At 53.4% G+C, this 70,614-nt stretch overlaps 1 protein-coding gene and 1 long non-coding RNA gene across 2 annotated transcripts; both read right to left on the bottom strand.

Moving 5' to 3' along the window:
• Positions 1-28,712: 28,712 nt before the first annotated feature.
• LOC140694427 (rho GTPase-activating protein 20-like) lies at positions 28,713-58,382 on the bottom strand. Its single transcript, XM_072957681.1, has 9 exons — positions 58,097-58,382; positions 53,985-54,051; positions 51,437-51,625; positions 44,175-44,353; positions 42,602-42,763; positions 39,180-39,289; positions 36,556-36,745; positions 35,284-35,398; positions 28,713-34,135 (listed from the first exon to the last, which is right to left on the bottom strand). Exons 1-9 carry the CDS (start codon positions 58,238-58,240, stop codon positions 32,292-32,294), a joined length of 3,000 nt encoding a protein of 999 aa, XP_072813782.1. The 5' UTR covers positions 58,241-58,382; the 3' UTR covers positions 28,713-32,291.
• LOC140694276 (uncharacterized) lies at positions 50,022-51,354 on the bottom strand. The gene is made up of 2 exons (XR_012070014.1): positions 50,969-51,354; positions 50,022-50,262 (listed from the first exon to the last, which is right to left on the bottom strand). It is a non-coding gene; the product is annotated as an uncharacterized lncRNA (long non-coding RNA).
• Positions 58,383-70,614: the final 12,232 nt, after the last annotated feature.

Raw genomic sequence — 70,614 nt, 5'->3', positions numbered from 1 at the left:
CCCCACCCCCGGGCGCCTCCCCAACTGCACAGCCCAGGCCTCACCTGCCGACTCCCCGACCTGCGCGCCCCCACCAGCGCCCCCTTACCTGGCTCGCGACGGCAGCAGAGGCGACAGCAAGCGGCGGGAGGCCGAGACCCCAGGCAGCCTTCCTCCTCCGGGAGCTGGTCCAGGAGCACCCAGCTCCCGCCCAGCTTCCTCACGTTCTGGGCGCGCCCCAGCGCCCTGGCGTCCTGGCGCCCCTGCGCGCGCGCGCACGAGCAGCTTTCAGCGCCCCTCCCCCTCCCGCCCGCCTGACAGCAGCATGGAGGCTTGGCTGCGACTCCAGCAGTAGGGATGCTGCGAGTGGGGCCGGGCGGTGGGCCGGTGGAGCTTCGGGCGGTCGGGCGGTGGGGCGGTGGGGCGGTGGGGCGAGCCCAGCCCGCGGCCAGGGCTGGCCGGGTCCCCAACACCAACGCGGCCCCCCACGCCCTCCTCCAGGGTCCCGGCCCCCAAGTAGGACCACCACGGGCCCAGGGCCAGGCCTCACCCCACCAGCCCCACTACCACTGCTCGCCGACCCCCCACCCAGTCAATGCCTCCCCACCCCCTGCCACGCCCGGTCCCCGATCCACTGCACCCCCGAGACAAAGCTGCTTCTCCTCACACCCAAATCCCGCCCCAGGTCTGCGCCCCACTCGGTCCTAAGCTACAGCCCCTGTAAACCGCGCTCACCCCAAGGGCCTCACCCCAGGTCCCCCCACCGTCCGGAGATACTCCCCTAACCCTTCACCTAGGAATGAGCCCCCACCCTTCAGCCGGGTCACTTCCGCTCCCAGCAACCCCTCCCCCTCACCCTGTCCGCCCTCATCGCCAGATCGCCGCACACCCGGAGTGCACCCCTACCCCAGATGACCCCCTCAGCCCTCTCCTCGCGTGGGCCGGGCGCTCCGGGCTCCGATCACCACGGCGACAGCCGCTAGACAGGGATGCCCCGGGCCCAGGGCAGGCACGCAGCCCTGGCTCCCAGGGGCGCGGCCCCGGCGGCCGGGTGGGCGGGGCTTGAGGCCATTCCAATTCCCTGCCCCACCCCCACGCCCCCATCCCACCCCGAAGCCCAATGCCTCCTCAGAGCCCATGGGATAGGTGGTCCCGAGCTGCACACCGCTTGCCAGTGGGCCTTGGCTGCTTGATGCTGGTGCGGGGAGGGAGCGTGCAGCCTTAGCCCGGCCCTCGGCCCCCGGGATGGACAGCGGGCAGCAGTGGCAGTGGCAGTGGTAGTGGTAGTGGGGGTGGCGGCGGAGGCGGCGGAGGCGGGACAGGGCGGCTGTCCTGGGAGAGCAAGTCCACTTGCTCCCACTTCCCCCGCCGCCTGGCCTCTGCTGCCAGAGCTTCCTGGAAGGAGTTTCCCCCTGTCAGCCTGCCCCTGGGAGGCAGGCCGGCTATGGCCAGGGGGGCGGGGCGGCGGCAGTGGCAGCAGCAGAGCTGGAGATGGCAGGATTGGGGCTGACCCATACTACTAGCCAGGTACTTGCTCCCATTGCCCGCTGTCTCTGTCGCTGCCCCCCGCCCCTGCACATTGACTGCACCACGCCCACCTCTCAGGAGCAGGATCACCTGAGGACAAGCCTCCAGGGACCCTGGGGCAGCAGAGACCGCCCCCAGAGCAGGCTGAGGGGGACACGCGAGGAAATGCACAGGATTGCCTTGGCAGCCCCCGCCCCACGCTGCCGCCCGCCCTCTCTGCAGCCGCCCCAGACCCCGCCACCACCACTGCCCCCTGAGCACACCGCGCCAGCATCCCGGGAGCCGGACAACACGGACATGTGCACCCAGTGAACCTGGCGTAGCACAGGGCGCCCCATGAGCAAGCTGAGGGGTCACCAGAGGAAATCCACAGGCTTTCCTGGGCAGCCCTCGCCACCGCTGCTGACCTCTCTGCAGCCTCCCCTTCCCCGCCCCGGGCCACCATCCCCTCAGCGCACCGCGCCTGCCTCCTGGGAGGCATCCAACACCTAGGCGTGCAGCCAGGGAACCTGGGGTATCAGAGTCCGACCCCAGGCCAGGCCAAGGGATCATGGGAGCAAATCCTCGGGCTTCTAGGGCAGCCCCGCCTCCTCTCTGCAGCCCCTGACCGAACCTCCCCAGCCTCCCATGACCTGGCTGACAAGGAGACTTCAATCCCGCAAACCTGGGGTGGCAGAGGCTGTCCCCAGGCCAAGGAGAGGGGGACATGGGAGGAAACTTGCCAACTCGCCAGGGCAGCCCCCTTAGCCGCAGTGCCTCCGGCCCCTCCACCACTGACCTCTTTCACTGACCGCACCACGCCCGCTCCCAAGAGCAGGCTGATTAAATGGCTTCAGTCTGAGGAACGTGGGAGAGCGGCGGTCGCCCCCAGGCTAGGCCGTTGGGGACATGGGAGAAAATCCTCTGGCTCACCAGGGGCACCCCAGTCCCTGGACCCTGTCCCCATCACTGTGCCCTGACTGCACTCCGCATGTAGTGAGTGTGTCTGTCCGTCTGCCTGCCTGCCTGCCTGCCTGCCTGCCTGCCTGCCTGCCTGCCTGTCTATCTATCTGTTGGAGGAGGGGAGAGGCTAGTCTATGTCTGTGTGTCTCTGTGTGTCTATGGAATGGAGGAAGAGGAGGCTAGTATGTCTATCTCTCGGCCTATCTATCTCTCTGACAATCTATCTAAGCAATGGAGGAGGCAGAGGAGGCTAGTGTGTTTGTCTATCTACCTAATAGAGGAGGAGAAGGAGTGGTGTGTGTGTGTGTGTGTGTGTGTGTGTGTGTGTGTGGGTCTGTCCATTTCTGTATTTGTCTATCTAATGGAGGAGGAGGTGGAGGAAGCTAGCGTGACTTTCCGTCTGTCTGTCTGCATACGCACCTAATGAAGTAGGAGGAGGCTACTGTGTTCGTCTAAGTGTCTTTCTATTGGAGGAGGTGAGTGTGTCTGTCTCTCAGTCTGTCTGGGTGTTTCTTTATCTACTAGAGGAGGAGGCTAGTGTGTCTATCTACTTACCTACCTGATTGAGGAGGAAGAGGAGGCTGCTGTGTGTGTGTATCTCTCTGACCATCTATTTCATGGAGGAGGAGATTGGTGTGTCCATCTACCTACCTAACTGAGGAGTAGGAGGGGGCTTCTGTTTGTGTGTGTGTGTGTGTTGGTGTGTGCCTGTCTGTCTTTGTATGTATGTATCTGTGTACCTATGTAATGGAGGAGGAGGACGAGGTTAGTGTATCTATCTGTTAATAACAAAGAAAGAGACTAGCGTGTCTGCCTATTTATATGTCTGTCTCTCTGTGTATTGGAGGAAGCCTCCCGGGACTCCATTGACCTGGAGAGATGTCAAATGCCACCCTGAGGCAGAAGAAGGCGCCCAGAGAGCTGGCTGAGGGGGACTCGGGAGGAAATCCACAGGCTTGCCTGGGCAGCTCGCGTCCTTCGCTGCTGCCCTCTCTGCAGCCGCCCCGCCCCCTACCCCAATCCCGGCCCCTGGGCGTACAGCCCCAGCATACGCAGAAATACATTCAAAATGGCTTAGACACTTAAACGTAAGACAAGACACCACACACCTCTCGGTAGGAAACGTAGGCCAAACAGTATCCCACGTACACCTCACCCATTTTCTCCTAGGGTAGTCTCCCCAAGCAACAGAAAACTCAGCAAAAATACAAACACAAACGGGAGCAAACTGAATTCATCAGCTTTGGCACACCAAAGGAAACCAGAAGCAGAACTAAACCACGGCCTACTAAATAGGAGACAATCTTTGCCAAACATGAGACTGACTAGGGGTTCATTTCCACCATATCCAAACAGCTCATCCGACTCAACGGACAGAAGACGACCCAATCCAAAAATGGGCAGAAGACGACCTCAGGAAGCAATTCTCCTGCGAAGACCCACCAGCGACCAATGAGAGGCACATGACAAAACAGGCTCAAGGTTGCTAATTATCCGAGGAATACAAGGCAAAACTACAATGAGGTGGCATCTCGCCCCAGTTAGAGTGGCCACCATTCCAAAGCCCACACAGGATCAAGGCTACAGAGGCTGTGGAGAAAAGGGATCCCTCCTACACTGTCGGTGGGAATGTCGTTTGCTGCAGCCACTGTGCAAAACAGGAGGGAGAGTCCTCAAAAGACGGAAAATACACTGGTCAGAAGCTTTGGATCTCGGGGGGAGGCTAACAAGCTCCCAAAGGCCCGGCCTCGCCCCTGCTTCTGCCCCAGCTCGCCTGTGCCCCACAGGGTCCGGGGCGGCCTCCACTCCCAGGGCAGGGCCACCCGCGCGGGAAGGCCTCGCAAGGCCTGAGGGCCAGTCTCGGCTGGCCCGGGGCCGTCCAGCGCCCTCCCATCTCCCGGGGCTGCTCCCACTTTGCCAAAGCCGCCTGTGAGCGGCGGCCAAGAAAGCCGCGCGGTTCAGCCAGTACTAAGGAGGGGGAGGAAGGCACCCCAACCAGGCCGGGGGGGGGCCCCGGGACCCGCCTCACGGTCCCAACCTGGACGCGCGGCCTGGACCCCACCGACGCACCCCTCCCCCCACCCCCGGGCGCCTCCCCAACTGCACAGCCCAGGCCTCACCCGCCGACTCCCCGACCTGCGCGCCCCCACCAGCGCCCCCTTACCTGGCTCGCGACGGCAGCAGAGGCGACAGCAAGCGGCGGGAGGCCGAGACCCCAGGCAGCCTTCCTCCTCCGGGAGCTGGTCCAGGAGCACCCAGCTCCCGCCCAGCTTCCTCACGTTCTGGGCGCGCCCCAGCGCCCTGGCGTCCTGGCGCCCCTGCGCGCGCGCGCACGAGCAGCTTTCAGCGCCCCTCCCCCTCCCGCCCGCCTGACAGCAGCATGGAGGCTTGGCTGCGACTCCAGCAGTAGGGATGCTGCGAGTGGGGCCGGGCGGTGGGCCGGTGGAGCTTCGGGCGGTGGGGCGGTGGGGCGGTGGGGCGAGCCCAGCCCGCGGCCAGGGCTGGCCGGGTCCCCAACACCAACGCGGCCCCCCACGCCCTCCTCCAGGGTCCCGGCCCCCAAGTAGGACCACCACGGGCCCAGGGCCAGGCCTCACCCCACCAGCCCCACTACCACTGCTCGCCGACCCCCCACCCAGTCAATGCCTCCCCACCCCCTGCCACGCCCGGTCCCCGATCCACTGCACCCCCGAGACAAAGCTGCTTCTCCTCACACCCAAATCCCGCCCCAGGTCTGCGCCCCACTCGGTCCTAAGCTACAGCCCCTGTAAACCGCGCTCACCCCAAGGGCCTCACCCCAGGTCCCCCCACCGTCCGGAGATACTCCCCTAACCCTTCACCTAGGAATGAGCCCCCACCCTTCAGCCGGGTCACTTCCGCTCCCAGCAACCCCTCCCCCTCCCCCTGTCCGCCCTCATCGCCAGATCGCCGCACACCCGGAGTGCACCCCTACCCCAGATGACCCCCTCAGCCCTCTCCTCGCGTGGGCCGGGCGCTCCGGGCTCCGATCACCACGGCGACAGCCGCTAGACAGGGATGCCCCGGGCCCAGGGCAGGCACGCAGCCCTGGCTCCCAGGGGCGCGGCCCCGGCGGCCGGGTGGGCGGGGCTTGAGGCCATTCCAATTCCCAGCCCCACCCCCACGCCCCCATCCCACCCCGAAGCCCAATGCCTCCTCAGAGCCCATGGGATAGGTGGTCCCGAGCTGCACACCGCTTGCCAGTGGGCCTTGGCTGCTTGATGCTGGTGCGGGGAGGGAGCGTGCAGCCTTAGCCCGGCCCTCGGCCCCCGGGATGGACAGCGGGCAGCAGTGGCAGTGGCAGTGGTAGTGGTAGTGGGGGTGGCGGCGGAGGCGGCGGAGGCGGGACAGGGCGGCTGTCCTGGGAGAGCAAGTCCACTTGCTCCCACTTCCCCCGCCGCCTGGCCTCTGCTGCCAGAGCTTCCTGGAAGGAGTTTCCCCCTGTCAGCCTGCCCCTGGGAGGCAGGCCGGCTATGGCCAGGGGGGCGGGGCGGCGGCAGTGGCAGCAGCAGAGCTGGAGATGGCAGGATTGGGGCTGACCCATACTACTAGCCAGGTACTTGCTCCCATTGCCCGCTGTCTCTGTCGCTGCCCCCCGCCCCTGCACATTGACTGCACCACGCCCACCTCTCAGGAGCAGGATCACCTGAGGACAAGCCTCCAGGGACCCTGGGGCAGCAGAGACCGCCCCCAGAGCAGGCTGAGGGGGACACGCGAGGAAATGCACAGGATTGCCTTGGCAGCCCCCGCCCCACGCTGCCGCCCGCCCTCTCTGCAGCCGCCCCAGACCCCGCCACCACCACTGCCCCCTGAGCACACCGCGCCAGCATCCCGGGAGCCGGACAACACGGACATGTGCACCCAGTGAACCTGGCGTAGCACAGGGCGCCCCATGAGCAAGCTGAGGGGTCACCAGAGGAAATCCACAGGCTTTCCTGGGCAGCCCTCGCCACCGCTGCTGACCTCTCTGCAGCCTCCCCTTCCCCGCCCCGGGCCACCATCCCCTCAGCGCACCGCGCCTGCCTCCTGGGAGGCATCCAACACCTAGGCGTGCAGCCAGGGAACCTGGGGTATCAGAGTCCGACCCCAGGCCAGGCCAAGGGATCATGGGAGCAAATCCTCGGGCTTCTAGGGCAGCCCCGCCTCCTCTCTGCAGCCCCTGACCGAACCTCCCCAGCCTCCCATGACCTGGCTGACAAGGAGACTTCAATCCCGCAAACCTGGGGTGGCAGAGGCTGTCCCCAGGCCAAGGAGAGGGGGACATGGGAGGAAACTTGCCAACTCGCCAGGGCAGCCCCCTTAGCCGCAGTGCCTCCGGCCCCTCCACCACTGACCTCTTTCACTGACCGCACCACGCCCGCTCCCAAGAGCAGGCTGATTAAATGGCTTCAGTCTGAGGAACGTGGGAGAGCGGCGGTCGCCCCCAGGCTAGGCCGTTGGGGACATGGGAGAAAATCCTCTGGCTCACCAGGGGCACCCCAGTCCCTGGACCCTGTCCCCATCACTGTGCCCTGACTGCACTCCGCATGTAGTGAGTGTGTCTGTCCGTCTGCCTGCCTGCCTGCCTGCCTGCCTGCCTGCCTGCCTGCCTGTCTATCTATCTGTTGGAGGAGGGGAGAGGCTAGTCTATGTCTGTGTGTCTCTGTGTGTCTATGGAATGGAGGAAGAGGAGGCTAGTATGTCTATCTCTCGGCCTATCTATCTCTCTGACAATCTATCTAAGCAATGGAGGAGGCAGAGGAGGCTAGTGTGTTTGTCTATCTACCTAATAGAGGAGGAGAAGGAGTGGTGTGTGTGTGTGTGTGTGTGTGTGTGTGTGTGTGTGTGGGTCTGTCCATTTCTGTATTTGTCTATCTAATGGAGGAGGAGGTGGAGGAAGCTAGCGTGACTTTCCGTCTGTCTGTCTGCATACGCACCTAATGAAGTAGGAGGAGGCTACTGTGTTCGTCTAAGTGTCTTTCTATTGGAGGAGGTGAGTGTGTCTGTCTCTCAGTCTGTCTGGGTGTTTCTTTATCTACTAGAGGAGGAGGCTAGTGTGTCTATCTACTTACCTACCTGATTGAGGAGGAAGAGGAGGCTGCTGTGTGTGTGTATCTCTCTGACCATCTATTTCATGGAGGAGGAGATTGGTGTGTCCATCTACCTACCTAACTGAGGAGTAGGAGGGGGCTTCTGTTTGTGTGTGTGTGTGTGTTGGTGTGTGCCTGTCTGTCTTTGTATGTATGTATCTGTGTACCTATGTAATGGAGGAGGAGGACGAGGTTAGTGTATCTATCTGTTAATAACAAAGAAAGAGACTAGCGTGTCTGCCTATTTATATGTCTGTCTCTCTGTGTATTGGAGGAAGCCTCCCGGGACTCCATTGACCTGGAGAGATGTCAAATGCCACCCTGAGGCAGAAGAAGGCGCCCAGAGAGCTGGCTGAGGGGGACTCGGGAGGAAATCCACAGGCTTGCCTGGGCAGCTCGCGTCCTTCGCTGCTGCCCTCTCTGCAGCCGCCCCGCCCCCTACCCCAATCCCGGCCCCTGGGCGTACAGCCCCAGCATACGCAGAAATACATTCAAAATGGCTTAGACACTTAAACGTAAGACAAGACACCACACACCTCTCGGTAGGAAACGTAGGCCAAACAGTATCCCACGTACACCTCACCCATTTTCTCCTAGGGTAGTCTCCCCAAGCAACAGAAAACTCAGCAAAAATACAAACACAAACGGGAGCAAACTGAATTCATCAGCTTTGGCACACCAAAGGAAACCAGAAGCAGAACTAAACCACGGCCTACTAAATAGGAGACAATCTTTGCCAAACATGAGACTGACTAGGGGTTCATTTCCACCATATCCAAACAGCTCATCCGACTCAACGGACAGAAGACGACCCAATCCAAAAATGGGCAGAAGACGACCTCAGGAAGCAATTCTCCTGCGAAGACCCACCAGCGACCAATGAGAGGCACATGACAAAACAGGCTCAAGGTTGCTAATTATCCGAGGAATACAAGGCAAAACTACAATGAGGTGGCATCTCGCCCCAGTTAGAGTGGCCACCATTCCAAAGCCCACACAGGATCAAGGCTACAGAGGCTGTGGAGAAAAGGGATCCCTCCTACACTGTCGGTGGGAATGTCGTTTGCTGCAGCCACTGTGCAAAACAGGAGGGAGAGTCCTCAAAAGACGGAAAATACACTGGTCAGAAGCTTTGGATCTCGGGGGGAGGCTAACAAGCTCCCAAAGGCCCGGCCTCGCCCCTGCTTCTGCCCCAGCTCGCCTGTGCCCCACAGGGTCCGGGGCGGCCTCCACTCCCAGGGCAGGGCCACCCGCGCGGGAAGGCCTCGCAAGGCCTGAGGGCCAGTCTCGGCTGGCCCGGGGCCGTCCAGCGCCCTCCCATCTCCCGGGGCTGCTCCCACTTTGCCAAAGCCGCCTGTGAGCGGCGGCCAAGAAAGCCGCGCGGTTCAGCCAGTACTAAGGAGGGGGAGGAAGGCACCCCAACCAGGCCGGGGGGGGGCCCCGGGACCCGCCTCACGGTCCCAACCTGGACGCGCGGCCTGGACCCCACCGACGCACCCCTCCCCCCACCCCCGGGCGCCTCCCCAACTGCACAGCCCAGGCCTCACCCGCCGACTCCCCGACCTGCGCGCCCCCACCAGCGCCCCCTTACCTGGCTCGCGACGGCAGCAGAGGCGACAGCAAGCGGCGGGAGGCCGAGGCCCCAGGCAGCCTTCCTCCTCCGGGAGCTGGTCCAGGAGCACCCAGCTCCCGCCCAGCTTCCTCACGTTCTGGGCGCGCCCCAGCGCCCTGGCGTCCTGGCGCCCGTGCGCGCGCGCGCACGAGCAGCTTTCAGCGCCCCTCCCCCTCCCGCCCGCCTGACAGCAGCATGGAGGCTTGGCTGCGACTCCAGCAGTAGGGATGCTGCGAGTGGGGCCGGGCGGTGGGCCGGTGGAGCTTCGGGCGGTGGGGCGGTGGGGCGGTGGGGCGAGCCCAGCCCGCGGCCAGGGCTGGCCGGGTCCCCAACACCAACGCGGCCCCCCACGCCCTCCTCCAGGGTCCCGGCCCCCAAGTAGGACCACCACGGGCCCAGGGCCAGGCCTCACCCCACCAGCCCCACTACCACTGCTCGCCGACCCCCCACCCAGTCAATGCCTCCCCACCCCCTGCCACACCCGGTCCCCGATCCACTGCACCCCCGAGACAAAGCTGCTTCTCCTCACACCCAAATCCCGCCCCAGGTCTGCGCCCCACTCGGTCCTAAGCTACAGCCCCTGTAAACCGCGCTCACCCCAAGGGCCTCACCCCAGGTCCCCCCACCGTCCGGAGATACTCCCCTAACCCTTCACCTAGGAATGAGCCCCCACCCTTCAGCCGGGTCACTTCCGCTCCCAGCAACCCCTCCCCCTCACCCTGTCCGCCCTCATCGCCAGATCGCCGCACACCCGGAGTGCACCCCTACCCCAGATGACCCCCTCAGCCCTCTCCTCGCGTGGGCCGGGCGCTCCGGGCTCCGATCACCACGGCGACAGCCGCTAGACAGGGATGCCCCGGGCCCAGGGCAGGCACGCAGCCCTGGCTCCCAGGGGCGCGGCCCCGGCGGCCGGGTGGGCGGGGCTTGAGGCCATTCCAATTCCCAGCCCCACCCCCACGCCCCCATCCCACCCCGAAGCCCAATGCCTCCTCAGAGCCCATGGGATAGGTGGTCCCGAGCTGCACACCGCTTGCCAGTGGGCCTTGGCTGCTTGATGCTGGTGCGGGGAGGGAGCGTGCAGCCTTAGCCCGGCCCTCGGCCCCCGGGATGGACAGCGGGCAGCAGTGGCAGTGGCAGTGGTAGTGGTAGTGGGGGTGGCGGCGGAGGCGGCGGAGGCGGGACAGGGCGGCTGTCCTGGGAGAGCAAGTCCACTTGCTCCCACTTCCCCCGCCGCCTGGCCTCTGCTGCCAGAGCTTCCTGGAAGGAGTTTCCCCCTGTCAGCCTGCCCCTGGGAGGCAGGCCGGCTATGGCCAGGGGGGCGGGGCGGCGGCAGTGGCAGCAGCAGAGCTGGAGATGGCAGGATTGGGGCTGACCCATACTACTAGCCAGGTACTTGCTCCCATTGCCCGCTGTCTCTGTCGCTGCCCCCCGCCCCTGCACATTGACTGCACCACGCCCACCTCTCAGGAGCAGGATCACCTGAGGACAAGCCTCCAGGGACCCTGGGGCAGCAGAGACCGCCCCCAGAGCAGGCTGAGGGGGACACGCGAGGAAATGCACAGGATTGCCTTGGCAGCCCCCGCCCCACGCTGCCGCCCGCCCTCTCTGCAGCCGCCCCAGACCCCGCCACCACCACTGCCCCCTGAGCACACCGCGCCAGCATCCCGGGAGCCGGACAACACGGACATGTGCACCCAGTGAACCTGGCGTAGCACAGGGCGCCCCCTGAGCAAGCTGAGGGGTCACCAGAGGAAATCCACAGGCTTACCTGGGCAGCCCTCGCCACTGCTGCTGACCTCTCTGCAGCCTCCCCTTCCCCGCCCCGGGCCACCATCCCCTCAGCGCACCGCGCCTGCCTCCTGGGAGGCATCCAACACCTAGGCGTGCAGCCAGGGAACCTGGGGTATCAGAGTCCGACCCCAGGCCAGGCCAAGGGATCATGGGAGCAAATCCTCGGGCTTCTAGGGCAGCCCCGCCTCCTCTCTGCAGCCCCTGACCGAACCTCCCCAGCCTCCCATGACCTGGCTGACAAGGAGACTTCAATCCCGCAAACCTGGGGTGGCAGAGGCTGTCCCCAGGCCAAGGAGAGGGGGACATGGGAGGAAACTTGCCAACTCGCCAGGGCAGCCCCCTTAGCCGCAGTGCCTCCGGCCCCTCCACCACTGACCTCTTTCACTGACCGCACCACGCCCGCTCCCAAGAGCAGGCTGATTAAATGGCTTCAGTCTGAGGAACGTGGGAGAGCGGCGGTCGCCCCCAGGCTAGGCCGTTGGGGACATGGGAGAAAATCCTCTGGCTCACCAGGGGCACCCCAGTCCCCGGACCCTGTCCCCATCACTGTCCCCTGACTGCACTCCGCATGTAGTGAGTGTGTCTGTCCGTCTGCCTGCCTGCCTGCCTGCCTGCCTGCCTGCCTGCCTGCCTGCCTGTCTATCTATCTGTTGGAGGAGGGGAGAGGCTAGTCTATGTCTGTGTGTCTCTGTGTGTCTATGGAATGGAGGAAGAGGAGGCTAGTATGTCTATCTCTCGGCCTATCTATCTCTCTGACAATCTATCTAAGCAATGGAGGAGGCAGAGGAGGCTAGTGTGTTTGTCTATCTACCTAATTGAGGAGGAGAAGGAGTGGTGTGTGTGTGTGTGTGTGTGTGTGTGTGTGTGTGTAAGTGTGTGTGTGGGTCTGTCCATTTCTGTATTTGTCTATCTAATGGAGGAGGAGGTGGAGGAAGCTAGCGTGACTTTCCGTCTGTCTGTCTGCATACGCACCTAATGAAGTAGGAGGAGGCTACTGTGTTCGTCTAAGTGTCTTTCTATTGGAGGAGGTGAGTGTGTCTGTCTCTCAGTCTGTCTGGGTGTTTCTTTATCTACTAGAGGAGGAGGCTAGTGTGTCTATCTACTTACCTACCTGATTGAGGAGGAAGAGGAGGCTGCTGTGTGTGTGTATCTCTCTGACCATCTATTTCATGGAGGAGGAGATTGGTGTGTCCATCTACCTACCTAACTGAGGAGTAGGAGGGGGCTTCTGTTTGTGTGTGTGTGTGTGTTGGTGTGTGCCTGTCTGTCTTTGTATGTATCTGTGTACCTATGTAATGGAGGAGGAGGACGAGGTTAGTGTATCTATCTGTTAATAACAAAGAAAGAGACTAGCGTGTCTGCCTATTTATATGTCTGTCTCTCTGTGTATTGGAGGAAGCCTCCCGGGACTCCATTGACCTGGAGAGATGTCAAATGCCACCCTGAGGCAGAAGAAGGCGCCCAGAGAGCTGGCTGAGGGGGACTCGGGAGGAAATCCACAGGCTTGCCTGGGCAGCTCGCGTCCTTCGCTGCTGCCCTCTCTGCAGCCGCCCCGCCCCCTACCCCAATCCCGGCCCCTGGGCGTACAGCCCCAGCATACGCAGAAATACATTCAAAATGGCTTAGACACTTAAACGTAAGACAAGACACCACACACCTCTCGGTAGGAAACGTAGGCCAAACAGTATCCCACGTACACCTCACCCATTTTCTCCTAGGGTAGTCTCCCCAAGCAACAGAAAACTCAGCAAAAATACAAACACAAACGGGAGCAAACTGAATTCATCAGCTTTGGCACACCAAAGGAAACCAGAAGCAGAACTAAACCACGGCCTACTAAATAGGAGACAATCTTTGCCAAACATGAGACTGACTAGGGGTTCATTTCCACCATATCCAAACAGCTCATCCGACTCAACGGACAGAAGACGACCCAATCCAAAAATGGGCAGAAGACGACCTCAGGAAGCAATTCTCCTGCGAAGACCCACCAGCGACCAATGAGAGGCACATGACAAAACAGGCTCAAGGTTGCTAATTATCCGAGGAATACAAGGCAAAACTACAATGAGGTGGCATCTCGCCCCAGTTAGAGTGGCCACCATTCCAAAGCCCACACAGGATCAAGGCTACAGAGGCTGTGGAGAAAAGGGATCCCTCCTACACTGTCGGTGGGAATGTCGTTTGCTGCAGCCACTGTGCAAAACAGGAGGGAGAGTCCTCAAAAGACGGAAAATACACTGGTCAGAAGCTTTGGATCTCGGGGGGAGGCTAACAAGCTCCCAAAGGCCCGGCCTCGCCCCTGCTTCTGCCCCAGCTCGCCTGTGCCCCACAGGGTCCGGGGCGGCCTCCACTCCCAGGGCAGGGCCACCCGCGCGGGAAGGCCTCGCAAGGCCTGAGGGCCAGTCTCGGCTGGCCCGGGGCCGTCCAGCGCCCTCCCATCTCCCGGGGCTGCTCCCACTTTGCCAAAGCCGCCTGTGAGCGGCGGCCAAGAAAGCCGCGCGGTTCAGCCAGTACTAAGGAGGGGGAGGAAGGCACCCCAACCAGGCCGGGGGGGGGGCCCCGGGACCCGCCTCACGGTCCCAACCTGGACGCGCGGCCTGGACCCCACCGACGCACCCCTCCCCCCACCCCCGGGCGCCTCCCCAACTGCACAGCCCAGGCCTCACCTGCCGACTCCCCGACCTGCGCGCCCCCACCAGCGCCCCCTTACCTGGCTCGCGACGGCAGCAGAGGCGACAGCAAGCGGCGGGAGGCCGAGACCCCAGGCAGCCTTCCTCCTCCGGGAGCTGGTCCAGGAGCACCCAGCTCCCGCCCAGCTTCCTCACGTTCTGGGCGCGCCCCAGCGCCCTGGCGTCCTGGCGCCCCTGCGCGCGCGCGCACGAGCAGCTTTCAGCGCCCCTCCCCCTCCCGCCCGCCTGACAGCAGCATGGAGGCTTGGCTGCGACTCCAGCAGTAGGGATGCTGCGAGTGGGGCCGGGCGGTGGGCCGGTGGAGCTTCGGGCGGTGGGGCGGTGGGGCGGTGGGGCGAGCCCAGCCCGCGGCCAGGGCTGGCCGGGTCCCCAACACCAACGCGGCCCCCCACGCCCTCCTCCAGGGTCCCGGCCCCCAAGTAGGACCACCACGGGCCCAGGGCCAGGCCTCACCCCACCAGCCCCACTACCACTGCTCGCCGACCCCCCACCCAGTCAATGCCTCCCCACCCCCTGCCACGCCTGGTCCCCGATCCACTGCACCCCCGAGACAAAGCTGCTTCTCCTCACACCCAAATCCCGCCCCAGGTCTGCGCCCCTCTCGGTCCTAAGCTACAGCCCCTGTAAACCGCGCTCACCCCAAGGGCCTCACCCCAGGTCCCCCCACCGTCCGGAGATACTCCCCTAACCCTTCACCTAGGAATGAGCCCCCACCCTTCAGCCGGGTCACTTCCGCTCCCAGCAACCCCTCCCCCTCACCCTGTCCGCCCTCATCGCCAGATCGCCGCACACCCGGAGTGCACCCCTACCCCAGATGACCCCCTCAGCCCTCTCCTCGCGTGGGCCGGGCGCTCCGGGCTCCGATCACCACGGCGACAGCCGCTAGACAGGGATGCCCCGGGCCCAGGGCAGGCACGCAGCCCTGGCTCCCAGGGGCGCGGCCCCGGCGGCCGGGTGGGCGGGGCTTGAGGCCATTCCAATTCCCTGCCCCACCCCCACGCCCCCATCCCACCCCGAAGCCCAATGCCTCCTCAGAGCCCATGGGATAGGTGGTCCCGAGCTGCACACCGCTTGCCAGTGGGCCTTGGCTGCTTGATGCTGGTGCGGGGAGGGAGGGTGCAGCCTTAGCCCGGCCCTCGGCCCCCGGGATGGACAGCGGGCAGCAGTGGCAGTGGCAGTGGTAGTGGTAGTGGGGGTGGCGGCGGAGGCGGCGGAGGCGGGACAGGGCGGCTGTCCTGGGAGAGCAAGTCCACTTGCTCCCACTTCCCCCGCCGCCTGGCCTCTGCTGCCAGAGCTTCCTGGAAGGAGTTTCCCCCTGTCAGCCTGCCCCTGGGAGGCAGGCCGGCTATGGCCAGGGGGGCGGGGCGGCGGCAGTGGCAGCAGCAGAGCTGGAGATGGCAGGATTGGGGCTGACCCATACTACTAGCCAGGTACTTGCTCCCATTGCCCGCTGTCTCTGTCGCTGCCCCCCGCCCCTGCACATTGACTGCACCACGCCCACCTCTCAGGAGCAGGATCACCTGAGGACAAGCCTCCAGGGACCCTGGGGCAGCAGAGACCGCCCCCAGAGCAGGCTGAGGGGGACACGCGAGGAAATGCACAGGATTGCCTTGGCAGCCCCCGCCCCACGCTGCCGCCCGCCCTCTCTGCAGCCGCCCCAGACCCCGCCACCACCACTGCCCCCTGAGCACACCGCGCCAGCATCCCGGGAGCCGGACAACACGGACATGTGCACCCAGTGAACCTGGCGTAGCACAGGGCGCCCCATGAGCAAGCTGAGGGGTCACCAGAGGAAATCCACAGGCTTTCCTGGGCAGCCCTCGCCACCGCTGCTGACCTCTCTGCAGCCTCCCCTTCCCCGCCCCGGGCCACCATCCCCTCAGCGCACCGCGCCTGCCTCCTGGGAGGCATCCAACACCTAGGCGTGCAGCCAGGGAACCTGGGGTATCAGAGTCCGACCCCAGGCCAGGCCAAGGGATCATGGGAGCAAATCCTCGGGCTTCTAGGGCAGCCCCGCCTCCTCTCTGCAGCCCCTGACCGAACCTCCCCAGCCTCCCATGACCTGGCTGACAAGGAGACTTCAATCCCGCAAACCTGGGGTGGCAGAGGCTGTCCCCAGGCCAAGGAGAGGGGGACATGGGAGGAAACTTGCCAACTCGCCAGGGCAGCCCCCTTAGCCGCAGTGCCTCCGGCCCCTCCACCACTGACCTCTTTCACTGACCGCACCACGCCCGCTCCCAAGAGCAGGCTGATTAAATGGCTTCAGTCTGAGGAACGTGGGAGAGCGGCGGTCGCCCCCAGGCTAGGCCGTTGGGGACATGGGAGAAAATCCTCTGGCTCACCAGGGGCACCCCAGTCCCTGGACCCTGTCCCCATCACTGTGCCCTGACTGCACTCCGCATGTAGTGAGTGTGTCTGTCCGTCTGCCTGCCTGCCTGCCTGCCTGCCTGCCTGCCTGCCTGCCTGCCTGTCTATCTATCTGTTGGAGGAGGGGAGAGGCTAGTCTATGTCTGTGTGTCTCTGTGTGTCTATGGAATGGAGGAAGAGGAGGCTAGTATGTCTATCTCTCGGCCTATCTATCTCTCTGACAATCTATCTAAGCAATGGAGGAGGCAGAGGAGGCTAGTGTGTTTGTCTATCTACCTAATTGAGGAGGAGAAGGAGTGGTGTGTGTGTGTGTGTGTGTGTGTGTGTGTGTGTGTAAGTGTGTGTGTGGGTCTGTCCATTTCTGTATTTGTCTATCTAATGGAGGAGGAGGTGGAGGAAGCTAGCGTGACTTTCCGTCTGTCTGTCTGCATACGCACCTAATGAAGTAGGAGGAGGCTACTGTGTTCGTCTAAGTGTCTTTCTATTGGAGGAGGTGAGTGTGTCTGTCTCTCAGTCTGTCTGGGTGTTTCTTTATCTACTAGAGGAGGAGGCTAGTGTGTCTATCTACTTACCTACCTGATTGAGGAGGAAGAGGAGGCTGCTGTGTGTGTGTATCTCTCTGACCATCTATTTCATGGAGGAGGAGATTGGTGTGTCCATCTACCTACCTAACTGAGGAGTAGGAGGGGGCTTCTGTTTGTGTGTGTGTGTGTGTTGGTGTGTGCCTGTCTGTCTTTGTATGTATCTGTGTACCTATGTAATGGAGGAGGAGGACGAGGTTAGTGTATCTATCTGTTAATAACAAAGAAAGAGACTAGCGTGTCTGCCTATTTATATGTCTGTCTCTCTGTGTATTGGAGGAAGCCTCCCGGGACTCCATTGACCTGGAGAGATGTCAAATGCCACCCTGAGGCAGAAGAAGGCGCCCAGAGAGCTGGCTGAGGGGGACTCGGGAGGAAATCCACAGGCTTGCCTGGGCAGCTCGCGTCCTTCGCTGCTGCCCTCTCTGCAGCCGCCCCGCCCCCTACCCCAATCCCGGCCCCTGGGCGTACAGCCCCAGCATACGCAGAAATACATTCAAAATGGCTTAGACACTTAAACGTAAGACAAGACACCACACACCTCTCGGTAGGAAACGTAGGCCAAACAGTATCCCACGTACACCTCACCCATTTTCTCCTAGGGTAGTCTCCCCAAGCAACAGAAAACTCAGCAAAAATACAAACACAAACGGGAGCAAACTGAATTCATCAGCTTTGGCACACCAAAGGAAACCAGAAGCAGAACTAAACCACGGCCTACTAAATAGGAGACAATCTTTGCCAAACATGAGACTGACTAGGGGTTCATTTCCACCATATCCAAACAGCTCATCCGACTCAACGGACAGAAGACGACCCAATCCAAAAATGGGCAGAAGACGACCTCAGGAAGCAATTCTCCTGCGAAGACCCACCAGCGACCAATGAGAGGCACATGACAAAACAGGCTCAAGGTTGCTAATTATCCGAGGAATACAAGGCAAAACTACAATGAGGTGGCATCTCGCCCCAGTTAGAGTGGCCACCATTCCAAAGCCCACACAGGATCAAGGCTACAGAGGCTGTGGAGAAAAGGGATCCCTCCTACACTGTCGGTGGGAATGTCGTTTGCTGCAGCCACTGTGCAAAACAGGAGGGAGAGTCCTCAAAAGACGGAAAATACACTGGTCAGAAGCTTTGGATCTCGGGGGGAGGCTAACAAGCTCCCAAAGGCCCGGCCTCGCCCCTGCTTCTGCCCCAGCTCGCCTGTGCCCCACAGGGTCCGGGGCGGCCTCCACTCCCAGGGCAGGGCCACCCGCGCGGGAAGGCCTCGCAAGGCCTGAGGGCCAGTCTCGGCTGGCCCGGGGCCGTCCAGCGCCCTCCCATCTCCCGGGGCTGCTCCCACTTTGCCAAAGCCGCCTGTGAGCGGCGGCCAAGAAAGCCGCGCGGTTCAGCCAGTACTAAGGAGGGGGAGGAAGGCACCCCAACCAGGCCGGGGGGGGGGCCCCGGGACCCGCCTCACGGTCCCAACCTGGACGCGCGGCCTGGACCCCACCGACGCACCCCTCCCCCCACCCCCGGGCGCCTCCCCAACTGCACAGCCCAGGCCTCACCTGCCGACTCCCCGACCTGCGCGCCCCCACCAGCGCCCCCTTACCTGGCTCGCGACGGCAGCAGAGGCGACAGCAAGCGGTGGGAGGCCGAGACCCCAGGCAGCCTTCCTCCTCCGGGAGCTGGTCCAGGAGCACCCAGCTCCCGCCCAGCTTCCTCACGTTCTGGGCGCGCCCCAGCGCCCTGGCGTCCTGGCGCCCCTGCGCGCGCGCGCACGAGCAGCTTTCAGCGCCCCTCCCCCTCCCGCCCGCCTGACAGCAGCATGGAGGCTTGGCTGCGACTCCAGCAGTAGGGATGCTGCGAGTGGGGCCGGGCGGTGGGCCGGTGGAGCTTCGGGCGGTGGGGCGGTGGGGCGGTGGGGCGGTGGGGCGAGCCCAGCCCGCGGCCAGGGCTGGCCGGGTCCCCAACACCAACGCGGCCCCCCACGCCCTCCTCCAGGGTCCCGGCCCCCAAGTAGGACCACCACGGGCCCAGGGCCAGGCCTCACCCCACCAGCCCCACTACCACTGCTCGCCGACCCCCCACCCAGTCAATGCCTCCCCACCCCCTGCCACGCCCGGTCCCCGATCCACTGCACCCCCGAGACAAAGCTGCTTCTCCTCACACCCAAATCCCGCCCCAGGTCTGCGCCCCACTCGGTCCTAAGCTACAGCCCCTGTAAACCGCGCTCACCCCAAGGGCCTCACCCCAGGTCCCCCCACCGTCCGGAGATACTCCCCTAACCCTTCACCTAGGAATGAGCCCCCACCCTTCAGCCGGGTCACTTCCGCTCCCAGCAACCCCTCCCCCTCACCCTGTCCGCCCTCATCGCCAGATCGCCGCACACCCGGAGTGCACCCCTACCCCAGATGACCCCCTCAGCCCTCTCCTCGCGTGGGCCGGGCGCTCCGGGCTCCGATCACCACGGCGACAGCCGCTAGACAGGGATGCCCCGGGCCCAGGGCAGGCACGCAGCCCTGGCTCCCAGGGGCGCGGCCCCGGCGGCCGGGTGGGCGGGGCTTGAGGCCATTCCAATTCCCAGCCCCACCCCCACGCCCCCATCCCACCCCGAAGCCCAATGCCTCCTCAGAGCCCATGGGATAGGTGGTCCCGAGCTGCACACCGCTTGCCAGTGGGCCTTGGCTGCTTGATGCTGGTGCGGGGAGGGAGCGTGCAGCCTTAGCCCGGCCCTCGGCCCCCGGGATGGACAGCGGGCAGCAGTGGCAGTGGCAGTGGTAGTGGTAGTGGGGGTGGCGGCGGAGGCGGCGGAGGCGGGACAGGGCGGCTGTCCTGGGAGAGCAAGTCCACTTGCTCCCACTTCCCCCGCCGCCTGGCCTCTGCTGCCAGAGCTTCCTGGAAGGAGTTTCCCCCTGTCAGCCTGCCCCTGGGAGGCAGGCCGGCTATGGCCAGGGGGGCGGGGCGGCGGCAGTGGCAGCAGCAGAGCTGGAGATGGCAGGATTGGGGCTGACCCATACTACTAGCCAGGTACTTGCTCCCATTGCCCGCTGTCTCTGTCGCTGCCCCCCGCCCCTGCACATTGACTGCACCACGCCCACCTCTCAGGAGCAGGATCACCTGAGGACAAGCCTCCAGGGACCCTGGGGCAGCAGAGACCGCCCCCAGAGCAGGCTGAGGGGGACACGCGAGGAAATGCACAGGATTGCCTTGGCAGCCCCCGCCCCACGCTGCCGCCCGCCCTCTCTGCAGCCGCCCCAGACCCCGCCACCACCACTGCCCCCTGAGCACACCGCGCCAGCATCCCGGGAGCCGGACAACACGGACATGTGCACCCAGTGAACCTGGCGTAGCACAGGGCGCCCCATGAGCAAGCTGAGGGGTCACCAGAGGAAATCCACAGGCTTTCCTGGGCAGCCCTCGCCACCGCTGCTGACCTCTCTGCAGCCTCCCCTTCCCCGCCCCGGGCCACCATCCCCTCAGCGCACCGCGCCTGCCTCCTGGGAGGCATCCAACACCTAGGCGTGCAGCCAGGGAACCTGGGGTATCAGAGTCCGACCCCAGGCCAGGCCAAGGGATCATGGGAGCAAATCCTCGGGCTTCTAGGGCAGCCCCGCCTCCTCTCTGCAGCCCCTGACCGAACCTCCCCAGCCTCCCATGACCTGGCTGACAAGGAGACTTCAATCCCGCAAACCTGGGGTGGCAGAGGCTGTCCCCAGGCCAAGGAGAGGGGGACATGGGAGGAAACTTGCCAACTCGCCAGGGCAGCCCCCTTAGCCGCAGTGCCTCCGGCCCCTCCACCACTGACCTCTTTCACTGACCGCACCACGCCCGCTCCCAAGAGCAGGCTGATTAAATGGCTTCAGTCTGAGGAACGTGGGAGAGCGGCGGTCGCCCCCAGGCTAGGCCGTTGGGGACATGGGAGAAAATCCTCTGGCTCACCAGGGGCACCCCAGTCCCCGGACCCTGTCCCCATCACTGTCCCCTGACTGCACTCCGCATGTAGTGAGTGTGTCTGTCCGTCTGCCTGCCTGCCTGCCTGCCTGCCTGCCTGCCTGCCTGCCTGCCTGTCTATCTATCTGTTGGAGGAGGGGAGAGGCTAGTCTATGTCTGTGTGTCTCTGTGTGTCTATGGAATGGAGGAAGAGGAGGCTAGTATGTCTATCTCTCGGCCTATCTATCTCTCTGACAATCTATCTAAGCAATGGAGGAGGCAGAGGAGGCTAGTGTGTTTGTCTATCTACCTAATTGAGGAGGAGAAGGAGTGGTGTGTGTGTGTGTGTGTGTGTGTGTGTGTGTGTGTAAGTGTGTGTGTGGGTCTGTCCATTTCTGTATTTGTCTATCTAATGGAGGAGGAGGTGGAGGAAGCTAGCGTGACTTTCCGTCTGTCTGTCTGCATACGCACCTAATGAAGTAGGAGGAGGCTACTGTGTTCGTCTAAGTGTCTTTCTATTGGAGGAGGTGAGTGTGTCTGTCTCTCAGTCTGTCTGGGTGTTTCTTTATCTACTAGAGGAGGAGGCTAGTGTGTCTATCTACTTACCTACCTGATTGAGGAGGAAGAGGAGGCTGCTGTGTGTGTGTATCTCTCTGACCATCTATTTCATGGAGGAGGAGATTGGTGTGTCCATCTACCTACCTAACTGAGGAGTAGGAGGGGGCTTCTGTTTGTGTGTGTGTGTGTGTTGGTGTGTGCCTGTCTGTCTTTGTATGTATGTATCTGTGTACCTATGTAATGGAGGAGGAGGACGAGGTTAGTGTATCTATCTGTTAATAACAAAGAAAGAGACTAGCGTGTCTGCCTATTTATATGTCTGTCTCTCTGTGTATTGGAGGAAGCCTCCCGGGACTCCATTGACCTGGAGAGATGTCAAATGCCACCCTGAGGCAGAAGAAGGCGCCCAGAGAGCTGGCTGAGGGGGACTCGGGAGGAAATCCACAGGCTTGCCTGGGCAGCTCGCGTCCTTCGCTGCTGCCCTCTCTGCAGCCGCCCCGCCCCCTACCCCAATCCCGGCCCCTGGGCGTACAGCCCCAGCATACGCAGAAATACATTCAAAATGGCTTAGACACTTAAACGTAAGACAAGACACCACACACCTCTCGGTAGGAAACGTAGGCCAAACAGTATCCCACGTACACCTCACCCATTTTCTCCTAGGGTAGTCTCCCCAAGCAACAGAAAACTCAGCAAAAATACAAACACAAACGGGAGCAAACTGAATTCATCAGCTTTGGCACACCAAAGGAAACCAGAAGCAGAACTAAACCACGGCCTACTAAATAGGAGACAATCTTTGCCAAACATGAGACTGACTAGGGGTTCATTTCCACCATATCCAAACAGCTCATCCGACTCAACGGACAGAAGACGACCCAATCCAAAAATGGGCAGAAGACGACCTCAGGAAGCAATTCTCCTGCGAAGACCCACCAGCGACCAATGAGAGGCACATGACAAAACAGGCTCAAGGTTGCTAATTATCCGAGGAATACAAGGCAAAACTACAATGAGGTGGCATCTCGCCCCAGTTAGAGTGGCCACCATTCCAAAGCCCACACAGGATCAAGGCTACAGAGGCTGTGGAGAAAAGGGATCCCTCCTACACTGTCGGTGGGAATGTCGTTTGCTGCAGCCACTGTGCAAAACAGGAGGGAGAGTCCTCAAAAGACGGAAAATACACTGGTCAGAAGCTTTGGATCTCGGGGGGAGGCTAACAAGCTCCCAAAGGCCCGGCCTCGCCCCTGCTTCTGCCCCAGCTCGCCTGTGCCCCACAGGGTCCGGGGCGGCCTCCACTCCCAGGGCAGGGCCACCCGCGCGGGAAGGCCTCGCAAGGCCTGAGGGCCAGTCTCGGCTGGCCCGGGGCCGTCCAGCGCCCTCCCATCTCCCGGGGCTGCTCCCACTTTGCCAAAGCCGCCTGTGAGCGGCGGCCAAGAAAGCCGCGCGGTTCAGCCAGTACTAAGGAGGGGGAGGAAGGCACCCCAACCAGGCCGGGGGGGGGCCCCGGGACCCGCCTCACTGTCCCAACCTGGACACGCGGCCTGGACCCCACCGACGCACCCCTCCCCCCGCCACCGGGCGCCTCCCCAACTGCACAGCCCAGGCCTCACCCGCCGACTCCCCGACCTGCGCGCCCCCACCAGCGCCCCCTTACCTGGCTCGCGACGGCAGCAGAGGCGACAGCAAGCGGCGGGAGGCCGAGACCCCAGGCAGCCTTCCTCCTCCGGGAGCTGGTCCAGGAGCACCCAGCTCCCGCCCAGCTTCCTCACGTTCTGGGCGCGCCCCAGCGCCCTGGCGTCCTGGCGCCCCTGCGCGCGCGCGCACGAGCAGCTTTCAGCGCCCCTCCCCCTCCCGCCCGCCTGACAGCAGCATGGAGGCTTGGCTGCGACTCCAGCAGTAGGGATGCTGCGAGTGGGGCCGGGCGGTGGGCCGGTGGAGCTTCGGGCGGTGGGGCGGTGGGGCGGTGGGGCGAGCCCAGCCCGCGGCCAGGGCTGGCCGGGTCCCCAACACCAACGCGGCCCCCCACGCCCTCCTCCAGGGTCCCGGCCCCCAAGTAGGACCACCACGGGCCCAGGGCCAGGCCTCACCCCACCAGCCCCGCTACCACTGCTCGCCGACCCCCCACCCAGTCAATGCCTCCCCACCCCCTGCCACGCCCGGTCCCCGATCCACTGCACCCCCGAGACAAAGCTGCTTCTCCTCACACCCAAATCCCGCCCCAGGTCTGCGCCCCTCTCGGTCCTAAGCTACAGCCCCTGTAAACCGCGCTCACACCTCGGGCCTCACCCCAGGTCCCCCCACCGTCCGGAGATACTCCCCTAACCCTTCACCTAGGAATGAGCCCCCACCCTTCAGCCGGGTCACTTCCGCTCCCAGCAACCCCTCCCCCTCACCCTGTCCGCCCTCATCGCCAGATCGCCGCACACCCGGAGTGCACCCCTACCCCAGATGACCCCCTCAGCCCTCTCCTCGCGTGGGCCGGGCGCTCCGGGCTCCGATCACCACGGCGACAGCCGCTAGACAGGGATGCCCCGGGCCCAGGGCAGGCACGCAGCCCTGGCTCCCAGGGGCGCGGCCCCGGCGGCCGGGTGGGCGGGGCTTGAGGCCATTCCAATTCCCAGCCCCACCCCCACGCCCCCATCCCACCCCGAAGCCCAATGCCTCCTCAGAGCCCATGGGATAGGTGGTCCCGAGCTGCACACCGCTTGCCAGTGGGCCTTGGCTGCTTGATGCTGGTGCGGGGAGGGAGCGTGCAGCCTTAGCCCGGCCCTTGGCCCCCCGGGATTGACAGCGGGCTGCAGTTCTAGTGGTGTTGATGGCGGAGGCTTAGGGCGGCTGCCCTTGTAGAGCCAGTCCCCTTGCTCCCACCTCCCCTGCCTCCTGGCCTCTGCTGCCAGTACTTCCTGGAATCAGTGTGTGTCCCCCTGTCAGCCTGCCCCTGGGAGGCAGGCCGGCTATGGCCAGAGGGGCGGGTCGGCGGCAGTGGCAGCAGCAGAGCTGGAGATGGCAGGATTGGGGCTGCCCCATGCTGCTAGATGTGGGACTTACTCCCATTTCCCGTTGTCGCTCTCTCTGTCCCTGTCGCTGCCCCCACCCCTGCACATTGACTGCACCACGCCCACCTTCAGGATCAGGGTGTCTTGGGGAGAAGTCTCCAGGTTCCCTGGTGCAGCAGAGGTCACCTCGAGGCCAGGCTGCTTGGGAGATGGTAGCAGAGCTAATGGCTGGTGGAAATCAACGCTCTCTTCTCCTGCTGTCTCTTCCGCCAGGGCATCAGCTGCCGTCGTTTTGGTCTTCCCTTGTGCTCCCTGACCGAACCGCGCAGTTCCAGGAATGAGACTGTCCTCAACACGTGAGTGCTGCAAACCTTTGGAACCAGATGCTGCCCACAAGCCAGGCCGCTGGGGAGATGGGAGAATGTAATTTTTATCCTGATTATTTATGTTATTTGTTGGCCTGGGTTCATGCAGAGTGCAGCATCTAGCATGGTCGTTTCCTCAAAAGCTCTGCTACCATCCCTGGGAAACACCCAGCCCTGGGGAACACGCAGCCCTGGGGAACACGCAGCCCTGGGACCCTTGGTGATGCCTGATCTGTTGGAAGCCTCTTCCCATGATCAGCCCCTTTCCTGGTCTTTTCTTGGAATTGTCAGCTCTTCTAACCTACTTGTGTCATGTCCTGAAGAATACCTTACACTCCAAAAAAAAAAAGTGTATTGGTTTGGTTTTGAATGGAATGTCATGTAGTCTCTTTGAAGACCAAGTGTTCTATTGTATCATTTATGACAACTGCTGCTTTAATGATTTTCTGCCTGGATGACTTATCCATTCATTTAAGTGCAGGTGTTAAAATCCCCTAATATTTTTATAGTATTTTTAATTCTGCCTTTATGTCTGTTAGTATTTGCTTTTATGTTTCTTTAGATGCTACTGTTTTGGGTGCATGTGTTTAGGGATGTAATACACTTTTTTTCTTGTACTGATCCCTTTGTCGTTACAAAATGCCTTTCTTTGTCTTTTGTTATAACCTTTGGTTTCAAGTTTATTTTGTCTGATAGGAATACTGCTTTCCCTGCTTTCTTGTTTCTGTTAGCATGAAATACCTTTTCCATCCTCTCTCTTTCAGTGTGTCTTTAGCTTTGAAGTGAGTCTCTTTTAGGAAGCGTAGTGATGACTCTTGTTTCTTTATCCAAACAACCACCCTTGTCTTTTGATCAAGAGCAATTAGTCCATTGACATTTAAAGTAACTGCTGATAGAGAAGAACCTATTGCCGCTTCATTATTTGTTTCCCAGTTGTTTCTGTAGTCCTCCTACGTTCATTTCTTCTTCTTTCTGTTTCTTTCCTTGTGGTTTGATGATTTCCCCTAGCAGAATGTTTGTGTTCCTTTCTTCCTAGTTTTTATGTTCTATTGTAGATTTTTTGTTTTGTGGTTACCATGCGTTTCATAGATGTTGATGTATAATTATATCTACTTGTTTTAAATAAGATAGTCATTTAATTTCAATCATATGGTAAATGAGCTACATTTTAACTGCCCTCCCCTACATTTGTTTTTTTATGTTACACTTTACATCTTTCTTGCTTATCTTTTATCTGTTTATTACAGTTATAGCTGCTTTTGCCATTTTTTGTCTTTAAACTATGTAGTGGCTTCTTCAAGCAATTGATCCTCAGTCCTTACTACATATTTGCTTTTCCTCCTGAGTTTTTCCTTTTCCTGTAGATTCTTACTTCTTTTCTCAATTTTTAACATTCTTTTCCACCAAACCCCCCAAACCCCCCACAAAAACCAACCAACACACTTATGTGATTGCAGGTACTTTCTTTTGTCAGGACACAGACCTTATTTCCCCCCAGAGTTAACATACTAAGTTCAGGAATTAGATCTAAAAGTAAAGGACACTGCTGCTGCTAATATCGTCATTAGCCTGTGCAGTTTGATAATTGGCTTTTTCACTGTTGAGATTATGTGTGTGTCTCCATTTCTGCTTCTGAGAGGCCCAGGCATTTGGGGACCCCGGACAGGGAACTCCTGCTCATCATAGTGTCTTTGAGAAAAGCTACATAGAGGGCATTTTTTTCCTTCAAATCACAGGTCTCCTTTTTAGAAGGAGCAAAAAATGCAGGCAGAGAATCTCTTTACAAAGTAATCTGTTTATTTTGATGGGAATGATGTTTCCAAATTTGGGACACTTGGAAAACACTCTCATTACGTTCTTGCCTAGCCAGCAGCTTAGGAGTCCTCAGACCCAGAAGTGTTGACCTGGGCCGGCCCTGTTATAGCTCATCACCAAGCCACCTGCTCCTGAACCTACCCCCCTCCCAGCTGTGCAGCCCCGGGAGATGCTGTCTCTCCTGGGCTCAGCCTGATGGCACAGGGGTCTTTGTTATCCTCCAAGCATCAGTCTAAGAAAGTCAGCAGTCTTGTTTTCCATCTCCTGAGTTTATGTAGGAGTGGAAACACTCCAGATAAAATATTCAAATCTAGGCTCTATCCTGGCCCCGAGATGGGTCCTCTTGGCTTACGGGGGCATGTGACCTGCCTGAGTAAGTTACCTTAGACTAAACTGGGAGAAGAAGACATGGAGGCAGGATGAATGGTCCTCAACTGGCTACAGCATCACTGAACAATGAGTCCAGCAAACAAGAGGGATGGTAAGGGAACTGGTGTGATCCTCCAGGCTTCAAAGGAGGAGGGGTCTCTGTTCTCTGTGCGAGTCTGAGGAGGAGACTTGGGAGGTGGGGGCAGGTAGCAGAGATAAGAAGCCAGCAGCTGGGTGTCACGTTACAAAGTTGAAAGGAAGTAGAGAAACCACAAACAGGCGGAAGAAAGATCAGAGAAAGCTATTATTATGCAGTATGCCCATTGCAGTCGACAGGCGGCCCCTGCCCTTCATCTTTCTTAACCTCAGATTCCGAGAAAGCCTTTGTTACAGCCTGGTCAGTCACACACAGGCACACGCTGGGGTGAGGCCAAGGTCTCTGCCAACCCCACTCTGGACAAGAGGGTAACTAAACTTGGGAAACCCCTGAGACCTTTTCTGGTTAGCCCCATCCTAGTTGTCAGTTTCCCAGTCTTAGCTTCCTTCTGTTGCCCCCGGCTCCAAACCAAACCCCTCTGAGGGCAGTGAGAAAGTGAGGCTGCCTCCAGCATGGCCAACAGCAAGGTGTTCAGGGCCCCAGTTCGCCCACGTACTTGGCAGGCGCCACCCTGGACTCATGCTGACTTGAGCTGAGGGAAGTGAAAAACCTCACTCATCAAAGAGTTGTTTTGTCCACATGATACGAGACCAACCACTGGTTGAGCTAGTGTGACAGGGCGCAGAGAGCTGCCTTGACTGAAATCAGCTCCTCTGACTGTCCGTCGCCTGTGGCCTGTGTTGGACGCCAGGTCGGGGACAGGTAGAGCTGTAGGTCAGAGCATCCCTCAGACCCAGCCCGGCTGAGGGGAGCTCTGTTTGCGTGTCCCCCTCTTGCAGATCCAATTGCTGCTCTGTCCGCTGCCACAGCTCTGAGTGCGTGTGTGGCATCAGCAGGTGTCCCTGTTGGACGGCGCGTGGAGGGGAGAGGGCATTTTCTTACAGATATTTAGCAGAGACACAATAACATAGTAAGGTTTGGATGGGTCCTCATGTACACGCCTTGTGTCTGCTTTATTATGGAAGAAGTATTATCATGCCTATTTTAAGAAAGGGTGAAAAAAAGAGCCTGGAGTCAGAGTGAGGTTCTGAAGGTACCCACCACATAGGATATGGTGAACATTAAATGAAATAACACAATGTGAAGATTCTCTGCTTTTCAGTCATTTCATTCCTGGGAAAGATAGAATGTTTCTTCTCCTTCTGAAAATTTTAGGCAATAATATTCACCATCCCTGTGACCTGGGAAAGATGGAGTATTTCTTTAAAATACCTATTTTACTTGCTCAAAGTAAAGGGCCTGCCTCACAAGTACAGGTTTTTAGCTCATTTATTCACTCCTCACAGCAGACCAAGAGGCTGCGAGGAGTCCTAAACTGAAGTCCAAGTTGCTGTAATCTAAAGATCAAACCTAGGTAAAACAACTAGCATTTAAATCTCAACACCTCCCAAACCTGCATCTCACATTGTCGTGTAATATCAAACTCCAGAAAGCATATTTACTTTGCCTTAACAAATTAAAATAGGTTAGAGAAACACTTTGAACTATCTATCTATGTACGTATGTGCACCCTGGCACTGCACAATGAGCACACATGCTGTACAAATGAAGTAACAATATATATCTAATACCATCCTGTGTAAATTTTTTTGAGGATTAGGAAACAAAATTTTTCAAATCACACCCCAGAGCCTCTGCCAATTCTATCACACATCTGACATCATGCAAAACGGAAGCTTAAGGAGTTTACTCAAAAAAAAAAATGAAGGACTTATACCCATAAGTGGCTCAGAAATAAGGGAGACCCATGCTTGGTGTAGAAAACCCAGAACTCAAGAGTACTCTTCCTTTCAGCAGGAAAGTTAGCTTATGAGATATCCTCATAACCAGAATAGATATTTTTTTAAAAAGTTAACATTTTACCCAACTTTATGGTTCAATTTTTTTCTTTGTATTGAAATAAACACTTTCCAAAGACTTCCTCTCAATTCATTAAAACATGACCAGGTAGGAAAAGATCAGTTAAACATTTACTACCAGAAGTCGGACTAAGATACATAATATTCTCAGTTACCTTTCAACAGACAAAATATGCCACTGGTTCAAGGATACATTAGACGCTTTCAATTCAGTATCACACCATGAAAAGCAGAAAAATACAATGTGAGACAATTTATTCAATCCAATGTTTTCACAGTAGATGGAGATTCTTCTTTAAAAGCAAAAAATTACTTTATTTGTTTAACATTAAGTAGAAATTAACATCAGTATATGTGTACATTGCCCAAATTTAATCAGTGACATTTCTGACAGTGGGTTGTAGGTCTTTACTGCTCAAAGCAAATCATTTTTTTTTCTGGACTTAGGTAGTATATATATTTTTGAATCTCTTTGAAATGGTGCTTAAACTCACACGGAGTGAACTCCGTGAACTTTGAGAGGGCAAAAACGCAGCAGTCACAAGAAACCAGTAATACTGCTTAAGTTTACATGACTTTCGAAGTACTGATGTCTTGTAGTATCTGGATCCAGACATCCTGGGATGCCTGGATGTGTCTGGAATCAACTGGACACTCTGGTCAGAATGGTTCAAATTTAGATTAGAAAATCTTATACAATCAAACCAAGTTGATTTTTTTTTTGCTACAAGAATGTAGACTATATGTGTGCATCTGATTCTAGGAGCACCGTGAGAATATACTACCTAAGAAAATGAAGACTTTGTGTCTAAAGCATGACTTGTTTGGTAAATGACAAAATTAGAAAAGTGTCTTTTTCTGGAAAGACTGACCATGGCCTATGACGAAAAGTTCAAAGTTCCAGTTCAGTATTAATTACATTTTATGAAATTCCCAATGTTAAGCAGAAATTGAGCTCATTAGCTAAAACAATTACACAAAGGACAGTATTACTCTGGTGGGATTGTTAACTGTTGAAGAATGGTGTTTCATTTAATACATAGCATGGACTTCATACACATCCATTATCAGTGCCTTGAAAAATCAAACAACTTTAAAAGTTAGTAGTGGTTTCTGCAAGTACAAAAATACACATTTCTTATATAACATATGGTAGTAAAATTTGTCAAGATATATTATACAAACTCAAAACAATCTTAGATAAAGCATCAGTCTGATATATTCTAGGTTGACAAGAGTGTAATAAAATGACATGTAGTCTGCCTTCAAATCATACAATATAATACTTTACAGCAATATTAAGTATTCACATTAAGTATGTAAGGAGTATCTAAGGGAACACAGAGTAGAAATGGTTATTAAAGAACTCGAGTGTCTATTCTTTTCTCTGCTTCAAACTGGGCATATGATTTTCTCCCACCAATACAAAAGAAAAACAAACAAAAAAATGGCTAGAACTATTATTTTGTTAAGTAGAGAAGCAGTTTGCTTCTGCAAAAGACACTCCAAGCCATAGAGCTTCATTCACATATTGCAGTTCTGACAGTAGTGTGCCCTCAGGGTGAGGGGAATCCCTGCTGCTCTCATATATCATATCACGTGAGAGGCATATGGACACTTAGAGGAGTCTAAATATAGGAGTGGTTGCTGATAAGGTAAAATCTACTTCACATCTGTGACTGAGATGGCCATTGTCATAAAGGAGCTCTTTGGACACAGAATTCTAAAGGTTTATTATAATGCTAAGGACAAAAAGGGCCATGTCCCCAAGAGGCAGGTAGCACCTATGGCTAATACTGAAAGGACTTCTTCTAGCTTACAGAAAAAAAAATTTTTTTATAACGAAAAAATGCAATCTTTAGGACAACAGGGGAAGCATATTTGGCATGAAAGTTTCTGGGTGGCTAAGAAAAGTGATTTGGAATAAGCAAGTTTGTGGGAGAAAGGGCCATTGGAATTTGAATTAAAGAGGTCAAATGGGTTCTAAGCAATTTCTAATAAGTAAGTGTTTAAAATGAAGGAAGGTGCACAGCCATTCCTGCTTGTCCCTTCGTACTGTCTGGCAATGCCTAATAATCCATGGAGGTAATCCAGGAGTGGTGTAACCTTTGAGAGAGAGGGGCTGGCAGGTTGTAAAGAGTCACAGAACAGAAGAGCCACCACAGTGGTTGTCAGGCCTTCTTTCAGACAGTCCTCGACACTGGATTTTCTGACCTCCAGAAGTTTTTACATCTTTTTGTCCCAAGATGATTCATGGTGTATACCCGACTGGAATAAACCAATGGGGTACACACCACCGTGTATGCCCCACTGGAATAGACCGGTGGGGTACACACCACCGTGTATACCCCACTGGAATAGACCGGTGGGGTACACACCGTGGTGTATACCCCACTGGAATAGACCGGTGGGGTACACACCGTGGTGTATACCCCACTGGAATAGACCGGTGGGGTACACACCGTGGTGTATACCCCACTGGAATAGACCGGTGGGGTATACACCATGAATCATTTGGGGACGAAATGATGTAAAAACTTCTGGAGGTGAGAAAATCCAGCGTCGAGGAGTATCTGAAAGAAGGCCAGACAGCCACTGTGGTGGTTCTTCTGTTCTGTGACTCTTTACAACCTGCCAGCTCTCAAAACTGCTCTCTCAGCTGTTAAATGGCCATCAGAAAAGGGAAGATCTATCAGCAATTTTTTTCCTGGTTGATTAATCCAAGAGGCAAGGCTGCAGAAAAACATTTCAGCAAAGAGGAGTCCTGCTTTGATCACCTGTTGGCAACAGTGACCGTGCAACAAAGGAAGGACTGTTGTTGCAGACTCTTCCTCCTCACTAAGACAGCCAGTGCTGTCAGGAGGGCACCTCCTAGGAGGAAAAAGTGCATTTCTGGAGAATGTTTCTGGCTCAGGCACCTCTGGAAAGAACACTGAAATGAGCACCCATTTCCTTCTTTCTCCCCACAGCTGTGTCCGGGGGCCTCTGCAGAGCAGTGAGACGCTCATGGAAAAACGAACTGACCAACAAGAACTACGATGTCATGGTACTCATGGCTCGAATTCCTCGAGTTTCTTCCACACTAGCTGCCTTAATGGGCTGGTACCTGGAATGATTCTGTGAGGGCACGTGATTGACCATGAGATGTCTCAGAACTGGCCACTTGCTTGGTTTCGGGGAAAAGTCTGGCGTGATTTCCTTGATCATCTGACATGCTTTCCCTCTTAATGCTTTGATTGGTGGCATTCTTCTTGCTTATTAAAAACATTTCATGGAATGTGGATGGTTTCTTTGCAGACTTCCCCCTCTGTCCATGGTTTTTATTCTTCACTTTTGATATCCTGGCCTTCTTAGTGTCATCTAAGGCGTGTTTCCTCTAGAGATGATGCTTCTTTAGCCCTCTGCTGGGATCTCTTAAAATGCATGACAGGATCAATCCATGCTCTTATAAGGAAAAGCCTCCCAAGCAGTTAGGTGATAAAATCTTTTAGCCTTGACTTTTTGCCAAATAGTCTCAATAAAGAGGATTCTTTTTTTGTCCTTAGTATCAGCAGTGATAACCCCGATGCTACCTGTCTCGGTTATTCTATACACAGGGGTCATAGTAATTATTATCTTTATGTTATTAGTAGCCCGGTTTCTGTCCTTGCAAATATTAGATTCTGATTGTGGTTAAATGTCTTTGGTTACATGCGTGTCCTCAACATCAGAAACCACTGTTGGCCCTGAGTCTGGGCTGGACACGTCATCCACTGTCAAAGAGCTGGGTGAGGATCCTTCTAGAGGCAGAGTACCAGGAGAACACTGCCCATCCTTCTCTCCTTCCTCAGGTGACTTCAAGCAAAGCTCAAGTCCGTCTTCCGCCAGGCTGGATGGAGAGCGACCATCCTTCTCTGATTCCTGGCTGGGGTAAGAACTACAGGACTGGGCTGTTTGCACAGCCCCAAGCCCTTCGGCTGCCATTTGGGGAATGTCTGTCTGTCTCTCTTGCGGTGCGCTGGCTTCTGGAATGCCAGGAGCACATGGAGGTGGCTCCGTGGGTGCTTTTAGAGAACCTGTTTTATTGTTTTCTGGTCTCGGTGCCCTTGCCTTCTTTTTGAGAGACCAATTTTTCAAACTGGCTATACCATTTCTCAACCATGTGCTGGGGTGCAGAGTTACAGAACGCATTTGTGAATGCCCCTCTAGACTGTCCTTTTTTGTATGAGCCTGGTGGCTACTGGCCTGCCCTGATGAGGGACCGGGAATTCCAGAAATGAGGCTGGAACTGCTTAAGTCAGAAGAAAGCTCTTCCTGTTTTCCTTGAGGTCGAAAAGTGCAATCTATTGGAGAGGATGTTTCAGTGGGTGTAAACACCGACTGTTCAGAAATCTGAGAAAAAGCGCTGTCTTGGGAGCTCACTGGCGAGCCAGATGGGGACGTGTCTGGGGAGGACAAGCTGGAACAGCTACTCCTCGGGCAAATGTTTAACCTTGGGGGGAAGACCTTCTCAGTGTTCTGGTTTGCGGCACCACTCTTGCCAACCTCGATCCCCATGACCAAGCTCCGACTGATAAGCTTTTGCCCCTCCATCTGCAAAGACTTGTGCCGCTTGAGATAGTCCTCCTCTTTGTGCAAGAGACTGGCGTCACAGCTTGCGTTGTGCTGCTTCTTTTTTGAATAAAGTCCCCTGAGATAGGTCAGTTTGCAGTGTCGGTCATCGGTGCTGGGCTCTGAGCAGCGCCGCTGCCTCCTTGAGCCTTTGAGGGGCTCTGCTGGGCATGGCGGGGAGTACCCAGCCGTGTCCACAGCGATGGGCTGGTTCGTGGGACAATCGTGTGAGGACAGGTGGCTGTGAGAAATGGTCACTGGCTTGGATTTAGGAAAAAGGTTTACGTGATTTCCTTCGCTATCACACCAGCTTTTCTTCTTATCATTTTCATCAGTGGCATTTTTCTTGACATCAGTGTCTGTGACTAAACTTGTTTTAAAACCTGTCTTACCCTCTTTCTGGAGGGGTGGATTCTGACTCAGATGGTTCTCATCTTTTTTCAGGAGAATCGCATCACAGCTGGACTTGCGTATCCTTTTCTGATAAAACGCCCTGAGAACAGAAAGCTTTGAACCCAGGTAGCCGATGCTGGGCTCCGAGCAGCGCTGCTGTTGCCTCGGGCTTTTTGGAGCATCTTCCGTAGCTGCGGACAGGTGGCTGGGGGTGCTCATGCCAGAGGGGGCACTGGCCTGGTCCTGCAGCGAGGCCTTTCTGTACACTGCCGCCACGGTCACCGGCTCAGGCTCACTGGGCTGTTCCACCTGAACGTCTTCATCTTTAGGATGGTCTAAGTCAAAGTCGCTCAGGGATAAAACGCCTTCAGGCTGCTCGAGGTCATAGTCACTGAGGGTTAACATGGAGTCCATGCTTCTGCTGCCTGGACCGAGTTTCTTTACCAAGTCACTGCATGGAGCATCAACTTCTTCATTCAGCTCATTTTCCAGGCTGTCATAGGAGGAGTCATTCAGCTGGAAGTAAGAGTTATCTGTCGAAAAAAATCAAACCATGATTAACATTTGCATTTGCCTCAAATACATGCTGCCTTAAAAAAAAAAACTAAACAACTATGATGTTTAGTTTAATTCTGTTTTCATGCAGATTTTTCAGATTCCTACTCTCAAGAAAGAAAGCATCTTTCATAATCTTTCTAGTTGTTAGTGCAGAAACTAAAAGTAAATTTTGGGGGTATACTGGATTTACCTCAGTCCCTGAAGAAATAGCTTTTCTTTAAGTAAGGTTTCCTCAAAGCAATGAAGACATGTCATAATACCAGGAAATGGTAAAAAATACAAAGAAATTAATGCAGATACACTCAGGTTCTGAATAAGACTGTGTCTTTTAAATGGATTAGCTGGTGGATACACCTAATTAACTCTGTTAGTCTCAGAGAAACCATTTACCAACCTTATCAATTTCCCTTTGACAAAGTCCTTTAATATCTATTACTTTGTTTATTTTTTACAGCAATCAGACCAGTTAGATGTTATGGTTTCCCATAATTACAGGAGAAGATACTAATGTTACGGTGGCACAGAATAATTGTTCAAAGATAACCAAGAATTGGTGGTACAGGCATTCATATTTTGGAAGGCTGAATGTCTTCAAGCCCCACACACCCTGCCCCGCCCCATGAGGCTAGCTGTTTTCTCAAGTACTTTGCAGGGCGCTGGATTTCTGAGAGATGTCAGGGACCTCGGAGAGGAAGATGAGGAGCAACCAGGCCAGGCCTGCTTCTGGGTCTCCTACTCCAGTTTCAACCACAGCACTTGTTATATTGTAAGATATTGCAACAATATGTTGTAACAATATTGTTATATTGTAAATCTGTTAATTGTTCTATTGTATATACTTGTAAGGTTTTATTTTGAAACAAGAAGTTAGAATTCTGCCACTAACAACTTCTTGGAGTTTGGGAACCTTGTCTTATACACTAGGTAACCTGACTACAGTGTTAACACAGCCTGACCTACGAGCAGGCCTTCTAAGGAAGGGGCGGAAGCCCGCGGCCCCTGACTCAGGTGAGAGGCCCCTTCACCCGAGCTGCTCTGGGCAGCAGGGTAATCGGTGCCCTCGCTGACCTTCACGTGTGTGTCTATTTCTCACACACAAAAACAACCCCATTATTCACAATACCTGAGACATTCTCTTTCGTAGCACATGTCACTGAAACCTCTTCCAAAAGGGAAGTGATTTCTTCTCCAAATATTCTACAGCAATTTTCAATCAGAAATTGTATAAGCAGAGAAACCTGCACAAAAAAGGAACAAAAATGAAGGGTTACTTTTCACATAGCGCACCTATAAATCAGACTTCATATACGAATCCTGGTTCAAACCAAAAAAAAAAAAAAGTGAAGAATCCTGAGAAAAATTCAAAGTTCATGTCTGCTTGGAAACTAAACAGAACCGTTTCCCCTAAAAAAACAACAGTAGTTTGAGTATAGAAATCCATTTTAATCAGTGGCTTAAAGTTATTATTTCTGGCCTTGGTTTAATGCTAACAGTTTTATACTAATGGTCCTGTCTTTAAAATTAGGGTAATTTTAAGTATTCTCTGTACTGGGCATTTGGGATGAAGAAATATACTTTCTTATTAAAATTCATGAAGCGTCATTAGATAGACTTATAAAATATGTTTCTTATGTAAAAGGCAGGTGTCATAAGTGTGGGAGGTGGGCATCCTCTGTGGATTAACTGTGAAGGAGAGGGACGGCTGGAGAGAAAAGCGTACATTTTCCCTGACCAGCCTCTTTCTATGCATTTGCCTCCCTGAGGAGCCAGAACTGGAGATGCTTGGAGAAGAGCTCACTGGGGAGCGCTGTGCCTCCACTGAGATATACTGGAACCTTTCCATAGTCTTCTTGCCCCAATAGCTGAGGCAAAGGAGCAGGCAGAACGTTGGGAGGAAGAGGAATCAGTGCCCCATCCTTGTACTAACCATCAGGTACTGCAGGAGTGTGATTTCAAGTAAGTACTGAGTGAGTGTGGTACCATCGCCACCTCCATTGTGTTAGATGAGGAAACTGTGGAACAGTGTAACTAATTCTGCCCTAGATTGTACATCTGGCAAGTGGGGAGGGCTGAGATTTCCACCTGCGCCTGTTCAATTTCAAAGTCTTTTGTTTCTTTTTAAAATCTTATCAACTGCTCTTCTCCCTCTATGGTTTCAGTCAATCACAGCTGTTTTGCCTCCTTAAAGGGAAAACAGAAGTAACCCAATTACTATCACTTTCTTTGCTTAAGAAATCAGCTTTCTGCAGTCTACCAGGAGAGGACAGAACAGTCGATGAACTCAGACTTATAAGAAGATGTACTTAAGGAAGTGTCTTTCAGAACTAATACCCCAACTTTAGGTTCAAAACGGGGACTCAGTGCCCCAGGGCAGAAAAATGAAAAACTTCATTACCTTATTTGTAAATTCACTTTCTATTTCGGGGCTGGAGGAAGCAGGAGGCCAAAGGATGCTTGGAGCGATGCACACTGCTAAGTTAAATGAATTCATCTGGTTCCATGAGGCATGGTTTTCAATCTTGTGCAATAACCCGAAAAGATACTTTAGCAGAACAACATTCGCTCTTGGGAGCCGGTCTAATAGCCTAAAGACAAAGGTGCTCTTTAAGCAAGACATTTCGTGGAAAACTTGTAGACAGGGCAACCTTTCTTCGCTTTTCATGGGGAACCACGCGAAGCAGAAACACAGTTCAGGTATGCGGGAGGGTCAGCTCATATGGTACGTGCAGAGCAAGGACTGTCTTACAGAGGGGAGAGAGTAAGACTCAGGGGGGTTATTCATTTATTTTGTATATTCTGTCTCTGGGTGAGAACCTTTATACATACATATATATATTTTCATGGTTGTTGCTTTTTTCCAACAAGAACCTGTAACTGAGACAGGAGGGAAGGGGGCAGGACACAGCCATTAAAGGAATGACACAGCAGTTAACAACAAGGTGGAGGAAAAGTCAACTCCTGATGGACCTTGAGGACCAGGATGGATGGAGAGCTGACCTCCAGTGGACCCTGAGCTCCCTCACACACACTGTAATGTACTAGCACCGCAAATGGCACACCCACAAGTGCCATGACAGCTCTGAGGCTGACCATGGAAGTCAAGGAGAGGGTAGTGGCCCAATTCCTGGGGATCCCCACCCCTTCCTCAAAGCAGTTGGAGTAATCCTCTCACTTGTTAACGTATAAAAACTCGCAACACCGCGCCTCGTGGACTCTCTTGCTCCCTCACCTTCCCAGATGCCCGGCACTCTGTCTATGGACTGTGTGTCTACTTCTCCTTTAAACTAAACACCCAACCCTGCTCCCCTCTACCCTTCTCCTGCGTTCTGAGATGGTCTGCGCTCTGTCTACAGAGTGTACATCTCTCTAAACAAATCTACTTTTACTCAACTAGGGCTCGCTCTTGAATTCTTTCCCGCGTGAAGCCAACGACCCTCACTTGGCGGGGCGCATCCCAGGGACTCAAGTGAGACCTGGGACACAGCCCTCCTCTCGTGCCCCGTTTTCCTGTATCACAGCCTGGGGAAGAACATCAGGTCATCTGGCTCTTGTTGCATAAATACCAGAGAGGCGCTTCTTCAGCACCACAGACTGACAATGAGTATGGTTTTCTAGGGACAGATTATGACAGATTGCAATGGGCCAAAAGATTACTGAATGTTTTCATTGGACAGTGAGGCCTTGCCTAGTGTGCTCTTTTGGGGTGTCAGATTCTGAGGGGGCCCTGAGCCTTTGAGTTATTTTACACCTCTGTAAACTATAGAATATTGACAGCAACACACATAAGACTTGTCCATAGACCTGAAAATTCTCTCTGGTGAAGAGTCACGTGATTTACTTGCACTGCCTCATGCCCCAGCAGAAAAAGCCAGTTTTGTTTTTTATGTCTATTTATAAATTCATTTCAGCATTTCTGATTCAACTATTACAACTTGTGGTAGTTAACTGTCTTCTCTGAACCGGCGGCAGTAACGTCTTAGTAGTTCTCTTTATTAATCCATGTTTTAAATAAAATTTCTTTCATGTGTATATGTTTATATGAGAGCCATAATTCTGGCCTTTTAAAAATCATCCTTTAACAGCTTCTACGATATAAAATTTTAGACAATGAGCAACAACATACAGAATCTCAAGTTCCCTGTACCTGAACGGTTCCCACCAAGCTGTCACGAAAGCAGAGACAGCATTTTGTGCATGGCTCTGAGTCTGGTGCCTTCAACACTTACACCATCAGTAGCTGCGTGTAGATAATGATTTACATTTGAAAGTTGCTCAAGATAACACTGCACTGAACAAGCGTTTGCAAATAAATGATACTGAGATTCTTGGGTTTCACAGAAATGCAAGTATTGCTTTTTGTTAATGGACACTTTTTTCCTATTCTCTTATGATGCGGGAAATACTCAGGAATGGGGGTGCTGGGTTCTGCCGGCAACTTCCCTTTCCATGAGGACAGACAATGCATTCTCTGTGATCAGGCTAAGGCTCTGCAACTCCCTTTTCCCTTGACACTTTTCAATGAGTTGACTGTCTCTCTGGAGTGTCCTCACATCCCCTTCTCCACATACCCCTGTCATGGCACTGACTGTACCGCACTGGAATTCTGGGTTTTATCTGTCTATTTCTACTAGACTGTGAGCTCCTTGAGAGGAAGGAATTTTCTCTGTATGAATTTGGCTGCTAAATGAAGTGTATAAGGAATCGTCTGGTTAATTAAATACTTACCAAAATTAAGGTCATAAATTGTAGATTGGGTCTACAGTATTTGCTATTAGTCTAATGGGTTTCAGTGCCTATCAGATTAGAATATACAGAAGGTGTACAATGGTCGAGTATTCCATATTAATAAGATTAGGAAAAAACCCAATAATAACAATGACAGTTGCTAGCATAAATCTATTTTTAAACTAGCCCCTATGGATATGACTTTGATAGTTATTATTACATTAACAGACAAGCTTGTAAAATATAAGTTTTTTAAAAAGTATTTTTGAGAAATGACCAAATTGGAATAACTACCTTTGAACTGCATTTATTTTTTCCTCATCATTTTCTTCGTCCATTACACAGACCCAATGATCATAGAGATCTGATGAAAAGATGCTTCCCGGAATACATCGTAGAAAATCCTTACATAGAGGGAAAATAATTTTAAATTGTTATTCTAATAATTTGTATTGGAGAAATTAGAAAGAAGACACTTTATTGGAAAGTTCAGTCCTCCCTTCTTTGGAACACACAGAGCTCTGCACCAGCCCTCCAATGATGTGCGCACACAGAAAAATATGCTTTGGTTTTTTTTCTAACAAAAAACCAGAGGGAAATTGGGGTCTGGACTACAGTGGGAAAGATAAAGGACAACCTGTTTGGGCTGAAACCTCCTGTTTGTATACATCTTAGCAAACTAGTATAACATGGCAGGGTCTGGCAAACCATCCTAATCTTGTTTTTTTTCTCTGTCTCTCAAATCACTAGTTAAAAGGAATGCACGAAGGTATCTGTGAGATTCATAATGTGGTAGTCAGTCATCCAGTCATTCTACACATATTTACTCATCTGTGCCAGGCACTGTTTCAGGTGCCAGGAACAGGGTAGTAAATAAAACAAAGTCCCTGGTAATTTAGAACTTTAGATTCCAGCAGCATTGGTGACTAATTCCATCCAGAGGTGTCTGGAGTTTCCCCCTGTATTCTTCATAGGAGGGGAGAAGGCATTCCAGGCTATGGCTGGCTCTGGGAGCCTGGGGCAGCACTCTCATCCCTAATGTATATTAAATAACATGTCCCTGGTACATTATCCTTCTCGGCCTTCGAGACTCCTCCTTAGAACACTTGTGGGGCCAGGTGTGGGTGAAACCAGACTATGACACAAGTAGGATCTGACCAAGGGAGGTTGTTGTTTGACATTTGTTTATAAAAAAGCTTAAAAGTAGACACACTTTGGTCCTGGTCCTATGTTCCTTTCCTTTCTAGGCCAACACCCTCTGTTGCTTTTGGCACGGTCCTAACAAGCCAAGCTTGTGAAGTCTGATCTCCACCTTAGGAAACTTCAGGCAGAGAAAACCCAATTCCATGTCTAAGTGCTGGACCCATGGCTGACCACCCTCTTGCAATTTCCTGCTTGCAACACAGAGACAGGTGTGCAATGGAGTAATTTTAATTCTTGCTGGAAAATCAAATAGCAGCCTTACATACGTGCCTTACCAAAGGTGACACACAACTTGTGACAGACAACATGTCGTGTTTCTGTGACTAACATGGAAGCCTTGAGCCTCGGTGCTGCAGTCAGCTGATTAGGTGAGCATGTCTCCCACGAGCCTACGAGCTCCTTCAGGGCAGGATCAGACCAGACCCTTGCCTTTCACTTCATATACTCAATGCCAAGCATAGTCGCAGACGTAGCAGGGATCATTACTGAAATGTTGCTGTATGTCCTATAGTCAAATATTAGTGAGAGACAAGGGAAGGCCAGCTAACTATAGCTGAGGCTCTCAAATAATTTAAAAGCCTCTTCGTGGTCATGTTACCTATTATAAGACAATGTTTTGGAGTGGTTAGTAAGCAGGAAAGTGACTGATTTAAAGTCTGTCTCTGTTCTATTGTATTTTCCAGGAGAGATGTACCTGGATACTCGTGATTCAGATGCATCATCACAAAAGTTACCTTTTTTTGGGGGGAAAGCTATCAAATTTTCATAATTCCTAACTAATATTAGTGCTGCACCTACTTGACAAGTCAGATTCAGAAGAGCCGAAATCAGTTATTTCAAAGTGGGGCAGTGACAATAGCTCTCTTTTTAAACTTCAGTGGAAAACATACTTATGATCTGTCTTGAAGAAAAACATCATTAAATCTTAAAACCTACACTTGAAAGATAATTCGCAACATCATAATGGACTCTCCACAGCTGGAATAACAAGTTATGAAATAACAACCATCACAGCTGAGAAGGATGTGAAAGCTGGTTCTGAATTAGAATCGCCAGTGCCCAGCGCTTGACTCAAAGTCTCCTCCCCTCCAAAGGCAGGGCCCTGGCCATCAGCAGAGCTCCCAGATTAATCTGAGATGAGATTCTTACAGGATTAAAAAGCGAACTTTTCCTCAAACGTCTGATGGATCAGAGTTATGCTTTCTCAAGCAATTTTATTCCAATTATAGTTCAGAGTGAAGCTTATATTTAAGCAAAACCAGCCTAAGGGAAAAATTCAGGAAAAACTTAAGTACCACTCCCAAATAGTCTCAAGAACAAGAAACAAAACAAAACTAAAGCTCAATAACTTTTGGCAAAAAGCATTTCCTTTCCTGCCACCACTTGGGAAAAAATTGAGAGTAAAGCACAGTTCCATGATCACAAAGCTTTATTTAATTAGTTGGAACCCATCTAACCAGACTTTCCAATCATTTGGATTATTTTTGCCCTTTGCTTATTCTTGTACAACTACTTTCTCTGCAATGTGAAATGCAGCTTAACTCTTTTACACCCAAAATTCTTTGTTAACAGCCTCAGCAATTTAGTTCAAAATTTTGAGGAGTGTGGTGCTGTGAAGAATAGCAAAATTAGGAAAATCTTCTAAAACATAGCCTTTAACTTCTTAAATTAAGAGATGGGAGAAAGCCTAATCATATGGTTAAAAAAAAAGCAAAGAAAAATCCACCATGCATACACGTCCCTGACATGGGTCTTGCTCAGCTAGCGCACCACACATATCTCGACTGAGCTCCACGACTGAAAGGCAAGTGCAAACCCTGTGTAAAATAGACAAGATGCTCCCCGCTTCCGCCCTCCAGCTCTTCTGAGTGACACTTCATTGTCAAAGTCTGTGGCAGGGATTGTTTTAAGAGCAGACATGGCCCTTTTACCAAGAGACATCTGACTGTTCCTAAATTCATAGAGTACGGTTCTGTGAGCAACTGACTGGGAGCAGGGACACGTAAGAGCCTTCTTCACCACGTTTTCCGGAATTTGGGTTTTATGCTCCAGGCCCTGGGATGCAGGCTGGGGCCCTGTCCCTACCCCTGGCACGGGTGCACACCAAGCCTGCTGAGAGACGGCAGCCTGACGCTGGTCTGCAGAAGCCATTGCTGTGGTCAAGAGCGCTGCTGAAAGCTCATTTTGACTTTAGCTTTTGCAAAGACGTGAGACATTTTCAAGAATGGGGGGAGGAAAACATTTTAGAAGAAGTCTAACTCAACTATGGATGTGAGTTAAGTGACCATGGGGCTGGGTTCCAGGTTTTTTTTCCCCCATAAGTAAACCTATTTGCCATAGACATCTTTGCCACAAGAATTTCTGCTACAAATACTTTTATCACATAGCTAATTGGCTGTGAAACTCTAACTATGACGCTTCTTCAAAGACGGGGATAGCGTTATAATGAGGGAGACCAGCTGTCTTCCCCCAGAGCTCCACTGTGGGGGGGACGAAGGGCATGTGTTCCCCACCTTTAAGACAGAGGCTATCACGAAAGCCGATTCACAGTCTAGCTGTACTTCAACTCCAGAATTGAGTTTCTCTCTCAGCTCTCTGCAGGATTTCATGTTGGCCGACTGTCTGAAGATCCCTTTTGTGAGGGGTCCTTTCTGATTAAGGAAGAAAAGCATATCCTATGGGGAAACAAAGGAAACAAAAATCAAAATGGCACTTGACGGAGAAGGAGCCAGAGAACACATCGCTGCCTTCCCCGGCTGCCAGGGGCAGGGGCGGCCCTGCGGGAGGCACTGAAGGGCTGGGGCTGGACAGGCTGCCAGAGGATTAAAGTCACTTTGTGTGTGTGTGTGTGTGTGTGTGTGTGTGTGTGTGTGTCTAAATCTATTTTCTCCCATTTGTTCTTGCTACATTTCAATACTTGCTTTCATGCGACTGTCCTTTTTCAGCGATCCAATAGTCACTTCAAGGTACCTGTTACCTCATGTCCCTCCTGTCTCACTATTCTTTGCCCACTGTTCTCTAACACGAAATCTTGTCCCCAGACATGGAAATGTTCTTGCCTAACTCATCCTCCACTTGCTTGTCTTTCTTTTCTTGTGACTTTACATTTCATCCTACTTTACACTTCATCCTACTTCCTATATTGACTTCTTTTAAAATCTGGCTCCAAAATCATCACCTCTGGGAAGCCTTCTCTGTCCCATTCCATTCCAATCAGTGTTTCATTTTGCTTCCTTTCCAGCTGCGCATCCTATGCTTGCAGAGGAGGAACAAGTGGGTGTCGGAGACATGCAACCCACAGGACCTTAGACCTAGTTACAGCTCAGGCTTGCTGTGTGTGACTTTCAGTAAGCTTGAGGGTTTTTTTGGGGGGGGAGTGGGGCTTTAATTTGTAAAGTAGGAATGATGGAGATGGTGATGGTGATGATGATGATGGTGACAACTACCCTCTAAATCTGTTGTGAAAGACAAGCGATAAAGTGACTAGACTAGCGTCTGGTACTCACAGACACACAGCAGAGCATGAAGTGCCAGGCATCCGGGACGGTGCCTGAAGGGTACTGGACACTCAAAAAATGCTGCTTGACAGAGTTCATTTACTACCTTCACTGAAGACCATACACACTCAGTGGCTTTCACCTGATCTGTTGTACATACAAAAGGTAACTAAATGCCAGAGGATGTATCTTCATGCCTAAACACTTAGAATACTAATAAAAAGTATGAGGTTTAGTCCTTGCTGCTAAGGTGACTAAAAGAGTCATGTTCTGAACAACACAGGGTTCAAGAAAGGATGTGAGAGGAACGTGTGGGATAAAGTGCATTCTCCGTCCACAGAGCAGACAGACTCTAGTTTATCAGAGCAGGTTCATGCTGCTCCTTCCTGCGCCAGCAGACAAGACCATCTCTCCCCATCACGTCTGCCTTATGATGCTGCAATAGTTTAGTCAAGATTTGTATTCTTTGAAGTAATAGTAAAGGTTCTCAGCCAAAGCCATGAGTGTCCACAATTTTTCCACTTGGCGTAGATTTTCCCTCCGGAGCTCTCCTTTCCTGTTAAGTGTTACAGACCAAAACAAGACTTACCAAGATAGGTTTGGGTAGATTGTCATTCTCACAGATATCTGGCAAAGACACTCCAAAGAGCTGTCCCGGCATCAGAGACGTTGGTGACACGGGCTGGTTGTCCAGGTGGGTGCTCGAGCCTCGCCAGAAGGCCCAGTTAATGATAGATCTTCTTCTTTTAAACGTCTTCTGACCTGAATCTAAGGAAGAAGTGAGATTATTAGCAAAACTAATTTAATTCACTTAATCTTATTTCTATAGTTTCCATTGTATAGTATGCACAGCACCACGGCTCAGTATTTTATAAGGTAAGGAAACATTAAACGCTTGGGTTATTCTCCCCCCCCCCCATTTTGGGGACGTCACTGATCTATGTGCTTGAATTCTGGTACCAAATTTTCAAAGGTGAAAGGGCTCCCCGTTTACTGAACTTACAGCACAAAGCATTTCATACCAACACACAGGCCATTTTAAAGAGGAGACTAAGTGAACAAAAAAGCTGAAGATCAAATTAGACCACAATTCAGTAATGAGAAAAAGAAAGGAAGAAGGAGGAGGAAAAGGAGAGAGAAAGAGAGGGGAAAGGGGAGAAGGAAGAGGAGGAGGAGGAAGAAAAGGGGAGGGAGGAGACCTGGGGGAAGGGGAGGAGGCGTCGCTATGAAGGTGCTCTCTGAGAACAAGAAGGCTCTGCTACCTGATGCCCCACTCTGCTGTGGAGCACAGAGGCAGGAAGCTAATGCTCTGTGCCCCCCCCTTTCTCTCCAACTGCAGACTTTTCATGTATCTTTTTGGTTCCTGACTTTAAAAAGTATGTTTAAGGCAGCATGGATGGATGAAAACATGAGTGAGACTCACCCTTGCCACGGTAAAGTTTATAATCTTACAGGGGGACAAGACTGGTGATGGGTGGGTGGGGGAGAGCAAGTATATTAATAAATAAGACATCCTGAGGGAGGAACAAGGCACCAGAGGCGTTCAGAAGAACCATGAAGCACATCTGCCTCCCCGTCAGGAGAGAGGGAGTGGTCCTGCAGGCACCTGCATTGGATGTGAATTTGGAATCAACACGATTTCAACAGGTAGAGGATCCAGCATCATCCCTCATGTCTAGTGAGTAATCAATAAATCATTCTCGAACAGTAATTGAACTGAGCAGACATTTAGGTGAAACAAGACAGCAGGAACAAAACAGGCAGGAGAAAGGTCAGCAGTGAATCATGGTTTTGTGAGATCATAGTTCTAAAACAGTTCTGATGTCATCTGCATCTAATTTTAAGACAAAAATGGATGGATCTGCACAGGATCTGATACCTAAAAAGACAGCTCTTTAGGGTCCTTTTTGACCTTTCTGCCACCTACACCCCCTGGCCTAAACAAATACACACAGGTAACAGCTATAAACTCCAGGCAACACTTAAAGATATAAGAGCCGACCTGAAGACACTAAAGAGTGACCAAAGGAAGGCACAGAGTGGAGGTAACAGTTTGACACCTGGGAGGAAGGGAATGGCATGGCACTGGGTGAGTTTCCCACTTTTACAGCTTCTTCCATGAGCGTAGGACCCCGGGTTGGCAGGGGTGACTAAAACGTGGAGAGAAACCTATCCTCTTGCTGGTTTGAAAAAACTATAGAGAATGGAGATGGAGGTGACCACAGCAGCTGGAGGGTGAAGGGGGAACCCCAGGAAGGAGCAGACAGACTAGTGGGAGCCCCAACCCAAATAATGGCATGAATTCTGCCCAAACCTCTGGCTGACCCCCGAAGCCTGCGTTGCGTGGGGCAGATGCAAAACAGCTCTTGAGGCGAACGGGCCCACAGGTGGTGCCCACATAGATTCTGACTACATTTTTCACCAGGGACAGTGCATGAAACTGGTCATCACACTGTGGCTTTGAGGCCCTGACCCCCAGCCATGCTGCCAGAGATGGTGCATTACCCCCCAGCTCTCTCTGACCACGGGGCACGAAGGGGACAATCTCGGGGGGTGGGGCACCGAGGAGAACATTCGGGGGTTGGGGGACACGAAGGACACTATTCCGGGTGGTGGGGACACCGAAGGAGATGATTCCAGGGGGTGGGAGGGGCACAGTCGGCAGTGCCCAGTGCTCATTTCAAGCAAGTGTTTCATACTGTTTATTTCCTCAGCATACCCAACATAAACCAAATACTAAAAAAGCCACGTCGTGGGAAGATAATCAAATAGGAAACATTTTACTGAACAGCAGCTAGACCATCATCCACCCCTGGCTTCCTCAGGATACAAGAAGTGCATCATAAATGCTCATACACCCAGGTGTAAAGTTCTTTGTTTCAGGAGTCAGGAGCCCAGCTAGACTCCTGCTTCAGATATTTATTTGTGCAAGTTACTTATCCTGCTTCTTCACTTTAACATGAGAACACCACCTACAGCTAACAGCCTCACCGAGAGAATTAAGTAGGATAATGTTTGAAAAGTGTTACTTTGCCCAGGGCATAGGTCCACAGCAGCCTTGAACAGAGCTGCCAAGACACCAATCTCCTCCCCAGAAAGAGGACCTCCTCCCCACATCCATTCTCCACTTGTTTAACAGCCTTCTGGAAGTGTGTGGACAGGAAGAAATACCAGAATCTGCTTAACTAAAGCACTTTCTTCCTGTCCTGACATTCCCAACTTGCACCATCTTAAAGAACAGGAAAGAAAGCTGAACCCATTCTTAAATCCAGGAGGGGGTTCCTGTGTGCCAGCAATGCCAATCTGTGCAAATGTTTGTTGGGTATGTATGTTTACATATGATGAGTAGTTCTACTTAGTCTAGTTTCCTCACATTTAATCTGGTTTCATTATTTCTAAAACTATCAGAATTATTTGCTTTTTTTTTTAGCTTTCATACACTTCTTAGAAAGAATGCTCTATCATAAAGTTATGTACCCAGCTATCCTACGAGTGCAGAGGGTAAAGCAGAAATTGAGTCCTGAACTTTATTATAAATACTTTCAGCTGCAGCCATGTCTTTTACTATGTACAACATTCAATTTTAAAGCTCACGTTCCCTCTGGGACTGAGAGAAAAAAAATCTCATTAAAGTTTACTTTCTTGCAGAGCTTTAATACACAGCTCTTACTTTCCAAATGTCAAAGACTGATGAAAAGACATGCAATTGCTATAAAAACTGTAAGGGAGATGTAAATGCAGGGCCGGTGGATTTCAGGAAGGCTTAGCGTCCCAGACAGCCCCGACAAGGTCCAAGCCGGCGTTTTTCCATGCTTCAATTAGGGAGCTGAATATTAAAAAGTATAATTCTCAGAAGTCTGTCCTCATAGATTGTTAAAGAATAATCACAACAAAAACCCCTTTAATAAGATTTTAGCAAGATGGTGACATAGGAAGATCCTGATCTCACCTCCTCCCATGCACACACCATATCTACAGCTACCTATGCAACAGTTTTCTCTGGAAAAAAACCTAAAAACTGACAGAGAGACTGTCAAGTTGGGCAAATGAGAGGGAAGTGGCTACAAAAGGCTGAGACAATCTCACCGTAAAACCCATCCCTGGTGCAACAACCTACAGTTGGGAGGGAACTTAAAATCTCCTCAAAATCCAGACCTTCCCCAGAAGGAGTGAAAAGTTTGTACCCCACATAGGTCACCCCAACTTCTAAGGTCTGGCACCTGTGAGACAAACTCCTAAAACATCTCGCTTTGAAGGCCAACAGAGCTCACGCCCAGGAGATCTGTGGTCCATGGTGGACTGGGGAACAGTTCTTAAAGCACTTGTGTGCACACTACCCACCCCAGGGCTCAGGGCAGAGGCAGTTCTTTCCAAATCACTGACTTCATGTTAAAGAGACTCATTTCCTAATTTTAAGGCACTGGTCTGAGGGGCAGGGCCGCTGGGATACCCCCCAGAATATAAAATGGGAAAAGGACAGTCTCTTCAAAAGTGATGTGGGTTCATTTCTGGGCTCTCCATTCTGTTCCACTGATCCAGATGTCTGTTCTTGTACCAATACCATGCTGTTTTGATTACTGTAGCTCTGGAGTATTGTCTGAAGTCTGGGAGGGTTATTCCTCCCGCCTCCTTCTTTTTCTTCAGTAATGCTTTGACAATTCAAGGTCTTTTGGGATTCCATATAAATTTTATTATGATTTGTTCTAGTGGAAAAATTGGAGAGCAGTAAGTGAAAAGTGAAGCTGGACCACACCATACAAAAAAATTAATTCAAAATGGATCAGACGTGAATATAAGACCTGAAATCATAAAACTCCTAGAAGGAAACATGGGGGTAAATTACTTGACACTGGTCTGAGCAATGATTTTTTTTTTGCATTTGGCACCAAAAATGAAAAGCAAAGAAAGGAAAAATGCAGGAGTACATCAAACTAAAAAGCTTCTGCACAGCAAAGAAACCCATCAACAAAATGAAAAATCAACCTACTTCAATAAGTTGATGGGAAAAACTATTTGCAAATCACATATCTGATAAGGGGTTGACGTCTAAAATATATAAAGAACTCATATAACTCAACAGCAAAAAAATGAACAACCCAATTAAACATAGGCAGAGGATTTGAAGAGACTTTTTCCAAGAAACATATAAAGATGGCAACCAGGCACATGAAAAGATGCTCAACATCACTAATTCTCAGGGAAATGCAAATCAAAACCACAATGAGATAGAAACTCACACCTGTTAGAATGGCTATTATCAGCAGGACACAAATGACAAGTGTTGGTGAGGATGTGGAGAAAGGGGACCCGCACGCACTGTTGGTGGGAATGCAACTTGGGGCAGCCACTATGGGAAACAGCACGGGGGTTTCTCCAAAAAGTAAATATAGTACAACCATGTGACACAGCAATTCCACTGCTGGGTATTTATCTAAAGAAAACAAAAACACTACTTTGACATTTAATGACATTTAGTGATGAAGTAATGTCAAGCTACTTTCACACTTTTCTCGCCGTCTAAAGTCAAAACAAGAAGCAAGATCTCCATTCCCATAAAAAAAACTGCAGCAGTGATATTTTCTGAGCTCAAACTACATGTCTAGCAGTATTTACCTGCCTCAAGGTAAGTGCAAAGGATATTTCTACATTTGAAAATCCTGTAACTGTGCAATTGACCTGTGCAAAGGGGAATTTCATGTTTCAAAAGTCTTTCACTTCTACCTAACTTTCAAGTGGAAGTGATTAATATGCAATGAAACGACACGCCAAAAGGCAAATATCAAAAGAAGAATCTAACAAAATTCTACAAATATCTCTGAAGAGAGAAACATGCTCAATTAAAATTGTACACTTGTAGCGTTGGTATCTCAGTATTTGGCAGTACCTACTTGTGTGAAAAGGTATTTTCAAAGATGATGAAATACGTAAAACCTAATTACATATCAGAACACTTTCCAATCAATGGTGACAATTGGAATACTAACTTTGCACTTCAATTAAGTGAAATGTTATTCCCCCAAAACAATCCAATTCCTCTCATTAGTAGATCTGTACCACACAAAATTGTACTCTATTACTATGTATCGAATGTCATCAATAAAAAAAATTTGTTAAAATTTGCTTTTCCTCTTGTCATTTAAGTACCTGTGTAATACCGTCAATTCTGTCTCTTGATCTGCAAATTTTACTATCTGGCCCTTTACAGAAAAAGTCTATTGAGCCCTGCTCTAAGTCAGTGGTTTCCAAAGCAGTTGTTCATCAAAATCTTGGGCATTAAAAAAAATACAAAACTGGTTCACTTGTTAAAGTTTTAGTTTCACAGGTAGGTTGCCACCATGGGTCTGTAGTCACTCCATTCCCTTAGCGTGAATCATCTTACAGCTGCAACCAATCTTATCCTAACTTCCAACAGAGAGAAACAGAGGACTAACACACAGAGGGTGCCTACAGTTTAATTAAGCAAGCTGTTGACAAAGTTGGGTAAAACTCTTAGGATTCTTGACCCCTGATTGTTTTGGTCAAGTCAGTTAAAATAAATTTATTTTACTGACAAGGGACCCAGAGAAATCATTTTGAACAACATGGGTATAAAGATAGAAGAGTAAAACACCATTTTCCTCAGCTTAGTTATAAAGGCAACATTCCCTTTGTGTCTTCAATGAGTACCAGCAACAGACCTGTCAATAAAAGAATTCATTCAACAAATATTTATTGAATTCAATTTATATATGCAGACACTGTTTCAGGTGCTGAAAACATAGCAGTGAACAAAACAGACTCAACTCTCTGCCTTCATGGAGCTCACGTTTCAGGAGATGGAAAACTGTAATATCTCCATAACACCCCAAAGATGTGAGTAAACAGCCTTAGAGTTCAAAAACTCACTTTAACTCTGTGGGAGAGAGGAGGACTGGTGCAAATGCAGGGTCAGTTTTTATCACTGGTATTGGCAAGATGGAGGAGTCCTGACCAGTGATTTCAATAAACTATAAAGTTTGAGGCTAGGTCATCAACCGAAAGAGACAGGGCTGGACATGCATGTGTGTGGAGATGAGCATAAAACAGTGGCCACTGTCCATGGGGTATCCCAGTTTGTTCAGGTTTACAAAAGCAGCTCCAAAAATTCAGCATCAATTTTCAGCTACCCCCCCACCTCACACTTTTTGTTATGATACATATGCTTTTATTTCTATACAATCTTACTTTCAGACTGAGGGTTTAAAGCTCAAACATGGGTTAGGGTAATTAATGATGGTCCTCCTGTGTTGAGCACCACTTTTTATCACTCTGGAGTCTTTATTATGGGGAGGGTAACAGATGGCTATGTTCCCAGGGAATTCAGATTAGCTTAGCAGGCTAAGGAGAGATTTCGGTGGAAATTACCTTCATCTTCCCATGATCATCAGTGCCAGATCCAGGTAGGGCACCAGCGTCTCCTGACACCCATCACTGACGGCCTTCTTTTAATAATGTGATCATTTAGGGGGAACACACAATGCAATGCATTACAGTACAAAGAAGGCATTGAAGCACCTGCCGCACTGACTGGTGCCTTTGACTCTGCAGTGGGCATAAGGTTAAAGGGGGAAGGACAGTGAAGAAAGAACAGACCGTACCACAACCAACCGCTGATTACCCGTCAGTCACTCCTACCGCTGATTTATAAACCCATCTTCTAAAGCTCCATCTTTCCTTTCAAAACACTTAGAAAATTCAAAAGAAAAAAATACCTCATCTGGCTGGAAGTTTGGGTCTTTGCCTGTATAAAGGCAAAGAACTTTGAAAACTTGGTTTTCAGGAATGAAAAGTTTTGCTAAAAAAAGGCTCTCATGAAAGAGGAAGAAAACTCACCACCCAGTTGTTGGGCCACAGCCAGCCAGCTGGGCTTCAAGATGAAGTGGCACTGCTTCTCTTGGGGCAGCTGTTCCATGAGGAAGGGCTCTTGGAGGTTGGAAGGTGTCGGGGAGTCCTTCGACCCCCGCGTCAAGAGTGCCGTGTCTCGAAGGTGACCCATTTCAATCCCATAGGGGAATTCATGTCCTACACAGAGAAAAATCTAAATGTAGACTTTAGGCTGACTGGCACTGTGTCAGTATGAGCATGTGTGCTACAGGATGGAATGTCCTGCAATTTGCTCCTGGGACTTTTGGTATAAAGAATCCTTTTGTTGACTGAGCGATCACCATGCACACTCTTACACTTGGAGACCACTGTGTAATGCAGGTGGCCCCACCAAAGTAGTTCTTTTTGGGGGGGTGGGGGTAGAGAGGAGAAACAAAGAGGAAAAAGTCTTTAAAGAATATCTTGTTTGGGAATGCACAGGTTAGTTTGTGAGTTGCATCATGTTGACTTTTCCTATGTTCACATCTGAGAATACTGAAAGGCATTCTAGTTTCTCCTTTGACACTACCTACCTCTGTAAATCTTCAGCAAATCCCTGACCTCTCTCAGCCTTAAATCCATGATTTAAAATATTTATCCTACCCATCACACAGTATTATAAGGATCAAATAAGTAAAATTCAGTGGTTAATAGTATTTAAATACAAAGGGCAAATAACTATATATTTCAAAGATCACTATTATTACTATTATTCAGTACAAGATATCTGCCTGAAAGAAGACATTTTATACTCTTTATTAGTTATACACAATTAGAGTTACTCAAGGGCTGGCTTGTCTGACTTATGCTTCCCTCCCACCACGCCACTCTGAGGCCGTTTTTCACAGGCAATAGTTAGGAGGAAGACTGCAGGGCATGAGAGACACAAAAACAAGATTCAAAAAGGAATTTTCAAACTAGAAAAACTAAACCCTGGACATCTGACTGCAATATCAGTTTTTGCTCTTTAGTACGCTGAGTAATTTCATTTTCTCAATTCTTAAGTACCATTGTGCTGTAGATTTGTTTACTTTTTAAGTACAGAGAGTAAGGTCTCTTCCATTCCAGACTTATCACTGAATCTAATTCAGTGAACTTTTCCTTTTCATCTCGCATAGGCCTACAGTGTCAATGTTTCATTGATATTAAGTACTACAGCAACTTTCAGGGACGAAGGCAGAAAAATAAAGACTTCTATGACAGCAATAAAACAAAATTGATTTACCAAAATAGCCAGTAGCTAATCCACAACTGAAATTTGCAAGATGCAGTAAAATATACAATGGAGAATTGCTGCTAAGTAACAACCATGTCCCATATGCTATGTGTCTTTTTTAGTGAGTTAAAAATGAAGCTTCATGTTGTTTTAAGCCTGACAGTTACTACCTACATAGTTTTAATTAAATTAATATATTTTATTAAAACAACTATTTTAAGTATTTATTTGACTTTTCATCACAGATTTAATTGTTGCTCATTGACTTTTACACAAATGACAACATTAAGAAATAAACTGGAAATGCAGGGAATTTTGTGCTATGTGCATGATGGCTTGCTTTAAAGCTTGAGAATATACATTTCATATAAAAGTTTGGATTTAGATTATTCATATCACTTGAGACCTAAATTACACTGTAGTGATCTCACAGGTCAATGAAAGGATTACATGAGATAACTCATGTGATATGCTCTGCATAATGCTAGGCAGATAGCAAGCATTTAAAAATCATTAACAGAAATCGTCATCATCATCAGTGTCATCATCTCAAGATTTGCTACAGATGCTGTCCCTTATTTTAATTGCCCTACTTCCGTTAACTATACTGAAGGACTTCACTGATCAAGAAATATTTTTGTAGCTAAATGGTTTAAATAAGGTGAGATGTGACCTATTTACCAGTAATTCCTCAAAACAGATGCTGGGAAATTTGGCTGGAGAAATAGCAAAGTAGTTAGTTGGTAAGGTAGTACCTATTGCTAAAGAAGTCAATAAAGAGTCTTAGGAATCTAAACGGTTTGATTTCATTTTCTTTTTTGATGCCTAGCAAAGATCTGGGTACAGGGCAAGTGTTAAGTACTCACTGATAGATTAAGAGGCATGACTGGATCATAGGAGGTTTTCTATAGAGGCAAACGTTAGGAAAAGGAAAGGAGATTCAAGAACTAAATATGAAAAATAAATATACAGGGAAAATGGAATTCCAGCACATCTTGCTTTCTCTTAGAAAGAAAGTTTTAAAAGGTTTGACAAAATAGTTCTGTTTGTAAAGTGAAAAAAAAAAGAAAGGAAAATTGACATTTCTCTTCCCCTCTACACCACTGGTTGCTTGAATGAAGAGATATCATTTACCTGCACATAGGACATACTTGATATATGTATTTATTAAATGAATAGGTGAATATTACATGGGATTAATTATTTAATAGTATTTAAATTTAGGGCCATATGACCAATTCTCTGAGACATTTAGAACTATAATTAAAACACAATCCATCTTATATTTTCACAGAAACTTACCAATAAGTGGGTATGGTGCCTCTTCTTTGCTAGAATTCGCCCAGAAATGGTACTCTTTCTCAGAGCCCTTGGAGATAAAAGAATTAACAATCATTCTCTCACATTTGGTAACTAAACAAAGACATATTTTTTGGCATTTCTATGTTTTGCAAAAACATAGGGCCAATATAAATGCTTTCATGGTTCATGGGGGTGATATGGTTTTAAAAGGTGGTAATGCTGGTTCCTACAACCCATCTCTCCTCTAACCCCTAACAGAGGATTCAGAAATCTTGCCCTTTTCCCCTAGTGATGATGAGGGATCCATGAACTTCAGTGGAATCAGGCTCTCAGTATTATAAATAGGGTAGCCCACAGAATGTGAGATCACATACATGCCCTTGTGTAAAGTAAACAAACAAACAAACAAACAAACAAAACCAAAAAAAAAACCCCAAACCCTTCCTGGTTTACTAAAAGATCAATCTATCTTACTTAGAGTCCTGACTTCTGTTAGGTCTCTGCACTACTTAGCAAATACTAGAATTAATCTCCAATGTGCCCCTGCAAAGACAATCTTGTTATCCAGAAAACCACAACACTGCTGTGTCTGTGATGAAAAAGTAAAATCTCAGAGGCTGACTATTAAGTCAGCTGCTCCTGAGTGGAAAGAAAAGACTGACCAAGGGGCTTTGAGGAGACAGGTAGTTGGCACAGTGTACACTGGCTTTATTTTGGGCAAGTCCAGTCCTGGGGACAGAAAGGACAAGAATTCTGTCTAGAGAATAGGCCCAGTTATGGGAAACAATGAAACCGTTCACTAGCAGAATTACAACCCAGTAATACTAAAAATCCTATTTGAAAGAAATAATACCAAATTATACAGACTTTGCTGTATTGTCTAGAAGAGGATAAAGCAAAAATGTTTAAAGTGAAGTCAGAACAGAATGGCAATATTTAATATTCTTGCCTTTATCTTCTGATTAAAAATCATGACCCTGACCTTATAATGAAGGGAATTGGCTAGGAGATCATCCTGCCAAGTCCCCTCCCCTACTTTGTCACTTCCTTTCCTATCCTCTAGTCAAAAATTTTTATTGCAAACAGGAAGAGCAATCTAGTAAAAATCCTTTCTTTTCATGTAGTGTAGTGTACACATTAATAATTCCTTAGAGCAGTATAACCAGAGAGACTCAATTCCTAACTACACACTGAACAGAAATACTTTTGGGGTGATGAGACCGATCACTTACCCAAAAGAAAAGCATAAATAAGAAAATGAGTCATGTCATTAATTAACATCAATTTACATTTTTAAAAGATCACTCTGGTGCTTCAAAATGGAGACTGGGTCAGGGAAGAGCAAGAGAAAAGGTGTTAGGCATGTTAAGGACTTTCTGCAAAGGTACAAGAGAGATGGTGATGGTTTGGCTTGGACTACAGTGACAACAGTGGAGATGAAGTGGAGAAATTCAAGACATGTTTTGAAGTGATAGTCAACTGGCCTTTCTGATGGTTGCTATAGAGTGAGGAAATGCCAGGAGCTGAAAATGAATCCTAGATTTTTGGCTTGAACCACTGGGACATAGTACTATGAATTACAACAGACATGCACGTTAAGTACAAACAATAAGAGCTAACACCTTTTGAGTGCTTATTATATGTCAATGTTCACTCAATTTCACATTCGATTTTCCCCCCAAATCTCGAGGCGTTAGGTACTATTGTTATTTTCATTTTACACATAGGAAACTGAAAGGTTCAGTAGGTCAGTAGGCTAGGACAGAAACAATGTAGAATTGAACCTAGGTCATCACACTCCAAATTTCATCACAGTGTACAAAACCGCATCCTTGGCAACAGTTTCTAGGACCATGAACCACATTCGAGGCACTGGTAACACCACTGAATTCACAGACTCTCAGGATGACTAGCTTGAAAGATCCTACTGCTTTACTGCTTAGCGTGTTCCTTTAAGGCCTATTATTTAAGAGCATCTTATTTTCATAGAGTAAAAGATGTATCTGTCCACTGTGTATGCTTCTCAAAGCACTTGCTGCAGCATTATCTCTTTGATTCCCATTTTACAGATGAGGAAACAAACAAGTTAAGTGATTTTTGTCAAGATTACTGAGACAGTAATAGAGCTAGAACTAAAAGCCAAGTGAACTCATCCCATACAGTGGTCTGGCCAATAAACCTATCTTTAAAAATTCTGACCACTCAGTAAGAAATACATTTTACATCCCTACCCAAAATACATATACGGATGTGAAACAGAGAAAAAGAAGTTACACAAAACAGTCTTTACCCTTACTACCCTGCTAATATTTTCTTTTCTATTTCATTTTTAAATGTTGATTATAACTGGTAATTTAAACAACATTGATCCAAATCCTAGTAATTAACATTACAACCACATAGTAGACTTTTTAGAAATAAATCCCATGACTCACTCGGACTACCAAGCACTAGAATGGTGAGATGAAATCTGAAAAAGATCAGTCTGTTGAGTATTTGGGATACATGAAGATTGCGGTCCATGAGTGTAAATGGCAGTGTTCTCTGAGCTATGCTTTTGTAAATAATCTTTTATTAGTATTACTTTCTATTGCTCTGGGGGTCTGAAATCAAAGAGACATGCCTACTAATATTTGAAACAGGCGGAGACGCACTTTTCTGGAAAAAAATGTTAAAAGCAAAATGAAACAGTTCTTCAACCTTACTCCTGCTCTATAGGCAGTAAAATGCTGTCAAAAGACCAGACTGGCAACATCCATTTACTTTTTTAAAAAAGGAAAAGGAAAAGACTGGATTGGTAACGAGACAACCCATTATGTTTTATAATGAAGGACAGCATTTTAGGACAATGGCTTAAGATGCAAAGCAACCTATCATTTATTGGACAATACTACTGATACATGAGCAAGCTCCTCTAATGTGTTCTCCCCTCACCAGTATGCCTAATTACCGTTAGTAAAAAAAGGAAGAGATCTGTTCACGAATAGAAATATTTGATTTTTCCCAATTCCTTAAGTTTACAAGAATAAAAATGCTTTAAAATGCTAATTACTGAACATTCAATTACCGTCCCAAATACAGCTCTAACCTAGTGAGTCCCCCCCCCATCCGTGCATCTCTGAAGGGGACAAGCAACAAGGACAAACCTCAGCCTCAATACATCAAAGGCTGAGCCTGCACTACAGCGATACATCGAGTTCACCGACACCTAGATGGCTTGCTGACATGGTCATGGTCCTTGGGAGCTCACACACACTTCTGAACTTGGCGCACGGACGCACGGATCTCGCCGCTCTTCCACTGACCTGGAGCCCATCTGGATCCTGGTCAGAGGAGTCATGAAAGGCTGTAAGATTCTGACATCAGGGAGCCTCCGCGGTCCCTTAGGGCTCCAAAGATATAAATAAAATGCCTCAAGGCATTTCTTAAGGAAGAGTTAAGTTATCCCTCGAATCCCAACTTGGTTCCACAGAAGCTGGAAGGGCACCACCAGGACACAGAGCAAAAATGGCCAACTAGCAGAAGGTCTTGGGGGAGGGGAGGAGCGAGAGAAGGCAAGGCTAGAAACACCCAAATCAATCACTTGGAGAGAGAGCCAAGCCGCAGAGGCTGCCGCTCGCGGCCGCGTGCACTTGCGGAGGGAACGGTTCCAAGGAAACCTCACCCGATCGTAATGGACACGCCACAGGGCGGCTGTGTTTATCGGCATGGTACGCTGCAAGTTGTGGCCCGCATCCCTCCTCCGAGCTTTGACAGGGATCAAGCGCACTGTCGGCACAACCACACTGACACCCGGCCCCTGCCCAGCCCCGCCGATTCCTGGAGCCAGGACCGAGCGCAGGGCCAAGGCCCTTCACCGCAGCCCTCACGACCCCCCGCTGCAGCTCACCGGCCCCACCCAGCACGGTCTCAGGCTCCTCCATGGAGCTGACCGTCAGCATCCCCAGCACACCTAGGAGGCTGCCCACCGCCTCGAAGACCCGGAGTCCATCCAGGAGCGCAGCGCGAGGCGCGCACCCACTCCCCGACCCCATCAAATCACGCGGAGCGGCTGCGCCGCGGGGTCCAGGTGAGGGGTTGGGTCCCGCGGGCGATACAGCACGGCCGTCTACCTTACTCAGCGCGGTAGCCGCGCCCAGGCAGACGCCGCCGGCCTGAACGACGTCGGAGCTGACCCGGTCAAGAAGCGGTGATCGCCCGGGGGACTTCGGGCGGGGCGCCGAGAGCCGGCACCAGGAGGGGACCGGAAAAGGCATTGCCCGGCTCCCGGCCCCCGCCCCCGCCGGGGGCGGGAGCGGGGCCGCCTGGGCGGCGGTGGATGGGCTGCCGCGGGGTCCTCTGTGGAGCGAGTGAGACTAGACGCGAAGAGGCCAGGAGGTGCTGGGAGCGCCGCGGGCGTGAGGGCGGGTAAGGAGGGAATGGTCTGGAACAAACGGCACCGAACGCGAGCTTCGAACGTTAAACCCCACGGAGGTGACGGGCGCAGAGGGCGCGCGCCTGGAATGCGGCGGCGGCGGCAGCGGCCGCGGCGGGGGCGGGGTTCCGCTCGGCGTCCTCACCTTCTTGGTGCTGGGGCCGCCCGCGATTCGAGACACTCCTGTCAGGGAAGAGGAGCGCCCCGGCTGCCCCCCTAGCGTCTCCTGTTGGGGGGACATCGCTTCCAGGAAGAAGACTTCCAAGCAAATCCCAGCCCAAGAGGAGGCTACGCAGTCCTGTCCGCGGGACGGCGGCCGGAGTGCCTAGGACTCGCAGCGCAGAGGCGGCTGCAGCGCTCAGGAGGCGCGCGGAGCTCCGGGTCCGGGACGCGCACCTCCCGTCGGGGCCATGCACCGCCGCCCGCCTTCCGGAGCGTGGCTGCAGGCAACTGCGGCGGCGGCCACCCCGCCTCGGGTCCGCCCACCGTGCCAGGCGGCCTGCGCCGGGCCCGCCCCCGGCTGCCCTCCTCTGGCCACGGCCCTCCCTGTGGCGACCCGGCCTGCCGCGCGCCTTTCTAGATACACATTAGGAAACCGGCCACCGACTGACCTTCTCAGTCCGCGATGCCGAGTGGGTCCCGTCCGAAGGGGCTCAGCGGCCGGTGTCACTAACCGGGCCTCTAGCGCGCGGATGCGCGCCACTCCCGACGCACAGCCCACTCGCCCCCGACCCCATCCCTTCCCGCGCTGCGCCCGCGGGAAAGGCGCCGCGGCAGCCCATGCATCGGCGAGGCCGTGGCGACCTCAGACCGAACAGAGGAGCGCCGGTGATGCCTGTCAGGCTTTCTCCGTGCAGCAGGGGGGGCCTCCGCCCCCCGTCCCGCCCTGCCCCGCCCCACCCGGGAGGCCCGGGACGGAGTCGCGCGTCGCAGAGGGGTTTGGAAGCACCGGCTGACTTCCTGTGCAATCCTGCACGTTAGCCTCCCGGGGGGACCTGCGCCGGCTTCTGCAGCCGCCAGGCCGGGCCGGGCCGGGCAGCAGCCCCCACGCAATTTGCACCGGCGTTTTCCGCTGTCTGTGAGCGGCAGAGACCCGGGCATTCCAAAAGTGCAAGCGCAATTAGGGAAAACGCACGCAGAGAGCGGACTCCGAAATTTGGCTTCTCAAGAAGGCTACAATATGCGGAAATGTTTACCAGGTATGGGTGCTGAGAGCATAACTTCCTGTCAGCCCGAATAGTGGCAAATTTTTTTAAGGCCAAAGAATAATCAGAGGGAGGGGATTTGGAGGCGACCCGGGCTGAGTTGAGCATTGCCGCACTTTGCAGGACTGGCTGACTTGTGCGGATGGTTGGGTAGGTGGCATTCTTCCCTTGGAGTCAGGACTGCAGAAAGGGCGGATTAGTGATGAAGCACGCCACTCTATGATACTAGCTTGTTGAAGGGGTTTGTTTGTATTTGTGATAAGAAAGAAACAGATCGAGGTTCCTGCCGGATTGGACTGTTACCGGGACAGGTTGAGGAAGAACAGGGTTCTGGCCGGCCCTATTCCAAACAGGAGTTGCTGTCCAAAACACACCCACACGTACACACACCCACACACAAACACCTCACCAAAGCCCGGAATTGTTTATAGTGGAAGTAATGGGGGGAAAATGTTCCAGCCCATTTTGAGCCTTGTCCATCTCATGTGGTTTAAAGTAGGCTTACACAGGCTTTTTAAATCATGCACACATACACATATATAATTATATAAGTCATGCTAATACATATGTATGTGGATATATATGTATATGTGTGTATATACGTGTTTATATCTGTATGTGTATACACACACTCACAAACACACAAACACAGGATTGAGCACACCTTCTGTAGTAGCAAAAGATAATATTTATTGAATGCTTTCTTTATATCAGACACTATTCTAAGCATTTTAATATATTAATTAACGTAAATCTACCTTATAATCCTACAAGGTAGATATCCACACACGTGATTTTACACATGGGAAATCCATGCTGCAAAGATGTTAAAAAACTTGTTAAACACCTGGTAAGCAGTGAAGCCAGGCTTGAAACTACGGCGTCTGCCCGCAGGTCAGGCTCTTAACCACTTGGATTTACTGTTTCTCCTGTGTGTTACTGCCGCCGGCCCGCCCCCCTGGCCATAGCCGGCCTGCCTCCCAGGGGCAGGCTGACAGGGGGAAACTCCTTCCAGGAAGCTCTGGCAGCAGAGGCCAGGCGGCGGGGGAAGTGGGAGCAAGTGGACTTGCTCTCCCAGGACAGCCGCCCTGTCCCGCCTCCGCCGCCTCCGCCGCCACCCCCACTACCACTACCACTGCCACTGCCACTGCTGCCCGCTGTCCATCCCGGGGGCCGAGGGCCGGGCTAAGGCTGCACCCTCCCTCCCCGCACCAGCATCAAGCAGCCAAGGCCCACTGGCAAGCGGTGTGCAGCTCGGGACCACCTATCCCATGGGCTCTGAGGAGGCATTGGGCTTCGGGGTGGGATGGGGGCGTGGGGGTGGGGCAGGGAATTGGAATGGCCTCAAGCCCCGCCCACCCGGCCGCCGGGGCCGCGCCCCTGGGAGCCAGGACTGCGTGCCTGCCGTGGGCCCGGGGCATCCCTGTCTAGCGGCTGTCGCCGTGGTGATCGGAGCCCGGAGCGCCCGGCTCTCGCGAGGAGAGGGCTGAGGGGGTCATCTGGGGTAGGGGTGCACTCCGGGTGTGCGGCGATCTGGCGATGAGGGCGGACAGGGTGAGGGGGAGGGGTTGCTGGGAGCGGAAGTGACCCGGCTGAAGGGTGGGGGCTCATTCCTAGGTGAAGGGTTAGGGGAGTATCTCCGGACGGTGGGGGGACCTGGGGTGAGGCCCGAGGGGTGAGCGCGGTTTACAGGGGCTGTAGCTCAGGACCGAGTGGGGCGCAGACCTGGGGCGGGATTTGGGTGTGAGGAGAAGCAGCTTTGTCTCGGGGGTGCAGTGGATCGGGGACCGGGCGTGGCAGGGGGTGGGGAGGCATTGACTGGGTGGGGGGTCGGCGAGCAGTGGTAGCGGGGCTGGTGGGGTGAGGCCTGGCCCTGGGCCCGTGGTGGTCCTACTTGGGGGCCGGGACCCTGGAGGAGGGCGTGGGGGGCCGCGTTGGTGTTGGGGACCCGGCCAGCCCTGGCCGCGGGCTGGGCTCGCCCCACCGCCCCACCGCCCCACCGCCCGAAGCTCCACCGGCCCACCGCCCGGCCCCACTCGCAGCATCCCTACTGCTGGAGTCGCAGCCAAGCCTCCATGCTGCTGTCAGGCGGGCGGGAGGGGGAGGGGCGCTGAAAGCTGCTCGTGCGCGCGCCCGCGCACGGACGCCAGGACGCCAGGGCGCTGGGGCGCGCCCAGAACGTGAGGAAGCTGGGCGGGAGCTGGGTGCTCCTGGACCAGCTCTCTGAGAAGGAAGGCTGCCTGGGGCTTCGGCTTCCCGCCGCTTGCTGTCGCCTCTGCTGCCGTCGCGAGCCAGGTAAGGGGGCGCTGGTGGGGGCGCGCAGGTCGGGGAGTCGGCGGGTGAGGCCTTGGCTGTGCAGTTGGGGAGGCGCCCGGGGGTGGGGGGAGGGGTGCGTCGGTGGGGTCCAGGCCGCGCGTCCAGGTTGGGACAGTGAGGCGTGTCCCGGGGCCCCCTGGCCTGGTTGGGGTGCCTTCCTCCCCCTCCTTAGTACTGGCTGAACCGCGCGGCTTTCTTGGCCGCCGCTCACAGGCGGCTTTGGCAAAGTGGGAGCAGCCCCGGGAGATGGGAGGGCGCGGGACGGCCCCGGGCCAGCCGAGACTGGCCCTCAGGCCTTGCGAGGCCTTCCCGCGCGGGTGGCCCTGCCCTGGGAGTGGAGGCCGCCCCGGACCCTGTGGGGCACAGGCGAGCTGGGGCAGAAGCAGGGGCGAGGCCGGGCCTTTGGGAGCTTGTTGGCCTCCCCCCGAGATCCAAAGCTTCTGACCAGTGTATTTTCCGTCTTTTGAGGACTCTCCCTCCTGTTTTGCACAGTGGCTGCAGCAAACGACATTCCCACCGACAGTGTAGGAGGGATCCCTTTTCTCCACAGCCTCTGTAGCCTTGGTCCTGTGTGGGCTTTGGAATGATGGCCACTCTAACTGGGGCGAGATGCCACCTCATTGTAGTTTTGCCTTGTATTCCTCGGATAATTAGCAACCTTGAGCCTGTTTTGTCATGTGCCTCTCATTGGTCGCTGGTGGGTCTTCGCTGGAGAATTGCTTCCTGAGGTCGTCTTCTGCCCATTTTTGGATTGGGTCGTCTTCTGTCCGTTGAGTCGGATGAGCTGTTTGGATATGGTGGAAATGAACCCCTAGTCAGTCTCCTGTTTGGCAAAGATTGTCTCCTATTTCGTAGGCCGTGGTTTAGTTCTGCTTCTGGTTTCCTTTGGTGTGCCAAAGCTGATGAATTCAGTTTGCTCCCGTTTGTGTTTGTATTTTTGCTGAGTTTTCTGTTGCTTGGGGAGACTACCCTAGGAGAAAATGGGTGAGGTGTACGTGGGATACTGTTTGGCCTACGTTTCCTACCGAGAGGTGTGTGGTGTCTTGTCTTACGTTTAAGTGTCTAAGCCATTTTGAATTTATTTCTGCGTATGCTGGGGCTGTACGCCCAGGGGCCGGGATTGGGGTAGGGGGCGGGGCGGCTGCAGAGAGGGCAGCAGCGAAGGACGCGAGCTGCCCAGGCAAGCCTGTGGATTTCCTCCCGAGTCCCCCTCAGCCAGCTCTCTGGGCGCCTTCTTCTGCCTCAGGGTGGCATTTGACATCTCTCCAGGTCAATGGAGTCCTGGGAGGCTTCCTCCAATACACAGAGAGACAGACATATAAATAGGCAGACACGCTAGTCTCTTTCTTTGTTATTAACAGATAGATACACTAACCTCATCCTCCTCCTCCATTACATAGGTACACAGATACATACATACAAAGACAGACAGGCACACACCAACACACACACACACACAAACAGAAGCCCCCTCCTACTCCTCAGTTAGGTAGGTAGATGGACACACCAATCTCCTCCTCCATGAAATAGATTGTCAGAGAGATATACACACACACAGCAGCCTCCTCTTCCTCCTCAATCAGGTAGGTAAGTAGATAGACACACTAGCCTCCTCCTCTAGTAGATAAAGAAACACCCAGACAGACTGAGAGACAGACACACTCACCTCCTCCAATAGAAAGACACTTAGACGAACACAGTAGCCTCCTCCTACTTCATTAGGTGCGTATGCAGACAGACAGACGGAAAGTCACGCTAGCTTCCTCCACCTCCTCCTCCATTAGATAGACAAATACAGAAATGGACAGACCCACACACACACTTACACACACACACACACACACACACACACACTACACTCCTTCTCCTCCTCAATTAGGTAGATAGACAAACACACTAGCCTCCTCTGCCTCCTCCATTGCTTAGATAGATTGTCAGAGAGATAGATAGGCCGAGAGAGAGACATACTAGCCTCCTCTTCCTCCATTCCATAGACACACAGAGACACACAGACATAGACTAGCCTCTCCCCTCCTCCAACAGATAGATAGACAGCCAGGCAGGCAGGCAGGCAGGCAGGCAGGCAGGCAGGCAGACGGACAGACACACTCACTACAGGCGGAGTGCAGTCAGGGGACAGAGATGGGGACAGGGTCCGGGGACTGGGGTGCCCCTGGTGAGCCAGAGGATTTTCTCCCATGTCCCCAACGGCCTAGCCTGGGGGCGACCGCCGCTCTCCCACGTTCCTCAGACTGAAGCCATTTAATCAGCCTGCTCTTGGGAGCGGGCGTGGTGCGGTCAGTGAAAGAGGTCAGTGGTGGAGGGGCCGGAGGCACTGCGGCTAAGGGGGCTGCCCTGGCGAGTTGGCAAGTTTCCTCCCATGTCCCCCTCTCCTTGGCCTGGGGACAGCCTCTGCCACCCCAGGTTTGCGGGATTGAAGTCTCCTTGTCAGCCAGGTCATGGGAGGCTGGGGAGGTTCGGTCAGGGGCTGCAGAGAGGAGGCGGGGCTGCCCTAGAAGCCCGAGGATTTGCTCCCATGATCCCTTGGCCTGGCCTGGGGTCGGACTCTGATACCCCAGGTTCCCTGGCTGCACGCCTAGGTGTTGGATGCCTCCCAGGAGGCAGGCGCGGTGCGCTGAGGGGATGGTGGCCCGGGGCGGGGAAGGGGAGGCTGCAGAGAGGTCAGCAGCGGTGGCGAGGGCTGCCCAGGTAAGCCTGTGGATTTCCTCTGGTGACCCCTCAGCTTGCTCAGGGGGCGCCCTGTGCTACGCCAGGTTCACTGGGTGCACATGTCCGTGTTGTCCGGCTCCCGGGGTGCTGGCGCGGTGTGCTCAGGGGGCAGTGGTGGTGGCGGGGTCTGGGGCGGCTGCAGAGAGGGCGGGCGGCAGCGTGGGGCGGGGGCTGCCAAGGCAATCCTGTGCATTTCCTCGCGTGTCCCCCTCAGCCTGCTCTGGGGGCGGTCTCTGCTGCCCCAGGGTCCCTGGAGGCTTGTCCTCAGGTGATCCTGCTCCTGAGAGGTGGGCGTGGTGCAGTCAATGTGCAGGGGCGGGGGGCAGCGACAGAGACAGCGGGCAATGGGAGCAAGTACCTGGCTAGTAGTATGGGTCAGCCCCAATCCTGCCATCTCCAGCTCTGCTGCTGCCACTGCCGCCGCCCCGCCCCCCTGGCCATAGCCGGCCTGCCTCCCAGGGGCAGGCTGACAGGGGGAAACTCCTTCCAGGAAGCTCTGGCAGCAGAGGCCAGGCGGCGGGGGAAGTGGGAGCAAGTGGACTTGCTCACCCAGGACCGCCGCCCTGTCCCGCCTCCGCCGCCGACGCCGCCACCCCCACTACCACTACCACTGCCACTGCCACTGCTGCCCGCTGTCCATCCCGGGGGCCGAGGGCCGGGCTAAGGCTGCACCCTCCCTCCCCGCACCAGCATCAAGCAGCCAAGGCCCACTGGCAAGCGGTGTGCAGCTCGGGACCACCTATCCCATGGGCTCTGAGGAGGCATTGGGCTTCGGGGTGGGATGGGGGCGTGGGGGTGGGGCAGGGAATTGGAATGGCCTCAAGCCCCGCCCACCCGGCCGCCGGGGCCGCGCCCCTGGGAGCCAGGACTGCGTGCCTGCCGTGGGCCCGGGGCATCCCTGTCTAGCGGCTGTCGCCGTGGTGATCGGAGCCCGGAGCGCCCGGCTCTCGCGAGGAGAGGGCTGAGGGGGTCATCTGGGGTAGGGGTGCACTCCGGGTGTGCGGCGATCTGGCGATGAGGGCGGACAGGGTGAGGGGGAGGGGTTGCTGGGAGCGGAAGTGACCCGGCTGAAGGGTGGGGGCTCATTCCTAGGTGAAGGGTTAGGGGAGTATCTCCGGACGGTGGGGGGACCTGGGGTGAGGCCCGAGGGGTGAGCGCGGTTTACAGGGGCTGTAGCTCAGGACCGAGTGGGGCGCAGACCTGGGGCGGGATTTGGGTGTGAGGAGAAGCAGCTTTGTCTCGGGGGTGCAGTGGATCGGGGACCGGGCGTGGCAGGGGGTGGGGAGGCATTGACTGGGTGGGGGGTCGGCGAGCAGTGGTAGCGGGGCTGGTGGGGTGAGGCCTGGCCCTGGGCCCGTGGTGGTCCTACTTGGGGGCCGGGACCCTGGAGGAGGGCGTGGGGGGCCGCGTTGGTGTTGGGGACCCGGCCAGCCCTGGCCGCGGGCTGGGCTCGCCCCACCGCCCCACCGCCCCACCGCCCGAAGCTCCACCGGCCCACCGCCCGGCCCCACTCGCAGCATCCCTACTGCTGGAGTCGCAGCCAAGCCTCCATGCTGCTGTCAGGCGGGCGGGAGGGGGAGGGGCGCTGAAAGCTGCTCGTGCGCGCGCCCGCGCACGGACGCCAGGACGCCAGGGCGCTGGGGCGCGCCCAGAACGTGAGGAAGCTGGGCGGGAGCTGGGTGCTCCTGGACCAGCTCTCTGAGAAGGAAGGCTGCCTGGGGCTTCGGCTTCCCGCCGCTTGCTGTCGCCTCTGCTGCCGTCGCGAGCCAGGTAAGGGGGCGCTGGTGGGGGCGCGCAGGTCGGGGAGTCGGCGGGTGAGGCCTTGGCTGTGCAGTTGGGGAGGCGCCCGGGGGTGGGGGGAGGGGTGCGTCGGTGGGGTCCAGGCCGCGCGTCCAGGTTGGGACAGTGAGGCGTGTCCCGGGGCCCCCTGGCCTGGTTGGGGTGCCTTCCTCCCCCTCCTTAGTACTGGCTGAACCGCGCGGCTTTCTTGGCCGCCGCTCACAGGCGGCTTTGGCAAAGTGGGAGCAGCCCCGGGAGATGGGAGGGCGCGGGACGGCCCCGGGCCAGCCGAGACTGGCCCTCAGGCCTTGCGAGGCCTTCCCGCGCGGGTGGCCCTGCCCTGGGAGTGGAGGCCGCCCCGGACCCTGTGGGGCACAGGCGAGCTGGGGCAGAAGCAGGGGCGAGGCCGGGCCTTTGGGAGCTTGTTGGCCTCCCCCCGAGATCCAAAGCTTCTGACCAGTGTATTTTCCGTCTTTTGAGGACTCTCCCTCCTGTTTTGCACAGTGGCTGCAGCAAACGACATTCCCACCGACAGTGTAGGAGGGATCCCTTTTCTCCACAGCCTCTGTAGCCTTGGTCCTGTGTGGGCTTTGGAATGATGGCCACTCTAACTGGGGCGAGATGCCACCTCATTGTAGTTTTGCCTTGTATTCCTCGGATAATTAGCAACCTTGAGCCTGTTTTGTCATGTGCCTCTCATTGGTCGCTGGTGGGTCTTCGCTGGAGAATTGCTTCCTGAGGTCGTCTTCTGCCCATTTTTGGATTGGGTCGTCTTCTGTCCGTTGAGTCGGATGAGCTGTTTGGATATGGTGGAAATGAACCCCTAGTCAGTCTCCTGTTTGGCAAAGATTGTCTCCTATTTCGTAGGCCGTGGTTTAGTTCTGCTTCTGGTTTCCTTTGGTGTGCCAAAGCTGATGAATTCAGTTTGCTCCCGTTTGTGTTTGTATTTTTGCTGAGTTTTCTGTTGCTTGGGGAGACTACCCTAGGAGAAAATGGGTGAGGTGTACGTGGGATACTGTTTGGCCTACGTTTCCTACCGAGAGGTGTGTGGTGTCTTGTCTTACGTTTAAGTGTCTAAGCCATTTTGAATTTATTTCTGCGTATGCTGGGGCTGTACGCCCAGGGGCCGGGATTGGGGTAGGGGGCGGGGCGGCTGCAGAGAGGGCAGCAGCGAAGGACGCGAGCTGCCCAGGCAAGCCTGTGGATTTCCTCCCGAGTCCCCCTCAGCCAGCTCTCTGGGCGCCTTCTTCTGCCTCAGGGTGGCATTTGACATCTCTCCAGGTCAATGGAGTCCTGGGAGGCTTCCTCCAATACACAGAGAGACAGACATATAAATAGGCAGACACGCTAGTCTCTTTCTTTGTTATTAACAGATAGATACACTAACCTCATCCTCCTCCTCCATTACATAGGTACACAGATACATACATACAAAGACAGACAGGCACACACCAACACACACACACACACAAACAGAAGCCCCCTCCTACTCCTCAGTTAGGTAGGTAGATGGACACACCAATCTCCTCCTCCATGAAATAGATTGTCAGAGAGATATACACACACACAGCAGCCTCCTCTTCCTCCTCAATCAGGTAGGTAAGTAGATAGACACACTAGCCTCCTCCTCTAGTAGATAAAGAAACACCCAGACAGACTGAGAGACAGACACACTCACCTCCTCCAATAGAAAGACACTTAGACGAACACAGTAGCCTCCTCCTACTTCATTAGGTGCGTATGCAGACAGACAGACGGAAAGTCACGCTAGCTTCCTCCACCTCCTCCTCCATTAGATAGACAAATACAGAAATGGACAGACCCACACACACACTTACACACACACACACACACACACACACTACACTCCTTCTCCTCCTCAATTAGGTAGATAGACAAACACACTAGCCTCCTCTGCCTCCTCCATTGCTTAGATAGATTGTCAGAGAGATAGATAGGCCGAGAGAGAGACATACTAGCCTCCTCTTCCTCCATTCCATAGACACACAGAGACACACAGACATAGACTAGCCTCTCCCCTCCTCCAACAGATAGATAGACAGCCAGGCAGGCAGGCAGGCAGGCAGGCAGGCAGGCAGGCAGGCAGACGGACAGACACACTCACTACAGGCGGAGTGCAGTCAGGGGACAGAGATGGGGACAGGGTCCGGGGACTGGGGTGCCCCTGGTGAGCCAGAGGATTTTCTCCCATGTCCCCAACGGCCTAGCCTGGGGGCGACCGCCGCTCTCCCACGTTCCTCAGACTGAAGCCATTTAATCAGCCTGCTCTTGGGAGCGGGCGTGGTGCGGTCAGTGAAAGAGGTCAGTGGTGGAGGGGCCGGAGGCACTGCGGCTAAGGGGGCTGCCCTGGCGAGTTGGCAAGTTTCCTCCCATCTCCCCCTCTCCTTGGCCTGGGGACAGCCTCTGCCACCCCAGGTTTGCGGGATTGAAGTCTCCTTGTCAGCCAGGTCATGGGAGGCTGGGGAGGTTCGGTCAGGGGCTGCAGAGAGGAGGCGGGGCTGCCCTAGAAGCCCGAGGATTTGCTCCCATGATCCCTTGGCCTGGCCTGGGGTCGGACTCTGATACCCCAGGTTCCCTGGCTGCACGCCTAGGTGTTGGATGCCTCCCAGGAGGCAGGCGCGGTGCGCTGAGGGGATGGTGGCCCGGGGCGGGGAAGGGGAGGCTGCAGAGAGGTCAGCAGCGGTGGCGAGGGCTGCCCAGGTAAGCCTGTGGATTTCCTCTGGTGACCCCTCAGCTTGCTCAGGGGGCGCCCTGTGCTACGCCAGGTTCACTGGGTGCACATGTCCGTGTTGTCCGGCTCCCGGGGTGCTGGCGCGGTGTGCTCAGGGGGCAGTGGTGGTGGCGGGGTCTGGGGCGGCTGCAGAGAGGGCGGGCGGCAGCGTGGGGCGGGGGCTGCCAAGGCAATCCTGTGCATTTCCTCGCGTGTCCCCCTCAGCCTGCTCTGGGGGCGGTCTCTGCTGCCCCAGGGTCCCTGGAGGCTTGTCCTCAGGTGATCCTGCTCCTGAGAGGTGGGCGTGGTGCAGTCAATGTGCAGGGGCGGGGGGCAGCGACAGAGACAGCGGGCAATGGGAGCAAGTACCTGGCTAGTAGTATGGGTCAGCCCCAATCCTGCCATCTCCAGCTCTGCTGCTGCCACTGCCGCCGCCCCGCCCCCCTGGCCATAGCCGGCCTGCCTCCCAGGGGCAGGCTGACAGGGGGAAACTCCTTCCAGGAAGCTCTGGCAGCAGAGGCCAGGCGGCGGGGGAAGTGGGAGCAAGTGGACTTGCTCACCCAGGACCGCCGCCCTGTCCCGCCTCCGCCGCCGACGCCGCCACCCCCACTACCACTACCACTGCCACTGCCACTGCTGCCCGCTGTCCATCCCGGGGGCCGAGGGCCGGGCTAAGGCTGCACCCTCCCTCCCCGCACCAGCATCAAGCAGCCAAGGCCCACTGGCAAGCGGTGTGCAGCTCGGGACCACCTATCCCATGGGCTCTGAGGAGGCATTGGGCTTCGGGGTGGGATGGGGGCGTGGGGGTGGGGCAGGGAATTGGAATGGCCTCAAGCCCCGCCCACCCGGCCGCCGGGGCCGCGCCCCTGGGAGCCAGGACTGTGTGCCTGCCGTGGGCCCGGGGCATCCCTGTCTATCGGCTGTCGCCGTGGTGATCGGAGCCCGGAGCGCCCGGCTCTCGCGAGGAGAGGGCTGAGGGGGTAATCTGGGGTAGGGGTGCACTCCGGGTGTGCGGCGATCTGGCGATGAGGGCGGACATGGTGAGGGGGAGGGGTTGCTGGGAGCGGAAGTGACCCGGCTGAAGGGTGGGGGCTCATTCCTAGGTGAAGGGTTAGGGGAGTATCTCCGGACGGTGGGGGGACCTGGGGTGAGGCCCTTGGGGTGAGCGCGGTTTACAGGGGCTGTAGCTTAGGACCGAGTGGGGCGCAGACCTGGGGCGGGATTTGGGTGTGAGGAGAAGCAGCTTTGTCTCGGGGGTGCAGTGGATCGGGGACCGGGCGTGGCAGGGGGTGGGGAGGCATTGACTGGGTGGGGGGTCGGCGAGCAGTGGTAGCGGGGCTGGTGGGGTGAGGCCTGGCCCTGGGCCCGTGGTGGTCCTACTTGGGGGCCGGGACCCTGGAGGAGGGCGTGGGGGGCCGCGTTGGTGTTGGGGACCCGGCCAGCCCTGGCCGCGGG

Source organism: Vicugna pacos, unplaced genomic scaffold (genome assembly GCF_048564905.1).
Source record: "Vicugna pacos unplaced genomic scaffold, VicPac4 scaffold_21, whole genome shotgun sequence".
Lineage (NCBI taxonomy): Eukaryota > Metazoa > Chordata > Mammalia > Artiodactyla > Camelidae > Vicugna > Vicugna pacos.
Note: the sequence above shows the minus strand (reverse complement) of the source record. Positions and strands in the feature narration are given on the sequence as shown.

What these genes read in the sequence shown, in the direction of transcription:
- LOC140694427 (XM_072957681.1), bottom strand. Translation starts at nt 58,240, where the DNA reads ATGCCTTTTCCGGTCCCCTCCTGGTGCCGGCTCTCGGCGCCCCGCCCG. An exon ending in CGGCTACCGCGCTGAGTAAG is followed by an intron (nt 54,052 to 58,096) that starts GTAGACGGCCGT and finishes TTTATCTCCAAG; the next exon opens with GGCTCTGAGAAAGAGTACCA. An exon ending in TGATAGCCTCTGTCTTAAAG is followed by an intron (nt 39,290 to 42,601) that starts GTGGGGAACACA and finishes CCTCTATGTAAG; the next exon opens with GATTTTCTACGATGTATTCC.